The sequence below is a fragment of the Aythya fuligula genome, chromosome 18, assembly GCF_009819795.1.
Source record: "Aythya fuligula isolate bAytFul2 chromosome 18, bAytFul2.pri, whole genome shotgun sequence".
In the NCBI taxonomy this organism is placed as follows: domain Eukaryota; kingdom Metazoa; phylum Chordata; class Aves; order Anseriformes; family Anatidae; genus Aythya; species Aythya fuligula.
In genome coordinates, this window is record NC_045576.1 from 7,381,433 (window position 1) to 7,453,277 (window position 71,845).

General features: G+C 41.5%; 2 protein-coding genes across 5 annotated transcripts; one reads left to right on the forward strand and one right to left on the reverse strand.

Annotated features, from left to right (window-relative positions):
• Positions 1-17,473: 17,473 nt before the first annotated feature.
• On the reverse strand, positions 17,474-27,572 carry PCTP (phosphatidylcholine transfer protein). Of its 2 annotated transcripts, none has more exons than XM_032199729.1 (6): positions 27,376-27,572; positions 24,143-24,260; positions 20,484-20,563; positions 19,977-20,148; positions 19,238-19,305; positions 17,474-18,753 (listed from the first exon to the last, which is right to left on the reverse strand). In XM_032199729.1, exons 1-6 carry the CDS (start codon positions 27,514-27,516, stop codon positions 18,688-18,690), a joined length of 645 nt encoding a protein of 214 aa, XP_032055620.1. In that variant the 5' UTR covers positions 27,517-27,572; the 3' UTR covers positions 17,474-18,687. The 2 variants fall into 2 exon arrangements, with proteins under 2 accessions (XP_032055620.1, XP_032055621.1); XM_032199730.1 differs by lacking the exon at positions 27,376-27,572 and adding an exon at positions 27,172-27,189.
• Positions 27,573-36,953: 9,381 nt separating this feature from the next.
• TMEM100 (transmembrane protein 100) lies at positions 36,954-44,563 on the forward strand. 3 transcript variants are annotated; one of them, XM_032199961.1, is made up of 3 exons: positions 36,954-37,095; positions 39,714-39,898; positions 43,625-44,563. In XM_032199961.1, exon 3 carries the CDS (start codon positions 43,687-43,689, stop codon positions 44,089-44,091), a length of 405 nt encoding a protein of 134 aa, XP_032055852.1. In that variant the 5' UTR covers positions 36,954-37,095; positions 39,714-39,898; positions 43,625-43,686; the 3' UTR covers positions 44,092-44,563. The 3 variants fall into 3 exon arrangements, with proteins under 3 accessions (XP_032055852.1, XP_032055850.1, XP_032055851.1); XM_032199959.1 differs by having other exon boundaries at positions 36,954-37,090; XM_032199960.1 differs by lacking the exon at positions 36,954-37,095 and having other exon boundaries at positions 39,487-39,898.
• The last annotated feature ends 27,282 nt before the right edge of the window (positions 44,564-71,845 follow it).

The following is a 71,845-nucleotide window of genomic DNA, read 5'->3' on the forward strand; positions in this document are numbered from 1 at the left end:
TTGGAAGATGGGCAAGGACAAGATCTATTAGAACAGCTCTCTAAGTGTATGCCCTGAAATTTTAATGGGATGTTAGGATGTTAATATGTAGGTGTATCTGTTTGTATCTGAATTTTAAGTTATTTAATCATCTTCCTAAAGTGGCTTATCTTTTCATAAATACACACTTTCTTACATTAATATGGTTTTAAATGTTGATTTAAAAATCCTTTACTGTCAAAGAAAGCCTGACCAAAGGATGTTTTAATCAAACAAGTGTTATTTTCCTTAGAGTCACTAATGAGGAATGTAGAAGCATAGAAAACTCCAGGGAATGGAAATGGTTATTATAATCATGCTGAACATAATAGGACTGTTAATAAGTGTAGAAGACAGTGTGGTATAATGATCCTGGTAAAATATAATAACATTAATCAACTGCTGCAGAAAAGCCAGTTCTGCAAGTATGATGAAAACCAAGTAGCAATCAGTTTCCCATGCAAAACATCCTTCCTGACAGATGCAGCTCAGGAAACATTTTAAATCTGCAGACTGCTCACAAGTGTTCTGATCCAGTCAGAGAGAAATTCATTACACCATACAGAACACACATGCACATTCTGTGATGTGGGAGAATCACTTTAAAGTATGCCTTTTATTCCAATGCATTTAGCTGATTGGCAAGGAAAAGACAAAATATTTTTGACAAATTTCAGTAATATTCATATTATTGAATTTACTTACAGTGAGGGTGAGTTTACTGAGTTGCAGCTGGATTTTTTTCTGCAAAGAATGCGCTGATATGCTTCGTTCATGTGGAACATCTGAAATGAATAACAAGGAATGGATGGAATTTTCAAGAGAAAAAGAAAATAATAAAACGCCCACCATAAAAAATAATTATCTATAAATAATCTCAATCAGGAAAATCATTACCCCTGAGACAATCCAAGGCTGCCTTTTTAGTAGTTCTTTCCCTTGTGACAAGAGCAAACTTTCCCATGCCTCAAATCATTTTGTCTATTATTTTGATATAATCTGAAGGAAAGCCATCCTACCATTGTAACATGCTCCATTTTTTCAGTCTCCTATAGGGATATTTCTGCATATTTGCTTGGTAGGACTTACTGAGTTTAGAATTGGCAGTTACAATCTTTCAGGTTGTTTTTCAGATTTTAGGCCAGCAATTTCTATTTTGTAGTTGAGTTCTTGCTTTATTGTCTTCTCACGGTTGATCTATTTTTGCTGGTGTCTTCTTTTGAATCAGCTTTTCCAGTTATCATCCTACTACCTAGTTTATGTGACATCATTCACGTTGTAGAATAAAGATGTTGGTCATTCAAAGAGGAAGTGAAAAAGGTCCCATGGATAATGGTGCTTTTCTTCAGGAATTGAAGATTTCTTTTTCTGTTTCCTTGCTGGAATGGCCTTTCCTTTAATCTTGTGAAGTAGTCTGTCTCAGTCTCTTCTAGAAGCTGACTTTAATAAGTCTGATTTGCACAGAAAGCTGTTTCCTATATGCAATAGCAACCTCTCTTTTTGTATTATACCTATCAATACAGTCACAGAACAAAAGCAGTTTCAGGTCCATCATTAGCAGCTCCCAGCACCCAGCACTTCTACTTCAGTTACTCAGTTTCTTATTCTGTTGCTGTGGTTGCAACAATAGGAAATTGTTTGACTTGAAAGCAAATACTCCTCTATTAATGTATGTCAAGCTTATTTTGATCATAACATAAGAAAAGCAAATACTTTCTCTTCAGTGGGAAATAATTACTTTTTTTTTTTTTTTTTCCTTTGGGGTGGGGGGAGTAGGGTGGGTGAGTTGTGTACATTGCAAAGAAAATAAAAAGCTAATGGGCAGGTTTTTAGGTACTTTTTCACCCTTTGGTACCCTGGGGTGAGATGTATTTTTTTGCAAAGCCAGGAGATTTGTAAGCCTGCTTTGAGTTATTGACTGTGTGGGTTTGTACTGCACAAGGAATTCCAGTAATAAAGCTCATTCCTAGCCTGCGTTATTGGTTGTACATCTTTGGCAGATGCTAGAAGATGTGAACAGATACTGATCCTAGAAAGTGGCAAGTATTGTCTCAGACAAGCTTGCATGATGACTTGCATATGCTTAAAGATGGGAGAGGGACCAGAAAAGGGAGGAAGGGACCAACCTTGCAGGTCTTTGTACAAGAGGGTCATTTATATACAACATCACTATGTCCTTTGATAATAAAACGGAGAGGTAATGATTAGCTTGTGGAATCATTGTAGCAGTGATTCAGTGACTTGCAGGATGAATTGTAAAACCACAGCTTTGGCTGTTGGATAGGAAAAAGACTAAAGGATGCCCCAAACAGTAGGCACGTTCCTATTTTTACAAAGTATACCACTTCAGGATTGATTTTGTGTTGTTCTCACAGTCAACAGTGCAAAATTATGCAGAGCATTCCACTGTTTTTGTTGTTTTATGAAGGATATAAAAGGTTACTCCAATGCAGGGCAAAAGGAAATGAGGATTTGATCTGTAATATGCTTCTTATAACACCAGAGAGCAATTGCAGATCTCACCAGCACTCCTGTTTGGTATTTTTATTAAAATCAAGAAACAAATGTTACAAATTTGGTTTGGATCTTACTGTTTTTAGCATTCCGTTTACTATAGGATGAAGTTGGATCAAAGTCCATTTTGCTAGTTGTTATTGTAGGGTTATTGCACATTGCAAGGCAGAAGTAGGTAGAAATGGATTATCTTTGAACTATCCTGAAAAAATCTCAATGGGCTGCTTTTCTATATGCTCTCCTAGAAATTACACTGAAGTACTACTCTCACTCTAGTTGCAAGACTCACATCAGTCTTTTCCTGCAAATGCTTCAACTCTGCATGGTTCATGCTAGTCATAAGCCAAACTTAAAGTTTTCTTTACACAATTTGAAGTGCTGGCCCAGAATTCAAACCAAGAGCTTCATGGACTTTAATAAGTTTTGGATCAAGTTTTAAACTATTTCCACACTAGTGTTGGTTTTGTTTCTTTTTTTAATTTCAAATTTCCTACTACTACACCAGTAACAATTGCAGATGTCAATAAATTTAAGATACCCAGTGCTGACAGCTGAAGTTATTTGAATTGCAGAACTAACACTGCTCAGAGTCTGTACGGTTTAAATATGTTTTTCCTTCAGCATCATTTCTATCCAAGTATCTTATCAGCCTCCAGAAGCTGGTCTCATAAAGCAAGCACCAAAACTTTAATTATATTCTTTTCACTGTGAGTCAAAGGTCTGAATTTTGACCAAGAAATTGTCAAAGTCTCAAATCTTGACAAATTTTTACCATATGGTCTTAGGAAAAGCTTAATAGGAAACCATCTGTAGGCCATCTGAGTGTTCTGCTATTTTTTATTCAATAGAGTGAAAGACAGCCCTATTCTGGCTAGGGATTATTGACTTATTGAGCCACTCCACTCCTCTGATGTTGTCTCTGAAGATAATAGTCTTCACTTAGACGTTCTCGAAACAGTTTCTACCATGTTTCTTGTCTGATTTTGGAGCTTTTCCATTGTTAAAATCTTACTTTACTACATATAAACAGAGGACAGATCACAGTGCCATAGCAAAAGTCACCATGTCACTCAGCTGCATCCTTGGTTTCATAGATCAAATGATAGGAAACGTAATCCTTTTATCTAATGCTCCCACGTGTCATATTAAAATATTTGTTTGTTGCATGACAGAGGCTGAGTCTAGTTCATAGCACTAGATGGCAGTAACTTATTACACTTCTCAGTGAAATCTCAGTGTGTCATTAGTTACCTGCATTGAGAAACATAAAGCAAGTACAAAATAGAACCAGATTTGTTTTTTTCTCCTGACTTTGTTTTGGTCTACAAAACTGTTGATCTAAGCTGATCACAAAAAACATTTCTCATGCTGCATAGAGCATACTTCTCTGCAAGGGCAAGCTAATTCCAATTCCACTTTTTATGTGTCTGCTAAGAAAACTGTAGATATTGTTAGTTCAGACCCCAGCAAAATCAAGCATCTTTATGAATTTCACTGCTAGGCAAATCTGCCACCATTAGATTAAATTATGATTAAATATAGATTAGATTAAATATTAGTTAGATTAAATATGAGATAAATGTGATTCATGTCAATGGCATAGCATAAAAAACTGTAATTTCAGCTAGTATTGCACTGAGATGTTCATCAGGTGTAAATTGACATAACCACGCATGATTACCTGTTCTTACTGTCCAAAACAGATGTGATCTGTTAAATACTTTTTTTTTTTCAGAAGCTTCAGTTAGTATTGTGCTGTTATTGACGTGATAGATGTGTTCACTTGAAAGATACAGAGCTATGATTGATTTAATAAATATCTAAACTCTCTTATCAATATCTCTTATCTAATATCTCCTATCAAAGATGGATTTTTGTCTGTTACTTTCACCAAAGTACATCTTGACTGAGGACTAAGAAGACTTCTCTTATTTGTTGAGGCAAAGATTTTGCCTAATGTGTGAATGAACTCAAGTGAGGTGTCCTGAGCAAAGGTTCCCCCAAAGGAAGGCTGTAGAGTTGACTGTAGGCTGCATATTTCATGATAAAGTCAAAAGGTCTTGCAGGATTGTTTAGTGGCTAAGCTTATCAATCCAGAAATCTAGAGTTTTGCTTCTTGTTCTGCTGTTGACTGAGTACATCACTTTATCTCATGTTCTGTCCTTAAAATGAAAGTAATGATATTTAACTGTTTATGAAAGCACTTTGAGATAGGCTAATGAAAGCAGGGTTTAGTTATAATTACTGCTGACTATTAAGTCATATTCTCTTGTTTCATTTCAGCCATAATGAGGATTCAATACCTTTCCTTGTATTTCATTACTGTGCTCCTTGAGGCAGAATGGATACATCATGAACAGAACCAGTAAGTCACTTTACTTTTATGCTACATTTTCTCCCTATTTTTTTTTTTTTAATATATATAAATAGAGTCTTTACAATATAAATCTCTTTAGAGGTAAGCCCTTATACATTTTTACCATGAACTATGTAGTGACATATGATGTTACTTACATATATGTATGTATGTATATCCATATTTGAAAGAGAGGGAGAATAATTTAAATCTTCCCAGTCTCTTTTTTTCCTCAAACTAAAGTGTTAGTGCCAACATTTACTAATGGATGAGAACACGCTTCAGTCTGAGATACTGGTATTATTATACCTCTGAAAGTCTCAGTGAGAAACTGCAAACTGCAGGAAACTTTCATGAGTGGTATTTTGGATGTTGCTTAGAATTCCTCTTGGTCTACATTTAAGATGTAATGTTTTTATTTTATAAAATCTAAGTGGAATATCTGCACTCTGATCTTCTAGATCAGATTGGTTGCTATTTCACTCCATGCAAAATTTGGTGATGTTGGGACTATGTATTGTGAAATGTATTTATTATTCATTAAGCTTTTAAGGATTAGAATTTATTTCAAATTGTGAATTTCAGCTTCTCTTGAAAACACACTCACTATGATGGTGCCATTTCAAGCAGCCTATGTAATGAATCAAAATAATATTTCTTCTAATGTGCAAAGGTTTCTGGTTGCTTTGGAGAGAGCTCACTAATGAAAAGGTTGGTTCAGGCCAGTACCTCAGTTTAAAAACAGTTTTTACTGAAAGTGGAGTTTGGAAGGCTTGAAGAGTAATGAGAGGGCATTACTCTGCCAAGTGATGACAACATGCAATAGAGAAGTCTTTGCCTAATCCAGACATTGCTCTGCATTGCAGATTTTTGTAATATCTACTTGTTGCTCAGAAAAAGAACCTGAGGATTTGATCTGTAATTTCAATGCTCTGAGTGACTTTGGATTGGGCTTTAAGGATTTAGGCATTTCTGTTCAGCAGCAAAATAAATAATGTAAAAATGATTGAATGTCAGTATGTTGTTTTTTGGCTACAACATCTATAATTTAAAATAAATCTTTATTATTTGTCCTTCCAATCTGCAAAAACCTTAGATTCATGGAATTTCACATTATGAAATATTCTTTCCCCTGTAAGACAAAACCCACCAACCCTTTTCTAGGAAAGCCAAATAGCACAGTGTCATTTCTTACACTGCTTAGTTCACTGCCATCCATGGTCAGCATTAGTGATCTACTGATGCTGGTAAAATGTCTGTCCTGTCTAAAGAGCTGTGAGATGTGGCTGGCTGTAATTAGCAGTTGTCAGCTCCCATGAGGTAGGAAACGACGTTTTAATCTGTTTCCCAGGCTATGATGAAGATGTTACTAATGCATTTACATACTGTGAAGCTAGAGAGGTAAGATCTCTCTAAGAGCAAAATGGTATTGCTCTTACTGGTGGAGGCTTGAGTTAAATAAATTGTATTTACAAAAAAATGTGGGGTGGAGGAACATGGCCCAATTCCAGTTCACTGTTCCTGTAGTTAATTTCAAATACCAAAGGCAGCTAAACAGCCCAAATCTGCTATGTTTTCTTTTCATCCTTTTTTTTTTTTCATTACTTGCTTTTGTATATGGCATTCAGAAGCAGATTTATTGCTATAAATAACATTCTCTAAGTGGCATAAAGCAAGCATCATGACATCCAGGATGTCTTTTCCCAATTTTTTTGTACACCCCAATTTGATGTGCACAGGTAATATGCTTCTTTGGGGAATTTCAGAGTTCCTTGAAACCATTAAGCTTTGGTGTAGTAATTAGACCCATATGAAAGATGGTGTGAAAAGAACCACACAAAAATAAAGTGAGCCTTACAGGAACATAGTAAACCAGCAATAAAATTGAGTAAATAATCTCATTTACCTCTAAATCTAAATCTAAAGCTAGCTGAATCTAAAAGCTAGCTTTCTAACCTTACGTGAGTTTAGCAAAAAAATCTTAGCTTTATTCTAGCTATCTTTTCAAAGATTTGTCTCTATGTCCATGACCTAAGCAGGTTTGTTTTAAGGCTTTGATTTTAATAAAAGTTGAATTATTGTTAATAAATCACTAGATCACAATGAATTTTATGCAAATTGAATGCACATTACAATCTGTCTTTGTAAATAAAGGCAGCAGCAACCAGTTGCAGGTACGGTATTGGGGACTGCATTTTATTCATTTGATTTAGAATCAGCCTCTTACTTTGCAGGAACCAAACACTTTTACTTCTAATTGAGAACATAATTTGAAACTATCCAATGTTCAGCTGTACCATATAGCATGAGATTGAAAAGCAAGGTTTTTAAGAGATATAAGAAAATACTTTAGATGTTGCCTTTTGCAGTACTGCAGGAAAAAGTCATCCAGGGTAGATTATGGAGAGAATAAAATATCTGCAGAACTTTACAGGAAGTCTCCTGTCTTTGTGCACAATTTGTGTGAGGTTTCACAGCCATAATTTTAAAAAGCAAGAAGCAAACACTTGCCAAAAAATGGCCCCAATTTACCTCCTTTATTCTCAGTGGTGCCAGTGTCTTAATTTATCTTAATTCCTATTATACAGGAATTCAGTTCTAGTTTGTATAATCACCATGAGGTGTCACTAAAGAAACCTGATAACACAGGCACTGTTTTAAGTAAATGGTAAAATTACAGAATGCTTAAAACCACAATTTGCTTAGTATGAAAGAGTAATTTACGGCCCTAACATGTTGATTGGAATCTTATCTCCTGAGGAAAAATTATTTGTAGATTCCTCCTCTTTTTTCACTATTAGTGATTCACTTCAACAGGGAAAGATGACATTTTTTTAAAATCTATTTGATGCATATTGGAAAGTGATTATGGAAATGTGACAAGTTTCTAAGCAGTATTCATTTTGCTCTGTGGGGCTGGCGTAGAATAGTGTCTAATGGTAAGGCACTGTAAGGATTTAGTAAGCATAAACTCTGAAGTGAAAGACAAATAGGTGAAATACAGAATTATGAGCAGAGCAGGAGCTGATGTGCAGACTCCTCTGGGTGGCTGCTGTGTCACTTCTTGAAAAAAAGGAAGGCTAAGGACTGAGTAGACATCAGAATTTATGTCTGTGTGGAGATACTAAGAGATGAAGCCAGAGACAACCAGGTACAGCTCCAGATTTGGGGATCTTCAAAGATCCAGATATGTCACACCTGACAAAATCAGACTGGTCATACAGAACTGCTACTGGAAAAAAGAAATCAGACAAATTTTTCATTTGCTTAAAGAGAAAATATGTGGTGAATTCAAGGTGGGGTGAAACGAACACTTTATATTAATCTTAGCAGTTTTGACTAATAATCAGCTAGAAGTTAAAAGAGTAAATGAAGAGTAAATGACATTTCACCTCTTTTTTTTTTTTTTTTGGTAGTAATAGCAGTAAATAAAAGCATGAAATTGAATGCTTCCTTGTTCACATGGTGACCAGGAAAAATTCAGAAGATAAAAAGAATGCATTTCTTTTGTCACTCTCAAAGTGAACAGGAACTGAAAAGAGAGTAGATGGAAGGCAAAGCAAACTCCCACTGATTTAGTATAGGACTTCACCCTGTGTTTATAGCAGGCAGTTGCAGATTGTAATTAGTAGATCTAACAACAAGGTTGACAGCTCATCATTTGGCTGAGTTTCATGATTTGGGATAGACTTAAAACTTTCAGTTGCCAAATCTTAGTACTTGCTTGCTTTTCAAGCATATTTCAATCTTCATGGTTAAGAAGCTTGAAAACAAATTTTCTAAGATAACTACCATCATATGACAGAAATAGCCATTTGGCATGTGCATGTAAGGATGTTATTAGAATAGTTTTGAAGGTATTGCATTGAGGATTCTGATTCATTGAGTCAGTGAAACTGCATGGTCAAATTTCCGTATAATACATTCACCAGGATTTACCTCTGTGTATATGAGTGTTTGAATTTTCACACAGACTCGAGTGAGGGTGCTTCCTAGGAACCAAAACTCCCAGCTCAGCATGTGCCTCTCCTCTGTGTCTTCTTCAAACAGTGGTTATATCCTTTTTTTTTTTTTTTTTTTTTTTCCCCATGGACAAAATTGGTAGATTTATATTTTAGCCTCTGAATAATGTGAATTAGCCAAATACTTTTTTGTAAAACAAAACCACTTTTAATTTTTTTTTTCTGGTCTTCTTCCAACCTCCAGTGAAACATCAGGAAAGTATCAGGAAAAAGGAAACGAAATGTTGATGTGACTTCTCAGATAAAAAAATGATACCGTGTCCACATTGCTTCTATTTCCCCAAATCCCTGCCATTGTCGTCTGCACAGACCAGTAAGCTGTGTGTGCCCAGTGGTGCCCTTGTTTGTTACGCTGTACCTATGGCCCTTTCCTAACTCTTTGAAATGTCTTCCTCTTCTACTGTGTTTGGGTACCCAGTTTCCTGTAGTCTTTCCTCACTATTAAGCTCTATTTACTGCCCTTTTCCAGGTGCTGCTTTGCCCTCCTTTATTTCACATGCATGCCTTTCTGTGCATAGGTATTTTTGTTTTCCTTCCCTTCTGCCACATTTCAGACTCTGTAATCCTGTGCTTGCAACCTCTGCCAGCTGACACACCAGACTGCGTATGCAAGGTCATTGTGTAAGACAACAAGGCTGCCAATTTAGCAGTATCATCTGCTGGATCAGAACACATGGGTTTTGTTTCTCAGTGTCCTTAAGTAATCAGTATCTGCTGTCTTAAGTCCATTAAATAAAGATGTTATTTCCTGTGCAGATGCTGTTAGTCATCTTGATAAGTCTACTAGAACAAAAGTTAAGACAACCACAGATCCGTTTATTTGTATCTTGTAAAGTCCCTTTAGTTTCCCAGACTGTAGCCTTCCAATACAAGTGAAGTAGAATTTGAAGTGAAATGGTGGACAGAGTTGCCTTACTTTGCGAATGCTGGCTTCGAGATGGGTGTTGAGTCTCTTATAAGGTATTACAATAAACAGGTTAAAGAGATTAACATTTGTGTTCCTGGACAGTGCTGCCCTGCTCAGCAGCTCTTCTCGGCGTAGGCAGATTAATCCAGGTCAATGGGGAAAAGGGCAGGATTCTTCTAACAGCGCTACCGAGAGGGAAGTAATGCTGGCAGCAAAGCCAGGGTTAAAATCCTTAAACACTAAGGGCAGGGATCTTTCCACTGCTGCTTGTGCCATACAGATGTGAGGGAAGGAGAGAATTATTTTTTTTCTGCAGATTGAACACTTTGTTTTCTCCACAGTATCAGTTGTTTTTCAAAGTTGGAAAAGGCTGTTAGTAGCTGAAAGATCTTAAATTTGTTTCACAAAAGTAAAATACCGTTTTCCACGTTTTTCCATGAGTGTTGTCCCAGTTTTTCCTCCAAAACATGAAGATTTCTTTTTCTCACTGTTACCTTTCTCTTTGTTCTTTATATAGATCTTCACTAATTTTACATTTAATAACAAAAAATGTAAAATGGGAGAAAATGAAGTGGGGAAAAGCTTAAATATTCTGTATTGGCATTTGAAACCAATCCAATATTCCTTCCAGTATGTTTCAAAACCTAGACAGGAAAATTTGAATTCCACTGCTTATTTGTGTACTTTGCCACCTGATGGTATTTATTAGTATTTGGGGAAAAAAAAATAATCATGGGACAATGGAGGTGTTGTAGACAAAAACACCACCTTGATGGGCAATCAGCAACTGACAGAAATCCGAAGTGCAAGGTTTAATATTTGTCCTTTTAACCCACCTAAGAGCATGTGACATTACAATAGCCTTCTACAGTACTTGCAATTTCCTCTAATATCCCCAGTGAGCCAGATGAGCTCTGTGGATGCTTGCTTCAGTACCAAAAATAGACTGCACTACTCCAGGTAGCTGATACTTCATTCATTTGATCTCTCTGCTGTAGAAACTATTGAATGCATATTAGTAATACTGAAGAGTTCTAACAGGAACCTTGTTTATTTTCCTCCTCATTTGCTTCTGTGGCCAATGAACTTATTGTGCACCCTCCAACCCCAAAATACTGTTTGAAGTTGTGTCTGTGGAAAGGAAGGGTGGAGCAATGCAGGTGTTTTTGTTGTTGTTGTTGTTTTGTTTTGTTTTTGTTTGTTTGTTTGTTTGTTTTTAACTTTCTTAGATATTTGGAGAAAACAGGAAACTGCAAAAGCTGAAGCTATCTTATCTAGGGAAGAATGCTCTAAGAGCTTGGTGTTTCTATAACAGTGCTAAAATAATACAGGTTTTCAAAGTCAGAACATGAAATTTACTGGGACTCTAGCAAATACGTTTGTTCTTTGTGCAGTTGGCACAGCAAAAATCTCAAAATAAGTCTTCATTTTGGGAATAAAAATACATCCAGGATTTTTATAATACAGTAAAATGCACAAGAACTGACAAGCAGAAAAATAATAAGTAAGCAGACTGAGATCCTTGAGAATGATGTTTGTGCTTCACTCTCCTGAGCAGGAAGCACAGCTAAGTTGGTAGCTCACTGGGCTAAGATGTCAGAAGGTCAGATCACACATTAGGATTTGGGCTCATCCCAAATGTTGACACAGTACTGAAGGGGGAAGGGAAAGGGAAAAGCATGTGAGAGTAAAAGACGTCACAAGTAAACATTGACTGGAAATATCCACCACTGGACCAGGTATAGGAAAGTCCACTGTGGAATCAATACAAAGATCTGTCTTCTATTGCTAATTACTGAATTAGGCTGGTAATAAGAATCAGGTCTGGTGAAGAATATTCCATTTAGTAACACTAAATATTCCCTTAATATTAATTCAATTTGAATTAAATATGATTGAATGTATGTTCCCATCTGACAAAAAGGGAGTCTCAGGACATATAAGGCTGTAATTTTGTGAGTGCTGCTTGGCTCAGCATGTTGTCTTTGAAAATACTGTGCCGTGATGGTTCAGGTAAAGCCAGAGAATCATTGTGGAATGCTTAGATATTCTAAACCTGCATTCAATTTTGTCTTTTTATTACATCACAACTTTGCCCAGTTGAGGCTTTCCCAGCTTTAACCTTTCACACACGATCTACAGCTGCTGGGTGCAACAGGCAATAAACCATAACAACTAGCATCAATAACTTGTTTCTGAGTGTGCAGCACAGTCCCCATTTATCTTTCCATTGCTATTCTTTTCCAAAAGCATTCATGTTGTCACTCGGTAGTGTACTTATTACATTAGGCTTAATTAGCAAAGATTCAGAAAGTCTGCTTTCATTTCATCTACTTTAAATTTCCCAGATTTCTCAGCTAATTCCAACCAACAATTGTAGTTAAAATAATAAATTAAAACAATAACGCAAGCTAACCACAAATCTCTTGTCAGAAGTGTGAATATACCTGTTTGTAATATGGGTTTGATTACAGGATTTTCCTATTCCTGGGCATCTCATTGTACATTGTAGGAATTTAGCTTATTCAAGTCAGTTTGTTAAATAGCAATATTTGGCAAGAAAATAATTCTGCCTACTCAGGAGGATTCTTACTGTAATCTCCTGGATTATTAATAAAAATCATACAATTCAGCTTGGGAAGGACATATAGGAGTCAACACTTCATCTGTTCCACCTGTAGCACCAAATTTGAAGTTGGCTTTAATTTCAAAGTCAGATAAATTGCCGAGGGCCTTGTCCAGCTGAGCTTTAAGTATTTATGAAAATGAAGATTTCATAATCTGTCTGAGCAACTTGCTTCATTGCTGAATATCATCACTGATAAAAACGCTGACATACGAAAACCACCTTCCCTTATATTGTTATATCTTGATATCTACTGATCATAAAACAGATGAAGAACAAAATACTAGTTCTCTGCTGAAATCATATTTTTAAAATACACTTAATAGCAATGAAATTGAGTGTACAAAATTACTATTTTGAAAGAGATGGGTTAAACACATCTGTTAAACATACATTATGAAAGGGAATGATTTGCATTAATGTGATGCTTGTAATCGCATTTGGTGATCTGGCAGGTATTTCTAGACTTGTATTTGCTGAAAGACCTTTAAGGTTCATCAGAATATTTGTTTAGTCATATTCTCTAAGCTGTTCCAAATGGATTTCAAAGTCCTTTTTCTAAATTGCTGGCATGCCAGCCTCTCATGGTAGTGAATTCATCAAGCTAATTACTCAGTGACATTGCTCTCTGCTTCATGGTTCCTAGAACTATGCCTTCCGTGTTATCAAGGGTCAGTTTATATCCTATACCCATATAACAAAAAATAATAATAATAATAAAATAAAGTGGAAGGCAATGTACTTTCTCACATGCCCACCTCACACTCTCAGACAATAGACCTTTTTCTTTTTAGTGTCAAAGTAATTTCCTGCTGAAGAAATGTTCCTACTGTTTGTTTTTATTTCAATAGGTGAACAGCATCATATGAGCCTTTCACAGGATAAATGGGTTGGCCAGGCAATTTTGGCTTCTTGTGGGATCACACTCTCCATTCAAATATACAGCTCAATTATATGACTTCCATACTGAGAAAGTGCATTAACTTTTAAAATGCACAGCAGTAGCCTGGTCTTAATAAAAATGTTTAAAACCCACTCTCAAACCAGAACTCCAAGCTGCAGCTGAATATGAAACATCCACTTATAGCCAATTACACAATTTTTGTCATGCTTTGGAAGATATGTATATACACTAGGGATATTAAAAGCCAACCCCTCCCCACCAACCCCCCCCAAACTCTAGGTGAAATAGGGAAAGGCTTAAAACCTTTCAAGATATGCTTAGACAGAAAGGCACTGAGCCTTGTAACTTAACAGCAGGCATCTGTTTCAAGCATGTACAGCGCATAGGTAACCTTTGGCCTTAAGTATTATAGAATCTCTTCGAAGAACTGCTGCAGTCCAAAACTTGCCATTCTAGGAACAAGACAATCTATTAAAATTCATTCTCAAGAGTTTCTCTGTAGAGAGACTGTATCAGAGGAGTATACTTGGGACAAAAAAATGTCCCTTCCAGCATCAGAATGCTTATAATCTCCTCTACCTCTAGTGATCAAACAGGTCTTAGAAAAATCTGAAAGTATGCATAAATATTTAGTGAAGACAGAGAAAGAGAGAAACTCTCTTAAATCTTTATTTTACAGATACTTGTGCTTGAACTGTAGCAACAACTTTCAGTTTAAGTAGTTGCACAGCTGGGATGCAGGCAATTTTTCTCAAGGCTAATATTAATGCCTATATTCGAGGCCATTCAACATAATTCCTTATTTATTATGGCATGTTCCATGAAACACTTATTCACAGTGTGCAGCTCTTCCTACTTGGGAAATGAAGGTTTCCAGTGGAGAGCTGTTCCCATTTAACATGCTCCCATCTCACAGCTAGACTCCGAGCTACTTTTGTAGTCCAGAGAATAATGGGTTATAGTCAAGTTCTCAAACAGAGAATACTAAACCAATAGGGAAAGATGATGTTCTCTTTCTCTGTGCATCTGTGTTCATATGTAATCCTAATTGGTATGTTAATTGGCCACTGCAGGAAAAAATAAAAAAAGGTTAAAAAAAAAAAAAAAGTAGATTTTTTAAACATCAGTGTTATTTATTATTTGGGTCAGGATGTCTCCTAGGTCTGCAGTTATAAGCCAGGACAGTCAGAAATCATGTAACAAAATTCATCTTGCTACAGAGATTTCTTGTTATTAGTCCTCAAAGGGCATTTACCTTAAGTGTAGCCTATCTAGATCTATAATAACTTACCTCCAGTCCTAAGTCTTCCCCTCTGTTTTTGTATGGAGGTTTTCAGTGTCTTATCAGCTTTTGGAGATGAGTGAAAAGGGAAGAAATGCTGTCTCAAAGTCTAGTACTCTCCTCTCACCAGAAAACTACAGTGGGGCAGTAAATTTGATTATGAAATAATCCTCCTGTAAGGCAAATCCATGCTCCAGGAGAGATTACTCCCAGCTAATGGAAATTTAAATACCATTAGGTCTCATTTGAAAATATTCTTTATACACAGACGACTAAGATAATGGAAACCAAAAGTGTTGGTTGGAAGATAGGTGGCCTACTAGAGTGCATTAGTATCAGACGTCTATCCCCCTATCTTCCCACATTTTTCTGTTCCATTAAGTTATAAAAAGCCAATGACCTGCTTGAGAAATAAAGTATCAACCAGATGTTTCCTGAGCAAAGACAACTTGTGTTTCCCTTTACACATCATCTTCTGAGAGGCAGAACTACAGCAACTGCACATCTGACATCATTCACTGTGTTGACTTTGGGTTACTCAGAATCTTTCCTTTACTTAACTTTCCAACTCAAATACAATAGTTTTATAGAGAGATCACCTGGAAAGAATGGATTTGAATGACTAGAACACAACGTAGAAGAATTGGTTTATATGCATTTTGCTACAACAAAGCCATTTGCTGTCACAGGCATGAAATAATGACTAGAGGGGAGGAGGGCTGTCAGTTTTCTCATACAGATTTTGGCAGGACAAAGTGCTGCAAATTGCCCAGTATCAGTCCTCATGGAAACAGGAGGTGGGTAAGCAGTAATGTCAAAAACAAAAGACTTCGTTCTGTGAACAACATGCAAAAATAGGATTTTAGAATACCTGGTAACTTTAAAATAAAATTTATATATCAGAATATATCCAAAGCTCATTATGATTTATAGAAAGTCAGATCATCAAGCTTTGGATCAGATACCTGTAATAATGCCAGAAACTACAGCAGTTTCCTAGTTCTACTTCACTATAAGGAAAACCTTATAGTGAACAGTACCTACTGTTCTGTTAATGAGGGTGGGATATTTAAAATAAGAGGCTCAGTCATCATCTGGTGGAAATTCCTCTTTTTTTCAAATGATCCTGTAACTCACAATATATCATCCTACAAGCTCAAACTCAGAGCTCCATTCGTAGGCCAGCTGGTGGCAACAGAAAGCTAACTTTCAGGTGCTACATGAACAAGCAGCATGGGATGGGGCTGGCATTTTTTGAATTCTGTGCGCAGTGCTTATAATGTACCATGCCTTACGACTTTCATAGCAGGTACATTTCTGTTCAAGCTATCCAGAAAAGTTCACGATGCAGGTATAATTTATACATGATCAATATATTTAATCAGTCCTGAATAAGGCTCTAAAATGCTGTATGAATAAGTCTTCTGCATCTGAAAATTTAACAATACAAACACCTTTTTTCTGGGCCATAATCTCCCACTTAAACAAGAAGCCACACCACACAAAGCTGCAACAGCTTTTTCTTCACTAGCAATAAAAGATAGATGTAGTAACTCATACTTAAATAAATAGAATGAAGTGTCACTGCATATTTATGTCACTATGAAAGCCAATGGGGACCTAAATTTAACAGATTTGATGTTGCATTCATCTCTCTTCACTGATTAGATGCTGTGAATAAAGGAAAAGCTGTTTTCAGTAGCTACTGTTTAATCAAATATGAATTTTAATTTGGAAAGTTGCATACAGCACAAGAAACTGCCTGTGCAATGGCTTCTAATAAGGGTACGTGAGCAAATGCCATGTGTTCTGCACTCTCAGTGTGAGGTCTGTAGGAAATCAAGTTTTCAGCAAGATTGACAATGGGACCATTCAGCTTCTTGAACGCTCAGTCTTAATGCTTCAGCCTACTGCAGACAAATGCGTACTATGTCTTGATGACAAGTGACTATAAGAATGACAAGGAGGCAATCATGAACTTATGAATACAAAATGCTTCCACTTTATCCTGCTTTCATTAAAGACTAAACAAAATTATGGAATAGTTGAAGAAAAAATAAGAAAATTAACTCATCTGTACATGATTCATCTCTGTGCACATACTCAGTTCACTAGGTAAATGTCCTTGTAAATCTTGGAACTCTGTTTTAAGGTAGATTTACATTGCAGATAGGTTTGATATTACTGTGGTACAGAGGTAGTTAATCTCACAAGCAATCAGAAACCCATTACTTTCCATGCTTGATCTATGACGATCCACACTCAGCTAGTCCCCTTTTCAAATTCCATTATCTTCAAGTCTAGAACAGTTTGGTTTGCTCTTCTGTCTTACATAACTTGTATCCCAGTCCTGTTGTTCTAAAGCAACGCCAGTATGCTTGTGATTGCTTATGCCAGTTGAATTCTTACATACTTAACAGCACTAAAAATGATTTCTGAAGCTCGGGGTAATTTTTGCAAATACTGCCCAAAAAAAGAAATTTGAGAATTTATATGCTCAAGTAAAACACCATCATATTTTTGACATGATGAATATGATTAATTTTTGGTATACAAATAGAAAGCTGGGTCCAGCTCCAGTAAGTGTGTATGTACAAAAATTATGGAAAGTTACGGAGTATTATGCATGAATACCATTCTCTGTTGGTGTTTGTTCTCCGACTAAAAGACACTCGAAAAAAAACACCTAAACCGATGAGGAGCTTGCTGCCAGAACACATGGAATCCTGCTTAGTTCTCATGAATCAAAAAGGCTTTAAAAATAAAACAGCACATGAAATCAGCCTGTCATTTCTGACCTGCATAGTCTTAAACACGAGAGACTTAACAAAAGGACTTCACAAATAGAGTAATGATTTATTGGAAACATTCACATGAGGTATAAAGGCAATCACTTCAACCATATATATTTTTTTTAACAATATAAAGCTACCCCTTTACAAGATCTGTTCAGAAACAGGAGCAGATTTAGTAAAGATGCAGAATATTTTACATCCCTGAGACTGAGGCCCTCTCACCCTTGATGCACTCTACCCTCCCCCGCAAAGGTGCTGTAAATTTAATTTCCTGCTCAGTTGTGATTTTAGTGGATTACCATCCAAAATTAACATTTTCATTCTTTACATCAACATGAAATTTAAAAATGCAAGCAATCCCACGTTTCATATCTAGTTCATTCACAAGCAGGGAAACAAGTATGTCTAAATCAGTTGCAGGCATCCGGTTTAAAATTACTTCCAGTTTAGAGCTGGTGTCCAAACTTCTTTCCAAGCAGTCAGTAAAGTTACTGACTCTCAAGATGTAACGTGTTCCCCTTAAATTAACCATGGAAGCCAACTCCTCCTTTTTTGCTAGCTAGACACAGCTAATGCTCTGTACTTTTCATATCGGGGTACTGGGATGTGAATGCAAGGCTTTAGGTACATGTGCTTTTATATCTGGACTTAAAGCCATCACAAGAAAGCTTAGTAACAAAATTCCAGTTCCTACTGCAGACTTCAAGTAATTCATCTATACACACTATTATTTTTAGGTTAATGGCAGGCAGACAACATTAAGAATGATAAATTCAGGTAGCAGAAGTGTTTCCTCTCAAGCAATGTAAGTTCCATTATTCAATTTCAGTACGAAGATACCCTGCAAGGCCACAAAGACAGATCTGGGCATAACACATGCAAAAAATTTTCAGTACAGGTTCAGATATTTTTCCTAGCAAAAATGATCATCTCTTGCCTGAGGATGTAATTTTAATCAATAAAACTCCTCTAGCTGAGCTATGGCAATCAGCATAAGCAAGGAGGACATGAAAAAAATTAAGTACTAATACTAAAAAATAATAAGTACTTAATACTATGAAGAGGAGGCAGCTGATGTTGTATTAACTTGGTTGAAGGTAGCTCTTCACTTGGAGATGGAAACAAAGATCTAAGAAGATTCAAGGCATAAACCGACAAAAATAAAATGATTTCCAGTGTTAGAGGTAGATTTTATCCAGTGTATAATAGCTATTCCTGTAAGTGCAGAACTTTAGAAATTGAATAATTCAGATCAAATGTGACCTATGTTCTCTTAGAATAATTACAGCAAGCTTTCTGCATATCCTTCAAGAAAGCAGGCACGCCACTCTGTAAAGAGAAAAGCAGTAAGTCACACTTGTATAATGTAATCAAAAAGAACTATAGCAAGATGCATATTCACACTATATAGATCAAGGCCTTCAAATACAGGACAATTTAACATCTGGTACAAGCAGACCATTCTTTTAATACTACATGACCAGACTGCATTATCGAAGTTTGCAAATGTTAAGGCTATTCACATACACTCTGGAACACTGATTTGTTGTTTTTCTTGCACAAATTTAGCTACCCCATTGACTAAGCCAAGGAATTTGATAGAAATCAAAAAATATTAAGACAATTGCTATGAAGAGAGCAAGCAACAGTGAGTCTCTAACAATGTGACTGTGTAAGACTAGGAGGATGAATACATCCATTTAAAAAAAAAAAATTAATAATTTTACCCCAATATACAGAAGACAGGTTTGGATACAGTGAATATATTTTTTTGAAACAGACAAAGACAATTGCCCTGTCAACCTTTACTTACCTTGGCAGCCCAATTGACCAGCCACGATGGAATCATGCCACCAGGATTATCGAAATAGTACATATAGACTGGAGATGAGAGAGAAGTTACCAGAAAGTTATCCAGACATAGCTTAGGTATTAGCTCTAATACCATATGACAGAAACTATCAGGACGCATGACTGAAGCATTAAGTACAAGAATTCTGCTCCAAGTCCTTTACAAAAAAAGGAGTCAAACTTGTATTGAATTGGAATTTGAGATAAATATAACCTTTCCTAGTTAACCTCTGAGGGGTTCAGAGAATAATACTAATTTATGCTATTCCAAACCAGTTTAAGCAGCCTGTCTTATAAAGTAAATATGTCTTTAAAGGACAAGTGAGTCAGAAGTCACTCTCTAGGCAAAGCCTGTCATCTATAAACCTGTCAAACATGGTACTTAAATCATTGATGAATTAAGCGCTTTCCAACTCTACCCAATTGAACTGACTGGCAGGAAGACAGGTGTGTGTGTGTTTGGTAGCGAAGCGATCAGTACTCTGTTCTTATTTACCAAGCCCAACCATTAAAGATCTTTATGATAAAACACTGTCCTGGATTTTTCCAAGTTTCATTTTTCAATACTCCTAGAACTCACTATATCCACTTTACATAGCAACTGTTTTAGTTTAAAATCTCCAGTCTCCCTCTTCATGCATTTTGCTAACGCACACATTCTTTGGCTACATGACTTGTGATCTATTTTTTTGACTTCTTACCTTTAGATCCAGTCTTGCCATCACTTTCAATTGCCAGACTTTGTTTATAACTTTTAACTCTGATAATACCAGGCTTTTCAGGGCACTGAGGAACAGACACACTTTGAGCTAACACAACCCAGATCTTCCGCCCATCAAAATCCATCTCTTGACATTCACGAATATAGACATACTGTGTTCTGAGTTGAGGAGGCATGTCAAAACAGCGTCAGTTTGACATATGATGAATTGACAAGTGAATTCTGTTATGAATAGCAGCCCCTTCAAGTTATATCTTATGCTTACGCAGGATTCAGTCTTGCAGAGTGATAATTCAGCTGTGCAAGCTTTAGTTGCATGTGGGAAGAAGCACCCACACTCTTCCTCCTGCTATACATATTGATATAACACGAGGACTGTGAGATGCTAGATCAAGTTCAGGAAAGCTGTTGAGTCAGCACTCCATCAGGATCCCTGGATGACCAGGTGACAAAAAATACAATGAAAGCGAAAAGCATTAAAGGATACATCTCTGTTTGAGAGAGGAAAAGGGTACTTCACTTCCCAGTAGATTATTTTTTCACCATTGTAAGTTTTTTCATACAGTTCTACAGTTGAAAAAGGAAGATTGTTAGATATTTTTAATTTCCGCCACAAGACAAGCATATACGGCATTAACGACTGCTCAGACTTCAGACGTGAACCCATTCTGCATGCAACCCTTACATCAAAATTGATATGCATGTAAAGTTGTAGCAGTAGATGATTTAAAAAAGTAAGTCTATAACAAGACTGCTCAGGAACCAAACACACAAACACAGGTGGCCCATTTTTTTTCTGCTGCTACTCAGTTCATTGATGCAAAAAGAAAAAATGAACAGAATAAATCTGGGAGGAGGCATAGTCAAATTTCTTTTTAGACAGTTAGCTCAGTCCAGGCCTTTCCATCTCAAAGCCTTCTCCTCACCTATGCATATTCTGCATTATTCTGAACGGCAAGGCGAACATTCTTCTTCACAAGCACATCATTATCCTTGTAAACGATTCTGAGTTACTATGGAACCAGGACAAGTACTGCTTTCTAATACCTTAAGAGGTCTTACATGACAGATTAATGAAATTTGGAAAAGCTATTCAGAAGTTCACAGCAGTATATAAAAGCAGCAGTGAACACGAAGCTTGAACAGTTTATGAGCCTCCGTTACACCACCTCCAGTCTGCTTGGAAACTCAATCAAAAGGCAGCTGAATGGGGGGGGAAATAGCTAAGAAAAATCCCTAAAACATGACAGTGACTTAGGCAGGAGTAGCATGGCATAAAGGAGGGAATATAGTTCAAATCAAACTACAAACCTGAGTTTTAAGAACCGTCTACTGTGTAGCACCATCTTTTCAGGCAGTAACTGCCATTGTCATGGTAAGGATCTGACAGGCATCAGACCTGAGCTGGGGTAAGTTCTTGCCTGTCCAGGGACTTGTCATTTCATGGGTTCAGCTATAAAGACTCATTCAGACTGAGTGGTTCACATGAGCAGGCAGAGTACTTTTCTCCTCCATTAGGGCAGACTTCTGTCTGAGGTACTACAGATCCTTCAGAGCTAATGCAAGCCTGCTGGATCACTTTCTGTGGTTTTGAAAATAAGGCTAGAACAGACAGATACCTTCATCGCTAAGGCAAGAAGCGTGCCACAAGTGGCAGATTATTTCCCTATATGACATGCTCCCAGCTGGGCTTCTGTTAGTATGCCCTTCCAGTCAGCTGTCACCCACAAAAACAGCTCCTCCTCTTCTCCAAAGTGGAGCAGTATCAGATGCACAATGCTCCCAGTGCTGTAATAAGCTACAGCATTATGCTTGCCACCAGAGGTCACTGGAGTATTGGTTTATTAGCTTTACTTTCATTTCCAACTGTAGAGCTTTCCTTTTTCAAAGAAATTAAGACATTGATTTAAAGACCTTGATGGAATTGTTAGCAACTAACTCACCTATCTACAACGTATCACCAGACTGATTTCTTCATAATAGGCACATCAGCATTTGCTACTTCAGCAGTCAATTACTACCATTAAATTTCTGGGTAGTACAATCTCTGTCAGGACAGTGTTCCAATTAGGAGCTGCAAGTTTCAGTATTGCTTAGGCCCAACTGTCTCGTATCATAGCACAGGAGCATGTGGTACTTCAGTCACTACTGTTTAGTCACAGCTTCTCTGATAAATTGGCAGCTGCAGCACAGGCCAAGCCCCCAGGCCTCAAGATATCCCCATCACAGCTGCGAGGTGCTGCTCTCGTGGATATCCAGGAGCCTGCTTTGGAAGCAGCCGTGGTGCTAACAGCAATGCAACAGCAGTAACAGACTGACGGTGACATTTCAGAGGTCAAGGGCAAATCCTTGGCAAGAAGAGATCAAAGCTTGAGCCTCTAGAGTACTCACAGGAATCCTGTTCATATCTGCCTCCAGTCAGGCCTTCATATAAAGTTTTGCTGAACAGAACCAGAGGATAGAGATTAGCTCCTCTCACAATTAGTGCAGGAGCAGTTACCTTTTCAACTAAAAAGTCAGCTACTGCTACTCTGGTCTCGTTTTTATTTCAATGCCAGCCAGCAGTTCAGCAGAGAACTCCTCCTTGGACTGCCGTTACTGTCAAGCTGCAAGAGCAACAAGGAACACAAATAGTAAAACAAAGAGCAAGAAGGCTCTGAGTGGAAGCTTTCACATTTTTCTCCCTATGTGTGAAGGTAGAAAAAACAACTTACATAATTTACATAAAAAAACGTTTGTTAGCACTATTTCATTGTAAGTACACTTCTAAAGAATGGATAGGCTTGTGTTAAATTTTAAGCTAAAAGGAAAGTCTTAATATTATGTTTATGCCCTTAAAGGGTAAACTTCTGTGAAACACTGTACTTGAGATACAGGCACAAGTATGAACTTGCAGACGAACATATCATGGTCAGCAAGGATAAAAACTCCAGCTCCGCAACATTATCTAGTTTTTAGTCTAAGGGTGTAGCTTCCCCCGACTGCTTCCTTTCTTTTCTCAAAGAAAGCGTTACAAAAACTGCCTTATTTAAAAAAGAGCTCGGTTCTCCTAAATGAACTTAAATCAAAGACTACTGAAGTAACTTAAACTAACACGAGGTGTTTGCCATCCAATATGATAATATTTGTGTATTTAGATTCCACCTCAATCTCTTTTTATTTCATTAGTGGAAAAGCAGCCTTTGCTACAGGAAAGCTATTGTCCATTTAGACAGATAACACCTTTACTAAGTTAGACACAGCTTCTGAATTGCGACCAAGTATTGATGTGAACAAAATAAGTGGTTCTCTATAAAAACGCAGCCAAGCAATCATTCACAATAGAGCTGTCCTCAATGAAACAAGCACAACATTTAACAATTCTTTGGTTTTGTAACACTGTTCTTTGTTCAGCAAGACATGTGTTTCAGTTTTATTGGCCTGAACTTATTTAAGACACAGACTTAAAATGGGATGTCTCCCCATCTTTAAATAAATGGATTGTGGGAGACCTGCATCAGTTAAATCCTTGCCTTTGTCCCTGATGATTTAAGATATTTTAACATCATCTGGATATCCAGGTCAAACCCCCCTTTTTCAAAGGCAAAGTTAAACATACATAACTAAATTAGCTATTCCTTTCTCTGTAAAAGCCCCAAATCACTAACTCTTCTCTGGATTCAAACATTTCTGATTTTACAAGGTGCCAAGAACAACCACTTTCAGGGAAAACAAATTACATATCAAACTGGTGTAACCCACTGCACTCTTCCAGCCCCTGCTACAATATGCAAAGATGTACAGAAGGTACAGAACACCTATTAAAGTTTAACTAAGCAATTACAACAGTATTTGAAGATGCTAGGTGCTCCAGCATAACAAGTGATGTTAAATTTATATGTTAAAGTAAATTTGATGTTAAAGTTATATGCTTTAACCAAAAAGGAAAAAAGTCATTCCAAAAGGAAGCTTTGTGGTGGTGAGAAGTTAGCTGTTCCATGTCAGTGTTTACTTGTATTGCTGCACAGTGCAACCTTATCCCAAAAGACAAGCGAGTCTGTCCCAACATCTTTGGACAATACAACTTTAAAATACCTTTAAAGAAAGCTTTAGTGGGAAGCCAGTGTGGGCATAAAACTTGCTTTTAAACTGCCTAGCTCAGCTTACCTTTAACATACTGGTCCCATTGTTTTCTGAAATCTAAATCCATATAGACATCTGCACACACTTTTGGGGGACAGTCAGCAAGCCCACCGAAGATTTTATACTCATAAAGTCCTGATTGCTGTGGAAACAGAATAGGGAGAGGAAAAGTCACACAGGAAAGGGAAGTATTCTGCAGCAGAGAGAACAGCTGAAGGAAGTTAGGTGGGGCACATACTACAAATACGCTCAGGAGCTGTGAAAGCAAGTGTTGAAAAAACAATGCAAGATTCAGTCTTTAACCTCTCGACTTTTTGATCTATACATGAAAGTTTAAATCCAGACAGGCTGACCTGCCCAGCACAATGGTTGTTCCTTCCCTTACACCAGTATGCTTTTACTTCATAAGTAGTTCCAGAGGGACCATGTTTCTTCACGCACACGCACCCCTTTTCATCTCCAGTGGTCAGTGTGGCCAAAATCCTGCCCACATTAAAGCATACCAGAACACGAGCATTTAATTGTGGCAGAGCCTCAAGGCTCTATGTAACAGGCATAAGGATCTCATTCATTTCCAGGAGGTTGCCAAGTACTACATGATCCGGAATATGCCTTCCTGAAAGTTAGGTACAGTCATCCCGGAGGCTGTGATATGAGAATGCTTTATAGTGTTCATGCTTATATACAGTGCACTACATATTATTTGCCTTGAGTACCTATTAGTTATTTTCTTTCTGAAAACTGCCTGCACTGAAGGGGTGGGGTGCAGGATATCTCCAACACCAATACTTTTAATGTTTCTTTAAACATATGGAAACTACATCTGTGCCTATAGAGCAATGCTGTACTATTGTTAGTACCGGCTCACGACATTATAACAATGAGAGTATTTTGAGAATACAGTGTAGGAGTCAAATTCAAGCATTCCCAGGGAAAGGGAAGGAAGGATTATACAACATTCTGTTAGTGATTAGTTGATCTTCTTTTCCATTCTTCACACTTTACAACTCAACCCTAGAAGATGCCATACTGGAAGATAACAACAGGTCCAATAAACTTAAGTTATTCATCTTTGCTGTGGCACTGTTGAGGCATAAATCCCTAGCTTCAATTCTGGACTGCTGAGCACCTATGCAACCCCATAAACTCATATCACCTTTCTGAAAGGCATCTGCATTTCCTTTTTTACAAGGCAGGTAATTTTGAAAATATCATACTTGAAACTGAATCAAGATGCTTTCAGTCTATGCCAAAGCACTACGCTGGTACTTCAGAAGTATTTGTTCTAGCTTAAGCACTACTTCTTTCCAGGGTCACTAGTCAGAAATGCTATACGGATTATCTTACATGTATGTGTACTTACATAAAGTGTCATGTAAGGCGAGACTATACAAACCACCAATTTCCTCACTCTGCTAATAATTTGTAAGTCTTACGTTCTCTTGCCACTGAGCTGTTCTTCCACTGAAGAGACGTTTTTCTGTTCTTTTCCTGGTCTTTAATTACAACTGTAAGAGTTAACAAACCAAGCCCACCTGAAACATTAATTCTGCAGCCAATATACAAAGCTCTTCACCCGCACACCCCCTGTTCCTTTGCATCCTTTAGCTCCTCTTAATCCTTTGTTCTTTTTGTCAGAGGAAAGCCATGGGGCAGTTCTCTCATTTAAGCTACCAAAGCTTGCCTCAAAGACTTTGTATAGAATTGTGTGCTTCATAATTTAAGGAGAATAGACTGTAGATCACACTTCTAAACAGAGTAAAAGCTTTAGGAACACAAACTATTATGTTGTATTGTTTGTTTCTAAAGCTTTTATGTTCCACTCAACAAGCAGCTTGAAGTGCCGGTAATACTTTTTAATCAAGGATTATCAAAAAATATGGTTACATTATTGGTCTTTAAAACATTTTTGCTATAGGCAGAACAACCAACAGAGGTCAAAATGATGTAATTTACTGTCAAAGAATTCAGGAACTGATACAAATCTCCTCACCTAATACATAGGATTCTACCTTAAGTTCAAAGGTAGCTGTTCAGCTGGTTCACAGTATCAGTCCAGTTATTCTGTCATCTTTAGCCTTCAAGTTCTTGTACTACAGCTCCAGAAGGATCAACTTATTCATGTAGAATTGATGCTGTTCTTCCCTACCAGTTTAAGAGTTCCACTGCTGGACAAATTGTGCCATACCTCATTGAATATCTTTTACTGAAAAGGCAGTATTTTGAGAGAGTATGAAACAGCACATCATGACCTGACAGGTGAACAGTTCATCTTGCAGCAAGTAAGACAAGGACAGTCAATAAAAGCAGCAATTTACAAAAAGAAAATTAAAACAAGTCAAATGTTTCAGGTTTCAGAGGCCTATCAGCAAGGGAATCGATCAGCGGGTTGGAACACAGCACAGAAAAGCTGTGGGAAAAGGTGTACAGGAAAGCCTGGGAGACCTATTTGTGTAGCCTGAAGAGAAGGTGGAAAGAGAAGGCAACAGGAAATATAAACGCTGCCTTCAGCTTCCTGAACTACCACTGTTACAGTTGATGTGCAGTTCAGTAAGTGTTAAAAACCAATTTTTCCAGTAACAACTTGAAGACCCTCCTCTTAAGACATGGTTCTTCTTTTCCTGGGGCACTTCAAGGCAACTGAATGACAGAATAAACAAGAGACTTATTTCCCAGCAACATCAGAAGACCGGACCTGTGCCGTTCCCTTGCAGCCTTCCCAGCCCCTCCACCTTCCCGAAATCGGGGTCAGTGTGCAAGAAGCACAAGAAAACAACCTGCATGTTTTTCAGCCAGCTTAACAGTCCATCCATATAAAAGCAGAGTTTCACCCCCACCGTTTTTGAACTACCTCCTAATGTTAGGGGCAGAAAGGTGAAAAATTCAGCTCGGAAGGGGTTTTGGAGAGGGGGAGAAGGCAGGGAGCCGGCGGCCCCTGGCGCAGGTGCGCAGGGAGGGGTTTCCCTTCACCCCTAGGCCGCCGCAGGAGCCGCCCCGACCCTGGAGCTCCCCGCGGCAGAGCGGCTTTCCCCGGCAGCACTTAATAGCATTACCGGGCAAGCTGCTTGCTGGGAGCACGGCGAAACCGAGCCGGGGCCGGCGGGACGCGGCGGCGCCTCCCGCAGCCCGGCCGCCCCCGGGGCCGTCCCGCTCCTCCCGCCCGGGCCCGGCCCCGCTTCCTCGCTCCGGGCCCGGCCGGGGAGCGCCCGAGGCCCCGCCGCCCCCTGTGGCGCGGGGGAGCTCCCCCGCCCGCCCACCTCGTCGTACAGCCGGTAGATCCTCACGCCCATGCTCTCCACCAGGAGCTGCCAGGGCGCCACCGGCGCCGGCTGGTCCAGCTCCCGGCAGGCGGCCCGAAACTGCTCCTCGGAGAAGCCCCGAGGCGGCGGCGCCTCCATTCTCCGCGCCGGGAGGCGGCGGCGGCGGCGGCAGCGCCGGGCACAGCCAATGGCCGCCACAGCCCCTCCCGCCCGGCCGCCCGGCCCTGTCATGGCGCCCTGGGGCCGCGCTGAGGGCCGCGGCCGGGAACGGATCGGGGGTGCGGGGTCTGGGGTCTGGAGTCTGGGGTCTGAGCCATCGGGAGCCCGCGGGGCTTACGAGCACCCAGGACCGTCCCCCGTGCGGTTTCGCCAGTCAGCCCCTCGGTGGGGTCTCGGTAAATGGGGCCGGGAGCTGTGGCATCCCAGAGCTGCATCCAGTTGGCTCTGGGCCTGCCGTGCTTCCCGGGGGTGGAGGTCACAGAGTCACGGAATGGTTGAGGTTGGAAGGGATCTCCAGAGGGCATCTAGTCCCCGCTGCTCAAGCAGCATCACCTGGAGCATGGTACACAGGATGGCTTCCAGACGGGTTTGGAGCATCTCCAAAGGAGACTGCACAGCCTCTCTGGGCAGCCTGTCCCAGTGCTCTGTCACCCGAACTGTAAAGTTCTTCCTCATAAGGTGATGAAACCTCCAGTGGTTCACTCCCATGGGTATGGGGCTTCATCAGACCTACTAAAATTTAGCCTGCCTGCCAGCACTAGCCCAGTGTTGGTCATGGTAACCTCTGTGCAAGTCTGGCAACATTTAGCTTTTTCCAGCTTCTCTGCCAAGCTGCTGACTTCTTTGACAAAGAGTTCACTTATGTCAGCTGTCCCTTCCACTTCCAGTCAACTGGTTTGCAAGCAGAGCATGAGGATTTTTGGCTGACTTTCTTCAGGGCATAAAAGCTGAGTTGCACTTACGGTTATCCTTGCACAGCGGGTTCCTAAGAGCTCCAGAAAACTTTTGGAGACAAGCTCAGGGTAGAGGGCAGGATGGTGTCCCACTGTCCTTTCCTGCCCAGGTTTAATGCCAGAATTTGACCTATAGCTTCTGTCTGTAATGATGTCATGAATGCCAATAAGTCTCCATACCTCTGTACCTCCTCCCACCGTCTCAATGAAGCTGTTGTGCAAATGTTCCAGTTCTTTTGTTTTATTTTCATGTGTTTACATGTATTATGGCATTTTATTATTAATATTTATACAATATGTATAAATATTTTTGTTTGTGTTCCTTGTGAATTACAATGTCGTGCTTTCTGTCGGCCCAGCTGGTTCTCCAAAACATGATGACAATACATTTTGCATGACTGAACTAAGTTGGCTTCAGTGGAGCTATGCTGCTCTGAGGCTCCTGATTTTGAAATGGAATAGGAGGCTGTGATCTCTAATCGAGACTGATTTAACTTGCAGAAATATTTCTTTAAACAGTAGTTTTACTTTTGCAGAAATTTTACCAAATTTCTATCTCACTTAAATCCCGTTCATGGTTTGAAATAGGACTCATGCAAGACTGTAAGAGCTGGTGGCTCTTGTTTGTAGAGAGTCTCACATATGAAAAAGGAGTCATGAGTCAAAAGTTGATGTTTAACAAGCAGGCAAAGGCCTGTAAGTGAGCCTGGGAGATTTCATGATCTCTTAAGGAGCCTCATCTGTGCAACAGAACTAAAGTGATCACAGCTCAGGGTTACCTGCTGTTTTACAGTCAATGTTTTGCATTATATGGTTGTCTGCATGGCATCAGAGCACTAAGTTGGCTGCAGCTGGCTGGCCTCTCTCGCCTCCCCCCCAGCACTCTCATGGAAAAAGAGAGATTTATCTCACAAGACTACTCTAGGGACCAGTGTTTTGAAAACGACATTAATATGTGACCTTTTTTCTTGGTAAATAGGGAGTGGTGCTACTAAGAAAGCACAAACAGTCCAGAAAGGAGACTTTATTTTCTATTTTCATTTTTGTTTATGAAAGCATTATTCTTTATTGCTTGTTTGTCTGTGTCTTTGCCCTTAGCTTAGGGGCGGAAGCTAGAATAAGATCCCAAAGCCTTTGATATCTGCAGTGCTAGATAGTGTGGCTGTAGTCTGGGGTAAGCTGTGATGCAGTGGGGACTAACATTTCTAGAGCTCTGCCCCAACAGACAGTGGGATAGCAACTGCTTCAGGGCAGCTGGTTGTGGGAACATGAACCCAAGCCTGAGCACAGCTACCAAAGGCAGCCTAGATACAGCACGATCCAGTCCCACACATGGGTTAGGGACCTAAATACTGACTTGAATGAAAATACACTGTTACTATTCTAGGGCAATGAGGGGGAGTTCTGGAAGTGCCCGCATGACTTGACCCACATACTTAGTATTTCTTAGGTATTTAGCTGCTGCCGCTTTCAGGAGGAAACAATACCTCAAAGGAAATTTGCAGATCTGGACTCTCAATGGAATTAGTGCAACTAAAATGTCCACCTGTTATTTACAATGGGAGCAATCTCTATTAATTCCACCCTAGCACCTAACCTTTCTGCTGCTGAAATCAACATAGAATAATCCATTGAGTTCTGCAGGGTGGAATCTAACCACTCAGTTGGAGAACTCACTCCATCAGGAAATCATATGTGGCTAGAAATGAAAACAGCAATGAATATTGCATTGATGTTTTCAGGCCCCAGATGAATTTGTGTTTGTTTTGGACGTGAGTATCCATATGTGAGAGAGTGTTACCAGCTATATTGTGTTTTCCTGCATCTGTCTCAGTGTGGCACTGGTGCACTTTGAGAAAGTCTTGAAAATGGAATAAAGATGTGGGATTTTGATGGACTCAACTGCTGTGCAGACATTGATATACTCTTGTCATTTCGTTTTGTTCCGTGCATTCCAAAAACTTTGCAAAAGTGCTGAATAGTCCTGACATACCATTTATACAGTATGCACATTCACATTTCTATTATTCACAGCCAAACTAATTACAGTCTTCTACTACTGTTGTTTTATTGACTTCATTATGTAAAAGCCTTTGTTACAAATCATTTCATGACTTTTGCAGCTTGCACCAAGCAAGCTCTTCATCCAGAAAGCTGAGAAGTAACAACAGCATCTACCACCAGAGAGGTACATGTGTAAGGCGAGTTGTGTTCACCTCTCCTGTGTGAGCCAAAGGGAAATTTGTTTCTTCAACACTCTTAGAAGATGCAGCAAATGTAGCCTGTTTGCCACACTGATATCTTTTACATTTTGTAGCGGCAATAATGGCATCCAGAGTGTTGATCATCTCTTTTGCAAAGAACTAGCATAAGATGTTCTGCTTTGAGCTGCCAGAAGAGGTCTTAAGTAGCCATCAAACACTGGCTTGTCATGGCCTTTTTCATGGAGTTGAGGAGTTGAATTTAATCCCAAAGCCTGGCTGTATCTGTGTTGAGTATCTAGTTACAATAGAGCAGATTTCCTGCTTTCTAATACCAAATATTTTTATCTTTCATAAAGATTATATGGACTTCTGGTGTCCACCTCTTTCATTTGGTCATGTTTGCTTGTGGTTTACAATTTTTAGCCACAGTGTTCCAAGAAAGTAATGCCCTTCCTGTGCAAATAAACAAGAGATTGTGAGGTGCAGCCTATTTATATGGCCTTGAGAAAAGAAGAGTAATTTTAAAATTCAGCTGAAGGAAAGAAAGGATTGCACTATCGTCTGCATGACCTAAAATGACTCATTCAAAAAATAAACAAGACTATTTAGATCTTGATTTGGCGCATACTTCCCATTACCACACCCTCTGCCCTCCTAACCTGTTTACGTGGATATAGAAATATTTCTAAACATTTCCTTCAGCATGTGATGCTAAGTCAATTAATATATATGGAAAGCTTTCTTTTGTGGGAATAGTCAAGACTGGTCTTACTGCAATAATTCTTTCTTTGTGGTAGTATCCCCTGGGTCAGATACTTGACTTGCTGTTGATTTCACAGAAGTCATCTATTATATAGGAGAAAAAAATGTTATGTGTTTTTTTTTAGCTGTATATGGTCTTTTAGATAGATGTTTCGTATAAGCTTAGTCCCAAGGAATGTATTGAAGAAAGACAAAGAAAGACTCATCAGAAAAGGTAAAAGCCAAAAGATTTAAAGATTTAAAAGATTTAAAAATTTAACAAAAAGAAAAATAATGGAAAAAAAAAAAGAAATAAAATGCAGTTTTTTAACAATGAAGATAGTAATGTTTGAACAAACCAGAAAGACATATTCTCCGTCTTGTTTGGATGGTTTTGTGAAAAAGGTACCTCAGATAAGGAGAAAATTATGGTGTTATAGTAAAAATGTGAAATTGGATGTTTTATGTTAGGCAAGCTATCAACCAAGATAATATGAAGGCTTCTTCTGGCCATAAACTCGTTTACCTGTGCATCAATAGCTATCGATGCTTCGCTGATAGGACACTTAAATGTTACTCCCAACACAGAGTAACATGGTTTGATACATCAAACCTGACTGATGTAGGAACACAAAACAGTTCGTCCACTGTGACAATAGTCAAATGTTTCAGAGGAAAAACTGAAAACACTGTTGTAGGTCATTTTTTAGTATAAGTGCATGAAACTTCCTCTGAACCTAGGTGATTAATGACTGAAGTAAATATAGTGCAGCAGGGCGCCCCAGTGCCTTATGTCTGCTTTCTGTAAAGCCAATGATCTGCACTTTTATCATTCATTCTATCAGTTGTCTAAAGATCAGGATTAGGCCTTTCCCCAGGCTGTATGATCTCAGGGGCAAATCAGATCATTTCTCTGGGGAATTTATGCGTTCAGTTTCCGTGTCCTGCAAACCCTTGTGCATGCTTACCAGTCCCTATGGGGAATAGATCTTTTGCTTTTCAGTTGGAACCAATCCTGAGCTAGTGAATTGATTAATATAATTCAAAGACTGATAGTTTTTAAGATAACTTTACCCAGGAACTTCTGCATTAAACTATAGCCATGACTGCAACAGTAGAGGGGCAAAAGGGGCTGCCAGAAGAAGGCGTATTTCCTTCAGAGGCGATAGCTATTGCTGCTTCTATGGCCTAGGAAGACAAACCGCTGGCTCACAGCAGTAGGCATTGTGAGCTGGGAGAAGACCAGGAGAAGGGCTGCTGCAGCTCTCTGAACTGTGTCCAGACTTAATCCGCTTAAACCCAGCCGCGCTTGGAAAAGCACCTAAGCATGTGTTTGTCTTTAAACTTTCCCTAAGCACTTTTTGCTAAAACAGATTCAGTTCTATCACTTAACAGTTATGAAGCACTTTTAAAGATGAAGAGCCCTTGCAGAGACTAAATCATCGTCTGTGTTTTCCCTCTGTCAGGGAGATGGTTATAGTTCATCCTCCTCTGGGCTTGCCTTCCATCCCGAGCACAAAGGGCTTCAAATAGTTTACATGGAGCTTAATGGAAGGAAGCCTGCTGCCAAACTGTGAGATATGTACATGTTACATTCTGCGTCTGAAGAAAGATGTGGGCCCCAAGAGTGTAAACTGTATGATATATTGAAAGAGAAAGGTCGCCTGCATGAGTTTGGGGCAGCCCTGTTGCATGTATGGCTGTGCATATGTTTATCCATATTGAACTGGGGTGGAGGAGTTAATAAATATGCTGGCAGAAAACTCTTAATGGAGCTCTGCAGGATGTAATAGATCACAAGTGGTTTTTTCCCCCTAACTCTTTCTTTCCCTTTTCAACAATTTTCCCAAGCTGTCTGGACCCTATGGAGAAACTTGTTTCAAACAAAGTAATTCAATTCATGGTCTGTGTAGGATAGCTGAAAGATTGTAATGTTCTTTCTCCTGATGGAGAGTCAATTAGAGCTGGCTGAAGTGCTCCATATTCATTACATTGACCATCTGGAGAGGGAACAGCATGTGTTCTTTATGCCATAACCACTGGCAGAGCAGGAACGCAAGATACCAAACATCTCCTGACATTATCTGCTAGGTAACCTTGGACAAGGCCCCTTTTCAGCTCTTTGTGTGCATTTCCCTACATGTTTTTGTGTCCTGTGAATTCCCCGGGGCACTCAGTGCAGGTGAAAAAAAAAAAGAAAAGAAAAGCCCCCTGCAGAGACATGGAAAGTGATCATACCTCCCCTGACTTAGATCTCAACTGAATCTGCTGGATCCGACTGTAGTCTCTAACAGTGTACCAAAGAAGAGTTCTGGTGAAATTACGTTGTCTCATGTTTGTTATTAGCCTTCCCCTAGCTCAGCCAGAAAGCTGCCCTGTCAGCTAAAGATTCAGAGGTTCTGTAACTGACTTGTGCAAGATGCAGGATTTGGCTTCTGGTGGTGTGGCACATCCATCCCTCTGTTAACTGAAGGCACATGTCCACACAAGGAATGCAGCTCTTCAGATGAGAACTTCATGTAATTATGAAATCAGTAGGAGATAAAAATAATTGTTTTCAGTTCCAGATGTCTGTCTTCTTCAGCACTGCAGGAAGATTAAGTGAAAGTCAAGTAGTGCAATAATAAAGCTCAAATGCTCAGCAGGATAACTGATGTTGACCAAAGTACTGGTAGGATCTAGTGAAGTTCAAAGAAAATTCCTTTGCATATTCCTGTTCACCAAAGAGGTCTCCCTCTGTCATTATAAACACATCCATTTCACAAACCTAATTATACAGAGGAGGTGGTTTGCACAGCTATCAACCAACAGGGCTGAACTCCCTCCCATGTGCTGCAAACTTTTAATGAGAGGGGAGCTAAAGCAATTTATGTGAAGTAGAGGTTTGGTTCTTTGGCTAAACTGGCTTTGTTAAGGACTCTTCCCAGCCACAAAACACATACAGTGCATGACTTGGGACAATTTTTCCAACATAAACGTGTTGAAAGGTTGCTTTCTAAAAGCTCCAGTAAGTGCAATCAACTGGTATGTTGTGTCCATGTGTGGGCTTAGGGAGGAAACAAAGGAAAAGTCAGTGGAGGGTTAGGGAAAAGCCAAGAACTAATTGAATAGGGAGCCCATGGTGATTGCACTTTGCCAGATTAATGAGTCACTGTTTGCTGTGCTTTTAGGGCCCGGGAGACCACTAGAAACTCAAAGGAAGCCATGAAGTATTGCAAGTGTGTCTCAGTAGGCAGAGCAACAGCATTGCTCAATTTAGGAGTAAAACTCCATTCTCTGAATAGGCTGCATGAGTTCCAGAATCACACGTGCTTCTTGCAAATCGTCCGAGCTGCTGGGGCTGCACCTCCTCTGAAGCAGCTGTGTTAAGGCCACAGAGAAGAGATTTTGTCATTTAGGGCAGGTCCTAAAGGGGAAGTATGTGGTGTTTAGGCATGGCAGTCCAAAAGTGTGAACCTGTAACCCCTCACCGCAGCTGTTGCTTAGTCCTGAAGTTTCCTCAGCTGTTTGCACTGAATTTCTTACAGGTGCCAAACGTGCTGCTTAGGGCATGGTTCATTCTTCTGTCCGTCTATCCTCGGAGAGTCATGCTCAGAACACAGCAGGACCTTAAAAGGCAGAGGTGTCAGTCACCCCTTTCTAAAATGGCCAGAGGGGATGTACCCAAGTCTTCTGCAGCCCTTCTGTGCCTAGGAGCTCCAGCCCCATCCTTCTAGGGGAGAGTCCAGTAATCAATCTCCCATCAGCAGAGGGAGGCATCATCATCACTTCTCCTTGCAGCTTTTCTGCTTCACTAAAAGGAGTTACACTTGCACTGGGTCTAGAAGAAACTGTGACTTTAGCCTAGTGTTAGGGCATTCATTTGTACCAGAACACATGAATTGTAAGGCCAGCTTCAAGGCTTGTTTATATGCCCTTCAGATTAGTTCCTCGAAAATCAGCATCAGAAGTTATTTTATGCAAAACTTTCAGTATTTTTATGTAATACTTTCAGTAATAAACTTGGCATGGAAAAGTAAGAATGTACTAATGAATATGTTGGTGGAGTAAGCAGGGAAGCGAGGTCTCTTATCAGTATAGGAGATATATCCAATATATCAAATAATACCCTGCAAGGACTAGAGAGGAATTGATGTAATAGGAGTGGGGTGAAATTTAGGTCATGCACATGCGTGCTAACAGCAAGAATTTCTGATACAAGGTGCTGAAAGGAACCAATACTGGAGAAAAGTCCAAATATAGTGAACAATCACGGTTAAATTGTGAAATGTTTGTTTCTGATAGAGACGGGCAAATGCTTCCACGCAAAATACAGATGAAACCTCATCTGGAAAACTGATGATCGAAAGTAAGACTGAATCTGATTTTTACCTCTTAGGACATTGGAGGGTTGTTCATCCATGGATAATTGTCTGTGAATACATTCAGCTACGGGCAAGACAAAGGTTCCTAAGTATCAGCAGAATAAGGCTCACAGCCTTCAACAGGAGAAATGGGAAACCTTGCTGATTTGAGGTGGAAGTTGGCAAACTCATAAAGACAATGCCTGGCATGGCTGCTCATATTAGGAAGGACCGATGTGGTGTCTTCTCTAATGGCCTCTCTGATGACAGTTCCCCTCAGATCTGGTTGCTTGTCATTTCTGCTAAAATGCTTACGTATTTGGAGGGAACACTAGCAAATGGGGAAAAAATGCCAGTTTCTTGTATAAAGCTGTGGAGCTCTTCCAGAGCCCTCTGGCTGATTCGGCTGGAGATGAACCCTTGGCAGGATCTCTGTCACTGGGAGGATTTAATTACACACAGAGGGTAAATCCTGGCCCCAGTGAAGCTGATGGAAGTTTTGCTGTTAATTTCTGCGGGGCCAGGATTTCACCCTGGAAAGGGAGTCAAAAGTACAGGCATGCTTTCTGAGACAGAGGGGCTGATTAAATACAGCTGGTGTACTGCTCTTTTATCAATCATTGATAAAATAGAGCCTTTTAAATACAGGCTTCGGGTAAACTTAACCACAAAATTCAAACGTGCCCTTTTACAAGCTTTAAAAGCAAGATATGTCTGTTTTTTATCTGAAAAGAAAGGAAATCATAATAAGAAATAACTCATACCCACACCCACCCACTCCAAACCCTTGTGGCATTTGGCATTCAGCTTCAATGGGCGATTAAAGCATGGAAAGTCCCATTAAAACGCTCCTAGCTGATACATAAGGCTTCATCCCCTCCGGAGGGCATCCAAAGCTCTGCTCGTCCTTGCTTAAGTCCCAGAGGAACTGCAGCAGGAGCTGCACCTTGGTAGCATCCCGCAGCACAACCAGCACCCAGCAGCACCCTGCAGCATCCCGCAGCATTCCGCAGCACCCTGGCTATTTGCACCCCGGCCTCCCCCCGCGTGTCCCGCTAAGGACGGGGCCGGCCCTTGGTGCCGTAGCCACCTGGCAGGGGCTCTCGCAGCCCCTCTCCTTAAACCTAGGGTCCGCCCGGCCGGGAGGCACGCGTGGGCTCGGCTCCCCCGGCCCACGGAGGGCAGGACAGAGCAAGGTAGGGCAGGGCAGCCCAGCCCCGCCGCTCTCCAGGCTCGGCTCGGCCCGGCCCCCCGAGGCCAGCCCTCCCCCGGCCGGCGCCGAGCGGGACCTGCCCGGGTGGGAGCGGCCGCCCCGCCCGCGGCTGCTCCGCCGCTGAATTTGCTCCGGCCCCTGCCTCTTTTCGCTCGCACCGAGAACTTTGTTTACAGTCCCTTGTGCAGCGAGCTGCATCCCCCTCTTAGGCTCGCTGCGGGCTCCTGGCCGCTGCAGTTCTTGCCCGGCGGTCGAGAGGTAAGGTACGGGACGGCACAGCACCGCACGGCACGGCATAGCGTGGCATGGCTCAGCTCGACATGGCATAGAAGGGCACGGCTCGGCTCGGCTCGGCATGGCATAGAAAGGCTCGGCACAGCTCAGCTCGGCACGGCACGGCTGGGCTCGCAGCACCGGCCCCGCACAAGCCGGCCGGTCCCAGCCGTGCCTGGCGCCGGGCGGCTCCGGGCTCCCCCGGGCCACAACCCCGCAAGGCAGCGGTGCGGGTCTCAGGGCAGCCGCAGGGCTTTCGGCTCCCGGCCGCGTCCCTTCCTTCCCCGGGAGGTGCCGGGGTCGCTGCCACACGCCGTGCTGCGCCCCAGGTGTGCGCGGCGCTCACGGGCGTGTTTGAAGGGTTCGGGATGTGCTGATCAGAAAGTTTGTTGGGGTTGGGGGGGTTGGTTGGCTCCCCTGCTATCCCCTAACTCGGTCTGAAGAATGAAAAAGGTGCGTAAGAGCTCGAATCCGGCAATTAGTTTACCTAAAAACTTGCTGGTGGAAACTTATCTGCATCCCGAGGCTCAGGCAGTTGGCAGGGGTGTAAGGCGTTCTCCTGCCCGTTTCATTAAGGGCCTGATCCTGCAATCTTGTAAGTATAAATTCGAGTTCTGTATTTCCAGGAGTGTTTCCATGAGGAAGAGCTGTGGGATTGTATATAGGATTATTTTAGTGGGTTGAATTCCAGTTCTGTCTCTCCTCTCAGTACAGCCAGACTCCTGTTGCTGTTTTTCATAGTCACTCTAATGCAAAACCAAGTGTGAAACATGGGTATTATGATTAATTGGGATTTTACATAAGCAAAAAAAAGGGTGTCTGCAATGTTACGCAAGATACAGGGAATTGGGTCCAGAGCCTGAAGACATGAAAACTTTAATGTGCTCTGTTGGTTTGGAGTAAATGCAAAAAGGGAAAGGACTGTCGTGGCTGAGAAATACCAGCTCTTTGCAGTCACACAGATCCTCAGTATGTGGGAAGCCCCCTGAGAGCACTATGTTGAAATGAATCAGAGTTAAACCATTGGACTTGTAAGGTATGAATTTCATGTGTTTCTGCTCCTCAGCTTTGTGGTGAGCTAGAGAAGGATGAGGGAAGAAATCCCAACTATAAAAGTTGCTCTGACTGTTAGTGTGTGGGTTTTTTTTCTTATAAAGGCATTAATTAAAAAAAAAAAAAAAAAAAGACCTAAACTCATGTATTCAAGGGCAAATGCAAATAAAATACTGACAGAGCAATTCATCTTCCCAAAGAATGATGCTGGAGAGTAGCTTAGGGGGCACAATTGCACTAGGAAGAGATTTGCACGTGAATGTAACCATTCTTATAATGCGAGTGGAAATTGACTGCAAGATAGTTTCAGAGGTCTGCTTTTGTTTTAATGTAATCTAGATTATTCATCTAAAGTCTTTGTATTTCTGCATTTTCTTCCACACTTTTCAAGAAGTGAAGCTAGTTGTTAGATAGCATGCACAAGAATATAGTCAAGGAGAGAAGCAAGGAGACCTCCGTATTATTAGCTAACTTCAATGATCAGCTAAATATACTTTAGATATGTCACAGGCTTATTCCTAGGAGCCTCTACAGAACAAAATAAGCAGTTTGTGCCTGTGAATGCTTGTACTTGTGAAACATTAGCATGGTCTACAGAAATTAAAAAGCAAAGAAAATTAAGAAAATCATATGAACTCATGCATTGATTTTCATCTCCATTTAGGAGCTTCTGCTTCAGTGTTAAATTGATCCTCCATAATCATGCCCATATAGAATGGGAACATTGAATAAGATCAGCAACATAAATTTCTGCTGCTTTGTAAGTTTTACCCGGTTGCTTGGTGGTTTTGCAGAAGTTTCTGCAGTTGATAACAATTTCCATCACCGCTTTCTGCAAAGTTGTCACAATGCACTGCTGCAGATTCTGCCCAGTCCCTGCCTGAGTTATGAATTTGATTTTAAAATAAAATTAAAATAAGATAATAGAAACAAAGAATATTAAATGTAATAATTATCATTACATTATAATGTATTATTATTATTATTATTTTATATTACTAAAGTTATTATATTACCTAGTTGTTTTTTTTTTACATAGGGGATTATATTACCTAGTTTTTATTATTAGCAGAATAAATAGATGTAAAAGAGAGTTTTGGTGGGAAACATGTTGTCACTGTCAGTTTATAGCTAGGAAGACTGAGGCACAGGAGGTTAAGTGATTTGCTCAAGGCACTGGAAACATAAAAGAGACAACTACACAAGTGTTCTAAATTGGGATTTGGCTCTTTGATTCAAAAAGGTGAAGTGTGTGATAGAAATGGAGTTAAAGAGACTTTTCACTGCAGTAGTTCATGTGCATTCCCTTTTCCTGCCTAACTCTTTCAGGGGCACTTGCCTGGGTTGTGACACTCAGCACTGAGAAGTCACTTGGTCAAAGCTAAATGTTGCGTAGTGCCAGAAATGGGTGACAGCTGCCAAGAAAAGAGGCAGAAACCACTAGGAGAGCCAGAGAGAGAACATCTCCTGCTTCGGTCAGCACACAGTGGGAACTTTTCCGTGCAGGAGTTTTGTTCTTAAGAAGATGATATATATCCAACCACTTTTCTTGTAGGAAACCTCCATACCAGAACACCGTCACCTCTGATTCATCATTCAGCAACATCTGACACTGCAAAGCCTGGAACAGCTCTTTCTGCTGCCTGACTCTGCCTGGAATTGACAGACAAGGCATCTTAAGATGTCTTCCTCTGCTTGCTGAAACCAAGGATTTGTTGTGATGGATTTCTCATGGACCTGGTAGGTGTGCATGCTGATGGAGTTCATGTCTTTTCAGTAAATCTCCATTTACACCTATTAGCTGGTACGGTATGCTTCAGGGTAAAACATTCTTCTCTCTCCTTTATCCCATGTTATCCACAGATTGCCACATAAACACATTCTTCCTCCAAGTCAAAATAGTTCCTTAAGAAAGTACTTCTGGTATGATCAGTGAGAGGATGCTGGTGTTACCCGGTATCTTTGCCTCAACATCTTACCCTGAAACCTGAACCAAGTCACCTGTTGGCACAAGTCAGAAATTATTTTGCTAGGAATGAGGATCTAGTGCCATTTTTTAGGATGAATACCTTTACTCACACTTCAAATAGGTTCTGTTATTTATTTAACTTACAGTATTTCTATAGAGGTTTGTTTATTTGTTTTATATGAATGCCTGTCTGCTTACATCCTATTACAGGCATGAACTGTGCTCCTCGCAAGTCAGCGGGTGTTTTGCCATTGATGTAGTTCTGGTAGTTTAGGAGACTTTTTATTTATTTTTTTTTTCAATCCATGTTAATTTTGACTGTATAAATATCTCTTCTTGCTTCGTAAATCTCTAAAAGATGTCAAAAAGACTTAATGCTCATTGGGGGTGTATCTGAAGCAGACAGACAAGGACTTTGGAAACAGGTGTCCCACAAATTTAAGAATAAGTCATTGAACAAATTGAATTCTACTAAAGGTAAAATCAAAAAAAGATAGCATTTGGGTGGACACATTCTACCACTGTGCTGAAGTTCAGAAATGTTTTGTGGGTAAGTAATGTAGCAACATAATGTCAACAGTCTGAGCCTCACTGTCACATAAATCATCATGGAAAATGCTGAACTTGGGCTTAGATCTGTCTGGAGACAGATTATTGGCTCTCTAGCACAAATCCATAGCTAGTCTCTTTCAACTGATATGAAAGGTTCTGAGTCACACATTATGAAGTAAACCATGAAGTAAAAAGCAACAGTTCCTAAGAAACCCTAAGGCATATAAGGTGCCAGCACAACGTATTTGCTTTGTCTGCTAAGCACTGCTCTGATCCCCTGCCTGCCCTTGGGGATACAAAGTGCCTTCAGTGTTGTCATTAGGGAGGGAAAGGCTACTCGTTCTGGTAGCTGCTGAGCATCCTGCAGGATTGAGCCCTGAAGACATCTGTGTACAAGAGAAAATAATGAGCTAAGTGCTCTTCCTTAGAACAGTAGAGCAAAACTTTGTCTAACCAACTCTGAACTTCCTTCTCTCAATAGTGTTCAAAGAAACTCAAACACAAACTCTCTGACTAGGTACATGGTATAGTCTGGGTGTGGGAGTGTTAAAAATAGAGAAATCCTCTCTCTCGCAAAACACACAGTCAGTTGTATGAGGTAGTGAGATACAAAACCAAGGGCTCTCCACAATGGAGGAATATATCTTAGCAACAAGGCTGGGAGTGGTGGGAAAGGAAAAGGAGAATACAAGTATCTGGCAATTAACTTCCTAGTCACAGATGTGAAGGTGATAAAAGTGATAAAAGCATTACTGCATTGCCAACACTCTTCCTTGTTCTCTGGGCTGCATACCATGCTGTTTGTAACAGCAAAACTACGCAGCCTGTACTGGAGGCTGGTGGAGGAGTCCTGAGAGCTATTCCCAGCAGGGAAACCCAGTGGTTTCCCAGTGGCCCATTCTCTGTTTTGTGTGGTGGGGTGCACAGATCACCCAGCTCAGTCCAAGGCAGTGCAGCAGAAGTAGAGCAGCCCCAGACCAGCAGAGTCCCAGCAGGATAGCAGAGGTTTGTCATCGCAGCTGCAGCAGTGGAGAGCCATGGGCTGGCCTTGCCATGATCGGGTGGCCTGCAGCTCTGCACTGGGCTCCATGGAACCAAAAGCCGTTCTGTTCTGTGGTTCAGATACGATCAAACTGTACGTGCTGCCTGTAGGACCCATAGTGTGTTTTTGATACGAGACAGGAGGAAAGCAACCTGTAACTCAGATGAGTGGATATGACTGTAAATCTTCCTCTTGCACAGTAACATGGATGTGATCTCATGGGCTTATAAGGGACCTATTACTTTTCAGTTAAGCGGATTTAAACGGCAAGCCAACAGTCCAGCAGTGGTGTTGTAACAGTAGGTTCACCAGCTTTGGGCTGGCAGTTCCTGATTGCAGGAAAATGCCTTCATCTCTGTTCTCCTCACACCCACACCTTGTCATGTCCATTTTTTATTTTATTTTTATTTATTTATTTTTTGTAGAGTAACACTTGCTGGTTCATTGTTCAGTGATAGTAGAACAGCTATGCTGCCTCGGTGGGTGGCAAGTTTGACGTGTTGGACATAAAAGATGAGCAGAGGAGTTCAGAACCAGCATGTAAAGAGGGAGATGAATTGGACTGGTTTAGAGAATGAGCTGAAGTTTGGCTTTTCCAGGAAGATAGTTCCGTAGTAGGTCTCAGATTACTTGTCCCTGGGCCAGCAATCTGAGTTGCAGTGTTGTGTCCTGTACAGAGAAACACAGAGGCAGCAGTTCTTACCCACAGCACTCTGTACCTGGCACTGTTGCTGGAGCCTGCAAAGCCACGGGACTGAACTCTCCCATGTGTGACTTCCTTCAGCTCTTTGGAAAACTCAGCTATGATCAATAGTTATAAGTCCCTGGGCAAGCAAACTTTCTTACAGACATCAGTATCTGTACTCATGGGAGTAGCTTCAGCTGTTGATACTAACATCAACAGATCAATAAGAAAGTGATTTAAATATCATTTAATTAAAAAAAATATATAATCTGTTATTGTTCATTGCATGGGAAATGGGAAGTTTTAAAACTTTTTCTCTCAGGATACTTTGCTAGTGAGGGGGGCAACTGGTGATAAAAAAAACGGTACTGTTTGCATTGCCAGTTATGTTACATCCCAGTTCTACACACATTTACTCCACTGCGTTCATGGGAGTAGGTGAATACATCTTAGGGTTCTACGACAGCTAAATCCACTTTTTCTTATGTAAATTTGCTGTCAAGCTGTAATAAGTCCAGCAACAAGTGTACATATAATTCTTTGTAGTATGCGTGCTGTGTACACTTATGGAAACTATAATGTTCAGACTCGCTATCTGGTGATCTCTGCTCCTGCACTGATTTGTTATTTATTTTAGATTTGGGAAAAACAAAACCAAAAGACATAAGAATTCCAAATATGGTATAAAGAAGCAAGCTGATAAAGAAATGTCTTTTTTTTTTCCTTTTCCTTCTTTTTTTTCTGGGGCAGCTCTTGCCATGTTATTGTGATGACCTTCAGAGCAAATCTGTGTACTGTGTGTGGCATAGGTGTATATTATAAAGAAACACTGTGAAAAGGGAGCTTGAGCAACAACAGAACTTGTAAACAAAAAAGTCTGTGGACTTCACCTCCTTGTAGGAAAATGTAAATCTAAATTGCATCCAGAACTACTGGCTTCAGGATGTAATATAAAGTGGGGTTATCCCACAACACTTTGAAGTTGGTGTCTTTCTAGGTCTATGAGTCTCTTCTATCTAGCACTTACACACATTTACAACTACTCTAAGAATTGATTCAGATCCTTCATGGTCAGTAGGATTACAGTCAAGCTTGTGCATAAATTCTTGTGGGGTCAGAGCCTCTGCTTGTCTGCCGTCCTGACTGAGATACCTCCCTGTCCCTGTTTGTCATATAACAGCAGTGCTTTTTATTGAACTCACGCTCTTCTCTCCACAGTGCAATGTGTGTTCAGCAGAGCCTGCTCTAGCCTAAGAACCAACCAAGTCAAGAGAATCAAGATGACAAACGAACCTATTAAAGAGATCTTGGGCACTCCAAAGCATCCTGAGCCTGTAACCACGGAGAAAAGTAATAACAATGATTGCGTGATAACCACCATCCCTCTTGTTAGCGAATGCCAGCTGACTGCAGCCACAGGGGGAGCAGAGCTCTCCTGCTACCGCTGCACCATCCCCTTTGGTGTGGTTATCCTCATAGCCGGCATCGTGGTTACTGCTGTGGCATACAGCTTCAATTCCCATGGATCAATCATCTCAGTGTTTGGATTAGTCCTCTTGTCATCAGGACTCCTTTTGTTGGCTTCTAGCGCAGTGTGCTGGAAAATCAGGCAGCAAAACAAGAAAGCAAAGAGGAGGGAGAGCCAGACAGCACTTGTGGCACATCAGCGAACCTTGTTTGGTTAAAGACAACCATGAGAAGGCTGGACAGAAGACAGAGCCTTGTAAGTCAACTTGACTATTTATCAGTAGGACACATTGCAGGTTTTAATTTAACATTGGAAACGAACTGAAATGGAAACAGAATGGATTAAGAAAGGCTCTTAACAACTCTGCAAACGCTCTTAATGTTTTTCTTACTGCAGACTTAATAGTGATTCTTTCCATGACAGAGGAAAAAAACCTTTTCCTGCATAAAAACTGTTGTTGTAACTGCCATCATCATAACTGCATTCTCCAACATGCTGATTGTGTTGGAAAGGGAACTTGTGGGAACTAAGAAAATAATCTGAACTGACTGAACTGACTTGAAATGCCAGAGATCTCCTTAAAGCACACTGTGACATTTGACCAAGGGAGAAGTCATAGCATTTGAAGTGACTGCAAGTTTATGGTCAGATTGTCTGTGACTTAAATTGTTGCTCAAAAAAAAAAAAAAAAGGCAATACAACCAACCAAACTGCAGATTGCTCAATAAGCTGATTATTATATTTTACATAACTTCCCTCTCCCAATATCTGTGGTACTTTTCCCTTTTTTAAACAACTAATATTAATTTTGTTATACTATTGAATAGCAATAGGTAGAAATGATTAATTATATTGTCTAACCTAAATAACGAGGTATGGTTATAGCTTAAAATATGAGACTTTTTTTTGTAAATTAAAGTGGTCAGACTTAGCACTTTTGATTATTTTGCTATAAAATTAAAAGTAAATTTCATTAAAATAATATTTGGTGCTGCTAGACATTTAGAAAAACTTTTTTTTTTTTTTTTATTGCTCTCAGGATAGCTTGCATCTTCAACTGCTTTATGATTCTTTTTCTTTTTTGTAGAAGATCACCTTTGACAATAACTGTGAACACATATATCACTGAGCCACTCGCTCCCATGATGGCTGTGGCAATGCCACCTCAGAGCACACCTGCTGAATGCGTGCTGCAGTGGGCTGCCTTCTGCAGGTCATCCCCAAGCCATATGCTTCTTCTGCTGAAAACACACAACCATTCCGGCTTAAGTGCTGACTTTTCCTCTGCCCTGCATGGTTTAAGCTTGTTACATCCATAACTTATCCCCGGATTTGCAAAGTGCACTTCGTGTTTTAAATAGAGCAAGCTATATGTACAGGAGGGGATGTTTGGAGTCAGTATTTGCGTTGCCACACTCCGTGGTTACCAGACGCTATAATAAAATCACTTGCATCAGAGGAAAGCTGACAACACATTTTAGCACTTCCATAGCTCCAACTTAATCACGGCAGGAAGCTTTCCTGCTGCTAGGAGAACATGTTGCGTCACCAGAACATCTGACACTGGTGTCTAATGTCAATCACTTTGCTTAAGGTCATTAAAAATATTAGGGTGTCCCCTTACGATGTACAGGTTTGCATGAGTGACAATTCATAGGAAACACATAGCATGATAAATAATGGAACAGGTGGACTAAAGTGGTGTCTTTCCTGTTTAAAATGAGAAAAGTGATTGACATTAGCAAAGCTGGATAAGCTAAATAGGGCTGTTTATTTTTTTTCCCCTGGGAACACAATAGTTTTTCTGACTCCTTCTTCCCCCTCCCCATTTCTCTTTTCTCAGTGGAATTTTGCAGGCAGCCAAGGAGAGAATTGCTGGGTCTGTAGAGATGCAGTGATTTCCAGTACGCATGTGTAGCAGCTTAGTCCAATGATTCCCAGGCTGAGCCGAGAGCAGAAGCAGGCCTCTTGCCCTTTTCAGAAGTTTTTCCCATGCATGGGTCCTCCCTTCGCCATTGCTGTGATGCCAGCGAGCTTGCATGTGGTGGGCAGCATGTAGAAAGAAAGTAGAGGTGCAAGGTGAGGCTCAGCTCCAAGTCAAATGAAAACAGAGGCAATCAGTTTACAACAGCAAGTTTGCAGGAGTAAGACTGAGTAAACAGTGCTCTTCTACTGCTAGAGGAGATTTCCTTTCCCACATCTTTGCTCTTTTTATATATGGGTCCGCCTTAGCACAGACTGCTGTGCTCAGTAGCGTTAGCTGTATTCTAGTGAGACAAGGTACGTGCACAAGAATCTTCATATCAAGCCATTGGTGAAAGTCTGTGCAGGAATTCACTTGTATTTTTGTTTTATCCAGAGAAGCAAAACGGCAACTCTGTGGGGAATGGTCCCAGTACCTGGTCCTGGTGTCCTGCAGGAGCAAGGCAGAGTTTATAAACAGAATCACAGAATTGTCTAGGTTGGAAGAGACCTCAAGATCATCGAGTCCAACCTCTGACCTAACACTAAGAAGTCCTTCACTAAACCATATCGCTAAGTTCAACATCTAAACATCTTTTAAAGACCTCCAGGGATGGTGGTCTCTCCACCACCTCAGTCTGACATCTCATGTGCTGTTGAAGGTGTTTTTGCATGTTTCTTTGCTGAATTGGCTCATAGAATTGGAAACCTGCACAGACTTCTCCACCATAGTTTGTGTCTTTGATTTTGGGTTAATCTGAAGTTATTATTGGCAACTTAATGGCCAGTGATGACACCCAACATGAATCTCACAGTCTATATTTTTCTTCCTGTATTTTATATATTACAGACATTTTCATTATTTCTGTCTCTCTGCACCCTTAAAAAACAATCATACTGGGAGAGTACAGTGTGTCAGGCTTAGCACCTTCATCTTACCAGAAAATGGTGATACTGCTATATCTGAAATGTTTTTACAAGGGCAAACAGGCCAATGATTTCACAATGGTCAACATCCTCCCCACTCCCTCCCAGACTGGTCAGCTACAAACACAAAAGTTCTGCTTCAATTTTATAGCCTCGTGACCTAGCCTGGGTAGGTTTGGGGTTTCATGCTTGGATGCTGTGTCGCGCAATCTAAGTCTTTGATGTAAAGCCATTTGGAACTCCACACTTGCTGCCTGGTGTTTTTCGTGGGAACCCGAAAGACGAAAGTCAGCCTGGAGGATGCAACCCTGTGGAGATCACAATGACTTTCCAGTTCAGAAACACCTTCCCTTCTGGTGTGAAAAGGCTTTGAATGCAACAAATGGTATTTCAGATGTGGGAGAGGTTGGGTGGGAGCTGATGCAAATTTTATTGTCACAATTGCTTGTCTCTCCCTTCCTGAAAGCTCCGGCAGCATTGCGTAAGAAAAATTGCCCTCACAAGGATAGAAAATTATCTAATAGGGGAATTGCAGTGGTGTGCCGGGCAAATGTTACAGGGATCTTAAATAATAATTTCAAAACCTAAGCACAGGAAATTGTGTCTGTAACTACACCCTGCATTGCTATTGTACACAAAGCCAGTTATAGCCTGGGACAGAATTTTAAAATAATAATCAGTTTGGTATGACAATGCTTAATATTTGTTCTAGTCCAAACGCCCAATTTACGAGTCCCTAGCCACATAACGGGTTGTTTTGTATGTCAGAGTGGTTCTAATACCATAACTTGCCAGGTTAAAAACAAAAAACAAACTAAAAATGCAAAAAGAAAGAGAGAAAGGTTAATTTCTGGACTTGTGTCCAGAAAAAATTCACTGCCTTAAACACTTGGGAGAGCTCCTGTTATCAAATAATATATGTACAGCATTGTTGCAGCTCTACAGCATAGGAACCAGGCTCAGAGTAGTAAAAGAAGAAAGGCCTGGGGGTCTCAGCAAGATCCCAAAGACTCAGGCCAGGAAGCAGCTCTCTGGAATACCCTGTATTCTTGCCTCACCTTTGATTATTTAGAGCCAAAGCCCAGCGCTACTGCTCTTTTTATATCTGAGATGGAGCTGGTCACTTAGGTATTGGCAGGTTTCACCTCATTTGTTTTTGCAATGAGTTCTGAAATAAGAAGAGCAGAACAATATTGACAGCCATCAGTTTGCATATGCATTTCCAGTACTTCTGATGCCTTTAGACTGTAGGATGTTTTAGCTATGTCAGTATAATCTTTGGCAGTTACAAAGGGCTTTTATAGGTAAAAGTACATTAACAAATACAGAATTGCACTGCATGATGTAAAACTGATAAAAAACTGGTAGAATTTTATGGTAGACTAAATCTTACAGGCTAAAACATATGGAGAACAATGGTCTTAAACTGCAGAATCAACTTGAATTGTTGGCTTTTATTCAGGTTGTTGATGTCACTATTAACATGACAGAGGACCTAATCCTTCCTCTTGTGAGCAGCCAGTTGGAGGCTATTGTCCTAACTGTGTGCATCCAAAGATTTGCATTTGTGACAAACATGGCATTTTTGAAAAACACATTTTTGGATTAACTGCTTTCACTTCTTAACTGTTCTGTGCTCTCTAGACTAAGAGAAAATAGGACTAAGCTTCAAAAACAGAGAGGAAAAGATGAAAGAACGAGAAGAACACAGCAAATATTGGACACCGCAAAAGTCATGCAGGGATAGCAGAACTTTACACAAGTGCCTTGTTGAAAGACAGAAACTTTTTAAAAATATGTAAGTCTTGTTTCTGTTACATTCTTGGCTGTATCCTTGGTTTCAATCTTATAAAATGTTTAAAGACCCCGGATTAACATCAGTCCTGGATCTCACCTCGTATTTTTTCTTCTGTTCTGTTTCCCAGGCAATAGTTTGCCCGGGAAAAAGCAGAAGTTTAATTTCTTACTATCTTTTGCAATCTAACTGAAATCATAGAGCCATTTGGGATTTTCAGAGGCAATGCCCTTGTGTTTTTGTAAATTATACAGCATTCAGGCACAGTCTAATTTTGAACTAGGCACTACATAAAGGTTAAGATTTCTGTGCTGCTACAAGAGATGTCAGTGAACAATTATTTAAAAAAAAAAAAAAGACGTAAATAACACCAGAGCAGCCCTCCACCAACACTTCTCAGTCACATTCCCTTTCAATCTGAGGGCCCGAGTTTGTGAATAGAGTTAACAGCTTTCCTGGAAAACTGGCCCATGACATTATTTCCTTGTGAACTCCATCCACCTGTCATGTTAGGGCTTGGTGCGACGCCAGCGCTGGCAGGAAATAATAGGCAGCAGGATGCTGGTGTGTGTCGATGGCCCTGACCCTCCCATTCCTGAACATGAATAAGCTTCGAGCTCACAAGGCGTCACAGCAGCGCAGCTTCTGGGCCCACAGAAACGCATGGGTGGGATGCACAGCCACTAAAATAACATCCAGCCAACTGAGCCGCAGCAACAGAACTGCATGGGAAGAGATGGTGTCACATTCTCACTGCCTGCTGCTCTTTGTTCTTTTGCCTGCACTCTCACTGTGCTGTGGGTAGTACCATGGCTGCTTAACAAAGAAAAAAAAAGTACAAAGTATGCCTGTATATGAATTAGCTAAGATTCCCCAAAAGAACACAAAAGCTCCATTGAGCAACTTTCACCGCTTCTCTAGGGAATTACACTGACAAGGGAAAACGAGCCATCAGCTTGAAATGGTTGGCAGCTAACTTTCTCCTGATACTGCACTGTTGTCAATAGAAAAGGTAGCTTATTTCAGTATTTGTGCAGGACAAAGTGCTGGGAGATTGAGTGGTGAGTTAGGGATGTCCAAATCATCCCTGAAGTGAGCATGTGCTCCTGTAATACTCCTAGGGTCAAATAATCTGAGACACGTATACTTCTAATGCTTGCAGCATAGAGGTGCACTTCTTCAAAGGAAGCATCTTCCCAGGACTGATGGCCAATAGCCAGGATAATTGCTAGAAGGGTCTGGCATGGTTAGGCTGCAGCTGAAACAAAAGTTGGTAAACCAGTGCTCACCACATTCTCATTCCCTTTGCAGACTGATGGTTAAGAAATATCTGATCCCACAAGCCAGCTCCTCCCCTCTGAATCAAGCCATGGTCATTTATCCTCATCTCCCATGTAGTGGAAAAGCGGAAATCCCACTGTTTCACATCATGCAGCTCAAGAGCTCCTCATCTAAGAGTGCTGAGGTCAGATACAGTCAGTGCGAATAGGGTTAGTCCCGCTGGAGTTGATGAGGTATGTTGTATATGACCATCTGTGTTGCTACTTCTGCTTTGTTTCTGTTTTTAGCTAGATAGAGACAAAGAAAATTTCATTCTTTGCCTACTGACTGATGGTGCTTCAGAGGATGACCTCTGCTATCACACAAGCACAGGGGTTTTCAGCCATCGTTCTGGTTTGTGAAATAAGTTTGTAAAGAAACATCCTGCTCTCATAGCTGTTTCCCTATAAATAGAGAGTTTTCATAGGGAAGTCCAATGACTGGATCAAATGTTTCCTGATCTGGAAACAAAACTGGTACAGATGAAGTTTAATGAAATTCAGGCTTGAAACAAATCACCCTGCCACCCCATACCCCTTTTGCCCAAAGGCAAAAAGTGCTAAGTAATGTCATTCCAGTGCAAAGATCAGAGACCAGTTATTGCTTACATTTCAGCTCCTGCAAAATGAGTGATTATACATAAGAGGATCAATAGCTTAATTATTTGTCTCTTAAAAAAAAAAAAAAAAAGCGCTGTTCTTCCCTTGCCAAAATATTTCAGTCTTCCCATCACAGCAGCTGAGACATAAGTGCCCTTGTCTCACTTACGACCAGCTTCAATTACTGTAATACTGTGAAAGGTGTGAACCACACGTGTTGGGCACAGCGTCTGCACCACATTCACTGACTTGCTAAAGTCCTGCTCCGTGGTGTGCTGACAGCGGTAGGGCTAAGGTGGCTCTTCTAAGCAACCACCTCTTCCTCGCTGCAGCCTTGTTGTAGCTACTCAATTGTGCCAGGCAGGACTGGGAGCACTTATCCCCATACACAGGGAAGTGCAGTTGGACTGTGAAATGACCAGAAGTGAAATGCATTGAGCCTGGAGTTCAGAAATGGACAAAAGTAAATAATTAAATAAAAAATCAGAAGATAGTCCATGTACACTTGCGTGTTTTGCCCATGCTGCAGTTAAAGCAGAGGTAAGTACTTCAGAGGAGGACTGAAGCCCGTCGGCAACCAGTGTGGAAAAACTTTCACCATTGCGGACTCTGACGTATCTGTTCCCTGGCTAGAGAAAGGGTTTTGTTTTATGTTGTATAAAGCAGATGACAGTCAGGAGATCTGGGCTTCGCACAAAGTGTTGCTGGACACCCTGGAGCATCTCATGACTCACAGCGTGTCGCTGCTAATGCGCTGCTGGCAGTGGCTTTGTGGGGCTTCAGAGGAACTGGCTGCTAGATCCTTTCCCATGGGCTGCCAGCTAGGGACCCGGTCAGATGGCATCAACTTTCACTCTACTCTTTGGTCAAGTTGAATAAAAACTGTTCCCCGGGTGGTAAAGCCATTTGTGCTTCTGTTGAAGAATTACTACTGAATTGCCTTTGTAGTACAAGCCCTTTGCAGTCAGAGCTGCAAAACTGGCACCAGAATTGGCCATTACTGAACAATAAAACTGTACAGGGGCTGGCAGATAGACCTTCCCCTACCCAGCAAGTCATGTTCTACAACTGCTCTGGATCTCAGCACTTTTGCAAAATGTCAGTCATTTTTACAGGACTCTGAGATCTCTTCATCCATTACCTTTATGTCTATTCTCTGTTAGCTTCACGCTAACAGATGGAGAGTGACCAGCAAGTGCAACTGGTGGCTCTTCATGACAGAGGAGGGGAAACTGGCACGTGTGGGGTTCCATTTCCCATTGCATGGGTGAGCAGCAGCTGCCTGTCAGTGCTGAGCCAGCCTTTGTGTAGGGGTGCTGCAGTTTGGATCCTCTCCTGCCTCCCGTAAGAGCCCAGTGTGACGTCGCTGGGGCAGACCAGCACCTTGCATCAAACTCCCTGGATGAGAGGTGCTGGTTGATCTAGCCAGGAGAAGCCCTTTGTATGCACCAGGGCACGTCAGTGCCACACAGGGACACAAATTATGGATATTTTTGAGCGCCACCTACTGGAGTTTTATCTGTTTTCTAATTATTTGTACACATTAGGTACATGTATAAAGTACTCTTTCTTAAGAGGTATGAAAGGTGTCAAAGTGAGGAAAAGAATGAGAAAGGAAGACTTCAGAACGCCAGTGCTCCCCAGACTGGCAGGCTTCCTTGCAGCGTCCCAACAAGCACTTCACTACGCTCCCACGTTTTCACATTTCTGATATTATTTAATTTCCCCAGGTGAAAGCTTTCCAAATGCTGGAGTTACAGCTGGTCAGAAATTCCCAAATGAATAAGTCCTTCACTGGAAAATGACGCATGGATTAGCTCAAAACATTTCACAGAGGTGTAACAATTTTGTTCCTTATTCATGTTTACAGGAAATTGTAGTCATATTAAGACATTTGATTTTCCTGCATTGCTTTAAAAATGTCAACAAGAGAAAGATGGCATGAAACATTTTCATCTTCCTGAAATGAAATATTACACGGATATATGAAAGCTATATACCTAAATCCATAGATAAACTCCTGAGACTGAGATTTGCATCCCAGTTTGGGAAGGTAACAAAATGAGAACAAATCTGGAACTCTTCACTGACTGAGATCCCAGGCTGCAAAGAGCTCTAAACCCTGTATTTTTATTTCTCTGTGAAGTTTGCCCTGTTGTTTTGAGAGAAAATAACCTGACTTGGGAAATTCTTTCTCTCTGTTTCTGTCCGTGCACACACTGCAGATACCTTGCTAAACCCTAATTCTGCCGACGTACTCAGTTCAGCAAAGCAGACTGTTGGCAGATTCAGTTTCCTGTAGCAGAGGCAAATCTTTTGTACTTTTTCCCTTTGGGCAATTTTCTTTTTCCCAGTGTTAGAAGTGTGCGAGGTCTTTCCAGCTGGGAAATGCACATTGCAGGCAGTGGGGCCAAGTGTACAAAGAGAAAGGAGTCTCAGGACAAGTTACAACATCGACATCTGGCATATAGATTTGACGTTTCTGCCGTCTCCTTTGCGGGACAATGCTCCCGTCCCCAGAGTGAAGTCTTTGTTAAATGCTGGAACTCTGCAAATGTGACTGGCATCAGCTCCACAGAGTACTTTGAGAGAGTTCTCATTTGCACAGATCCGTCAATTGAAAGGACTGAAATCTGTTCAGTTCTCCCTAGCACCATGCCCTGAACATCATGTGGCTGGGAAACCAGCCCCTGCTGCAGGAAGCTGGAGTCTGAAGACAGGGCAGCAGCCATCCAGTCAGGCTGAAGGATAGTTTGGAGTGAGTGAGACAGAGAAATGCTTGAGAGAGAAGCCATAGTCACAGCTTGCTCTCTGGGTAGCTGTTGGGAAAAATGGCCAGCCCTTATCAGGAGCTGGGAGGCTCAGATCGGGCACAGTTAGCTCCTGACGTTGACACACCACCTGTGGGGACAACTGCTATTTCCATCTCACTCAGCCACTCATTTTAGCTGCTTTGGGCTGGCCTAGCTGTGCAGAGGGATCATTTAATCACAGGGACAAGTCTGAGCCATGTGAAGGACACCCCACAAAGTCAGCCTTAACTTCCTTCCCAGACGAAAAGCAGCAATAGAGAGGCGGTGTGCTGGTCTGTGAGAGAGGTGAGGTGGGCAGAGCCATTCTGCATTGCCTGCACATCGTGGGCAGAAGGAGCAACAGTGTAAAGGGTATTAAATGGTCTGATCAGATTATTTTTTTCCAGCAAAAATTAAATCCACCTTGAAACAAAGTTTTCCCCTGGGCTAGTGCAGCAGTTCAGCTGAACATAAAAGATGCTGTTGAAGCAATTTTTGGCATGGAAGAGATTAAGTACCGTGAAGTCGGAACTAAAAGCCTGTAGTTCAGCAACACGCATAGCATGAAATTACAGTCCTGAACATGTGAATTATATCATGGTCAGAACTCATGGCCATCTGACAACCGCCTTGGGAAGTTTTATATTAAAGTCCTGTCAAGCATTACAAGTGTCCTAAAGTGATGATGGAATGACTGATTAGAGAGGGGCCTGGAGCAAAGTTGGCAGCTGCTAATGAATGGCGCTGAGCTGCAGAGAAGTGCTCAAGGCTCCTAACAGAGGATGTACGTATTCTAAAACTTTAGGTCATTTGAAAGTGTTTGTAAATGAACATGTACCTCTACAAAGCAGCCTCTTCAAGTGTGATCAGTGAGCATACCTACATGCCAGAAAGCAAGAAAATAAAAAGCCAGGTTGTGTTTGCAGGGGGACTTTGATAGTGGATCCAAGAGCAGAACTCAACTCCTGTCTTCATCTTCTCTAAATTCACTGCTTCTTGCAGAGAATGGAAAGAAAAGTCTCTACTTTTTTAGGAACTTTTTAAATACTGGCATGTGTCCATCCTCTTATATGATATATGAAACATAACTAGGCAACTTTCTCATGCATGGACTGTTTGTATAACTCAGCATTATCATATGATGTTGGAACATTTTGATAGTGTTTGCCAAACACAGGCTTGTTGTTCAAGTTTCTGGATATATTTTATTTTTTTCCAAGATGGGCTCATTGCCTATACTTCCCGTTAGACACTGCCTCCTAAATGATTAAATTGATTCCAATTTGATTTTCTCGAAGTTATATTTTTCAGTTTTTTTGGTGAAAAAAAGTGAAAAACATCTATTTAGTTAAACAACATATATTATTCTTGTGCATATAAACGATCATCATATTATGCCTTACTTCTTCTTTCACTGAAGTAGACGAGCTGAAAATCATAATTCTCCAAGTTTAGAAATGTGTCCTGAGTGATACACCCATAAAAATATGTGATATAAGGAAACTGCAAAGCTTGCATCGTTCTGAATCCACCAGCTGGTATGTTTATCTCAGTGGTGATAATAACAAAGCTTTCAGACTCCCGTAAAACCAAGATTGTGCCTACAGTTGTCTCTCTGTTGACAACTTCTTTTTCATTGTAACAGGAGTTTTATCTTCATGACAGTCTTATAAAACTGAGAAAAGTCTTCCTCTACATCAAAATAGAAAACCATTTCTCTCAAACAAATTTGAAGTTGTTTAAAATCTGTTTTAAGTAACAGATGCCTGTGGCAGAGTCACCTGGACCCAGGTCCAGAACCATAAATGGATCTGCCCACATTTTCTGTGGGTTTTATCCATAGGGAGTAAAGAAAGAAGGGACATTTGCTTCAAGCATGAAACTGCACTAGAACACGTTAAACCAATTAAATGTCAGAGAATTCAAGTTTCAGAGGTTTTTTTTTTTTTTTTTTTTTTTTTTTTTTTTTTTTTTTTTTTTCTCATAGTGAAAGTCATTTGGTTTGGGGCCATCAATTAAGCAATCCAAAAATCCAGTGGAGCCACAGTCTAATTACAACCTAATCACATTGCGGTGAAACTGCCAAATAATCATAGTTGTCATTGCTACACAAAAGATTGCTGTTAATTGTCAATCTTTCTATCACCAACAGGAAAGTCAACTTCCACATTGTTTACAAGCCTCACTTAGGGAACCTTGGGCCTAAATCCTAAACAAACTTCCTCTGTAATAATTGCTAACATAATAGCGCAACATGAGGATTTTGTCACTAGAAGTCCATTATTCTTTAAATTGCCGTATCACAAAGCCATCTCACCCCTCTTCAATGCTCCTTTTGTTTGTTCATATGCCAGAGGTTCTTGGTGGTGCCACAATGAGCTGAGAAAGCAGCCTTTCCAAAAAACAGTATTATTCAAATGTATCCAGAAAATAACAATTACACTCAATATAAAATGCCCCTATTCCCTGCTCTACGTATTTTCTCTGGAAACCATAAAAGATAGATAAAAGCAATTGTGCGGGCTGCACTTCTGAGGCTGCCCCTTCTCTGAGTTGAAGAGACGTGCTCAAGGCTCCTAACAGGGGAAGAACATGTTCTAAAACATCAGGTCATTTGAAAGTGTTTTTAGGTCTGTAAATGAGTAGGTACCTCTACAAAGCAGTCTCTTCCAGCGTGATCAGTGAGAATACCTACGTGCCAGAAAGTGAGAAAATAAAGGCATGGAGTGTTTTTCTGCTATTGTTGCAAACTCCACAAAGAAAACAGAGATGCTTGAGGTTAAGCTCGGGTGGTAATGGTGTGCTGAGCCAAGCCTAAACTAACACATGTAACTCCTGAACCAAACAGCTGTCTGCGTCTTGTACCTCTGTCCTTCACTGACAGCTCTACTGGTTGGGCATAAAGGTGAAATACGATGTCTTTCAAATTGCATGTCAGGGTTCTTACAGTGAAGGTTTCACAACTCACTGTCACTATGATGTATTTTTCCCATAGGCTAGGGGAGGAATTTGCATACAATGAGAACATTTTTTTCTAAGCTGAAACATAACACAGGCTTATTTCATGTCTTTCAAGGAAGGTTTGGAGAACAGCCATATACATTTTGAAATCCCTGGACCAGGAATAAGCTATTAAGACAGATTTTGCAAGATATGTTTTTTACAACAAAGGGTGGGAATGGACCTCTTGTTCATTTTGGATTTTCAGAATAATGTTTCATAACTCTTTTTCCAAAACAAAAGTAATACAACACAAATGCTTTAAATTCCTTATTCAGGAACATTCCAATAACATCACACCTTAAGATGTGTCTTCTGTTATTGCTTTTCCTTGGGATATTGACAGCAGGATTCTGACTTCATTTGAGTTACCAGCACATTCTCTAGAGCAATGCTTCTGGAAGCAATAAGGAAATGGTAAAACTGAACATATGTGCAAGATACAACATTTCTGAGGCTCGGACAGACCGATGGATGATTTGCAAGGTCAGTCTCAAGCTTCATGTTTAAGATTAAGGAAGCAATGGCCCGGACATGGCCCACGTAATGGCCCCATGGCTCCTTCTGTGAATCAAAGTCTCTTGAGTTTATATACGTGTGTGTATATATGTATGTGTGTGTGTGTATAAACACTTAATATTCTCCCTTCAAAAAAATGATACAATCTTTGAAGATACTTTTATAATTAGAGCAATCCCTTTCTTTGCATTTTAAATTAAGGTAGCAATTGATTAACTGAATTATTTATAGCTGCCAGTAATGTTAATTGGTTTCTAATGAAGCAGAATGCGTTATAAACGCAATTGCTAGTCAGGCTGAGTTCCCAGTAAAATGAAGGCTGTTACTGATCTCAGTAGGTTTGTAACATCACAGTATTGTAGAGCTACTTCTGTAGCCGTCTGCTATACTGAAATAGTATGGTTTTGATTTCATTTTAAGATGGTAGGCAAGTAAAATAGAGATGGGTTCTGTGTTTGTATCAAGGCAGAATGTTAATAAATCTGGAAGAATGCCACTGAGTATCTTGTTGCCTAGACCAAGAAACCATCAATTTTGGTGGTATTTATTGAACACCTTGTTGTATTTTAATTTTTAATTCAATTGGCTGCTGAAGCATAAAGAAGCTGATTAAAAAACATTTTTTCCCTTTAATGTGAGATTTTCTGTTACCATAATAAGCATACAGGGTAGATAACTTTGATTTTAAATTTAAGGTTTTCCTATGGGGATCCCTTAGCTGCATTCAGGGTTTCAGTTTGATTCTTTGAATATGCCTTTGAATGTGCTTTGATTTTTTGAATATCATAATGCCCAGATTCCCCTGACTTTCACAGGGGATTAGTACCTCTAACGTGGTGTACTTGGAGCTGATGAGGCTAATGAAGCATCCAAATTATTCTAAATCTTTAAAGTGTTCTGGGCAGGATTACATCCTCCACAGCAGTACACCTATATGTGGGAAAGAGAAATGTAACCAATTCCCCTGCTGACCTTTATCTTATTGTGTCTGTTTAAAACAGGAAAAGCATGCCCATTGGCTCAGCTAGTACCTTAAATAACTAAAAGCCACACTGCTATTCCCAATTCCTGACCGCTTCCTTGTTTACTTCCCTCTTAGCTAGCAGCAGCTTGCATATATAATTGTGTATGTATGCAAATTCTCAGTTCCAGACAGGTCTTATCCAAGAGAACAGGACAATCTGGGTATCTCTTTAAAAAGCACTACAGAGTTAGATCTGTGGAAGGACTGAATCACCCATGCCACCTCAATGATATTCCCTGAGGTGGACGGCTGCTGTTTTGTGGGTATTATAAACATCCCCTAAAGATACAGGTAGGTTAGCAGAGTATTTTTAATGGGATCTTGTAAGCAATGACTCTTACTGAGGCTGCACAGCCTGATTTGCAGAGGATGTGAACAGGAAAACTACTGTTGTCAGCAGAATGGGCTTGTGCTTGTGCAAGATGGGGTTGTTACCTGGTGCTGCAGTGGGAGCCCCACCAAGGCCTCAGGTCAGGCACCCCAAACCCAAGCAGTTATATGAAGAAAATGTATCTGAGACTAATCACCTAAGCTGTTAGATATTTGCATCTATCTTAAGTTATTACCTTTTTGTAAGAAGGTTTCTGTCTTACTGCCTTGGGTTTTAAACTAGATTTAAAAAAAAAAAAAAAAAAGGCTTAAAACCTCACACTTTTTTATCTTTCCATGATTGTATGCAGAACTTCATAATTTGGTTAATAGGACCAGATTTCCATTGGTCTAAAGCTGTGTTTGCAGTGTGCGGAAACTGGAAAGCAAATGCACTTAAAGGAGGTCATAAGGGAAAGCCCTGATGTTCTCGGTCTGTCCATTCGAAGTGAAGGTGCTGAGTGCCTTAAGTGCTTGCACCTAGACACCTCCCATTTTCAAAAGTACACGAAGGTGTATACATAAGGCTTTGGGGGGATTTCAAAAGCTAAGTAGATCCTTGGAGCTGGCACTGTTTTGAGCATCTGGGTCCTCAGGTGCTTCTCTAAGTCTGCAGTTTATTGCTGGTCTGATATATCCAGGCAAGGTAAACAATCTGGTGTGTCTGGAGGTTACTTTAAAATGCTGAAGTCAAATACTTTTTCCTCTATGCCTGACATTCCAGGGAGTAAACATGGTAAATACAGTAAATACCTGGCCTATGGCTCTTAGTTCACTTCCTGCAGGTCCACTAGATTCAAGAGTTGCTCACCCAACTTCTCACATTAGAGCTGGGGCAACTCCTGACTGTGGGGTCTGAGCCATGTTCCCCGCACTACGGTAGCTCCCCATGGTGCATATCTATTGGGGTTTGTGAGGATCCAGCTGCTTTCCAGGGGTGAGCGGCTGAGTGGTGAGGCAGAATGGTGGAGACACTACTGCAGTATGTACAGATGGTTGTTATTCCAAATGGAAGTGTTTGTTTTTATCTGTCAAATATGTTCCTCACAGATAAAAGAACATTTCTCTGACTGCATTGTTTGTAGTGAGGCTTGAGCAGTGTTTACTGAAGGGGACACTGAGAAATGACTTGGCTATCACGTAAAGCTGGGGAGGAGGGGGCTGACCGAAGAGTTAGCTTTTGCTTTGGCTGATGTCTGTGGGAAATGTGCTGTGACCCCACAGGCTGGCGCTGCACCAAGGCTCGTCAGCCTGAATGTGTGGGGAGCAGCATTGCTTCCCCTGCGTGGATCTCACCCATGGGAACAGCTGGAGGGTGAAGCATCAGTGAGAACCAAAATTCTGCTTTTGGTAACTTGTTCCTTCAGTTTCCTCCAATGCACAGCATCAACCACAGCCCCTCGTTTTGCCATGTCACTGCAGCCTGACTTGCAGGCTCTTTGCCCTCTTGCAAGAGGTGGCAGCCAGCACCTGAGCCTCAGGAGGCTGGGAATGTCAGCTGTTGGTGACCACCGAGCTCTCTGAGTTGTTGGCCACAGGAACAGGGTCCAGGGGTGTGTTTTGGCACGTCCCATGCAGCCTGGACCTCTCCCTAAGATAGCAGGGATGTCGTTATGAACTGTGGTTTGGGAAAGGAGTTGACTTGAAGGAGTGACTGTTTTGGAGTGAGTCAGAATATCCACATCAGTGCAGATGAGAGGTAAGTGGGAGGAAGGATCCTTATGGCCTTATATAATAAAATCTCAGCTCCAATTTTGTTGGAAAAAGCAGAAGCTTGCAAAGGCATTTAGAGGCACAGCTGCTGTGCTTTAAGGGAAGAAAGCAAAAAAGAAAAAGTCATTGTAGAGTTAAAAATCATCTACCACCTTTATTACATGGAGGAAACATGGCATGGGATGAAAGGAAGAGCTTTATTTGCTGTTGAAGATGTCAGATTCCATGTGGTAGACAACATCCAAAAATATGAAGTCACTTCCAAAAAACACAGCTGCTCTGCAAGGGCTATGATTTCCATATGAGTGAGCTGTATGAGAACATCTCGGTGGCAGTCTCAGGACAGGAATGTCGTCATGGATGCTGCTGAACTTTAGAGACGACTGGATTGTTTTTCTGGTAGTATTTAGTGACACTGTTTTGTAACGCTAGCCTTCTGGAAAAAAGATATTCCCCTGAATTAGCACATTACTGACTTGTTTAATGACTGTTTTGCCTTTAGGACATGAGATTAAGCAGACTGTTCTATTGCTCTGAAACTTTTATGGATGTGATTTGTCTTAAAAGGTATATTCTAGCTGAGACTGTTGGCAAATTGAAGAAATTACTGATGAAATCCTGGGAATGGTGTTTTGCTCAGGCTCAGCCTAGAGGCCCTTAGATGCCGGGGTGTGATGACCTCTCAGGACGTTGCCCTGGCAGTAAAACTCAGGCTGTGCTGCAGTGCTACTGAAAGTCATTAGGACTTGGCATCGACCGGACCTTCCCCAGCATGTTTTTGTAGCTGCACAGCGGAATCTCTCTCTGAGGTAGAAGGCCATATCCTCTTCCACTTGCATGCTAAATTCCAAAATCATAACATTTGTTTTCTATCATTTGAAACAGATCTTGTATTCAGCTTTCATTGCAGAAGAAAAATTTTCCCTCTACTCTTGCACTATAAGAGCAGTAGGATTTTTTGTTGTTTAGACAATTGTGTTAAAACAAATCTGTCAGCCACTGCTCTGAAAGATTGATCAACGCAAACAGACCTGAGCCCAGCTGCCTGGGAGGTCTGGGCCGTGCAAACCCCCAAAGAGCCCCAGCACGCTCTGCATATTCCCTGTGTGTGGGCGAGGCTGCGGCTGCCGTGCGATCACTTATGTCAGCAGGCACGGGGCAGTCCAGCACAGGGCAAATAAATACACTCAGAACTGAGTAAGTGGGTGAGAGAAGGTGGCAGCTCTGGGGATGGAGGTGGTGGAGCTGGCTGAGCGTTACTCAGCTCGGGTGCCTGGGGGAGGAGGGTTGGTGTGGGCTCTCTGGTTTCAGCGGCGTGTTGGTTTGGGAAATGTTTGAAGAGAAAATGAGTGCTGTGTTTTTGCTGGGGTGTAGTCAGCCTGATTAAGTATGCCTTCTGAAGTTGCTGACAAGTCTGAATAAACACAGTTTGTGTGGACTGATCTGAAGTTTATTGGAGGTCGCTGACTTAATTATGGTTCAGCCGAAGTGCAAACAGAGCTAGAGATGCTTGAAAGGTGGAAGGCTTGGTGCTCTCAGCCTGGGTGTGTGTTCTCATTTTCTGGGCATTAGCGAGCAGCCTTTCCCTGAGTGCAACGTCCCTCTGATCACAGCCCACAGCCAGCTTGCTTAGGCTCCATGCACCATGACAGCTTCCTCTGGAGTTCTGGAAGCCAGCAGGTGGTATACCCATGGAAAGTAGTGCTGTTCTGTGCCATGCCACGTCACCAAGCCCCAGAGTGAGTGACTTACTGAACAGTCCTCTGAAGTGATGGTTCAGAGAAGGCATTTAGAGGCAACGTGGGACACTCTTGGATTTTGAGATTTATATACCAGATAAAATGACTGTAAGCATTCCAGGCTTGCTTCAGAGTCAAGGAGCAGTTGTAAATGCTTTCAGCAAGCCATCCTAGTTCTCCGACCACGTTTTATTTCTCTGCCCTTACAGAAAATCAAGCGCTTGTCCAGATCTAGTGTTTGATAGCAAGACCTCCAAATTGCTGGTTTTATATCAATATTCATATTTTCCCTTCATGCAAACAACAGGGAACTTGAGCCTATCTAGGATCTCGGCAATTTCCTACAGACCTCAAAGGACTTCGAAGCTAGCTCATAGGTGAACAAATTGTTTCAATTAGGCCGTGTCACAAATGAAACAAGCCCTGCAGTGTGTTGCACACAAATCCATGATCTGCTTCCTTCTGCTTCTTGCTGCTGCTTCAAGCTGCTAGAGAACCTTCCAGCACATGATTAATTTCTCATGGAGAATGGCTTGTTAAGGTTTAATTTTTTTTTAAACCAACACCCTCCAAATTGCCTCATCGGATGCTGAAACTGTAACAATTCAACCAAGATGTGGATGCAGGCTCACTGGGTGCTTGTCCTCTGCCGACAGTGTGCTGTATGTTCAGTAGCATGCCTTGGCTCACAAACTTTCCCAGCAGGAAGCTTATAATGAAAGGGTTATTGAGCAAGACACAGATTTAAACTAAAGTCACTCCAGACTGAACAGCTGGCTTTGCTTTTAATCTGTGCTATCAAGGAGGATTGGGGGGTGGGGGTGTTTGTCCTACATGTAGAGGACATCCATGACCTTCAGGTGCTTAATCACCGCATTTTACTGCTCACTTCTAGCACTTCCCCATATGTAAAATGTCTAAGAAAATAGTGAAGTGCTTAAAAATTGTGATTAATTGTGAATTTAATTGCTACTCCCTCCTGGAGAGAAGCTAACCAGCCAAAGTAGAAAAGAATAAATGACTGACTCTGGGAAACCTTGAATGTTGGAGGCAGTGCTAGAGCTCAGGACACAGCACTCCTCCTTTCTTTCTTTCCTGATGAGCATATATTTTTGGAGGCAGAATGTGTGTGTCAGGATGAAGGGGAAGGGTGGAAATCTGGGGATGGAAGTGTACTTGCCAACTCTTACCATGAATTAATTGTATTTGGCTTGCCCAGCAAGTATTCATTGCCTTGAGAGAATACAAACAGAGTTTTGCAAGACTGAATGATCCCAGCTCCAGCTGTGATGCTTCCTACCCCAAGCACTCCAGCAAAAGTATCCATCCTCTGCCCTCTTTCTGAAAGCACTTTCTGAAAGCATTAATGATCTTGCACTTGATAGATGCCTGTTGCCACTGTATCCACCCGTGACTTCTCCCCTTCTGTCTGCAGTGTCTGATAAGGGGTGATTAACTCCTTCACCTCCAGATGTGGCTGCATTTCACACAAGATTTGTGAGCGTTGTGAAGTTTTTTAAAACTGGAACTCTTTAATAAAGAAGTTGCTGTCAGTGTTAAGCATATCTTTAATATGGCATCTCTTACTGCGTGCTGCTGCTCTTCTCACATTCAAAGCTTTACCATGAATTCCTCCCATGCAAAAAGGTTTGCACTTCCCTAGCAAATGTATTCCCACTAGTCGGGGTGTGAAAATGTCTGGGCAAAAGTTGAAATCTGTAGACAGCCTGAGAGCCCATGCCAACTCTCTGCCCAGCTTGGGGTGGGAAGGGAATCCTGACTCTTCTGCTCCTCACAGATGATATCAGATAGAAAGAGAAAAATAAAGTGAATCACTTATACTATCAATGTGTGTTTCCCTCTCTGTATCCCATAATATAAGCAGACTCAGGAAGAACAAGACTGTAAAAATGCCACCAAAACCACAACTGTCTTCCATGGTAGAAAAGGGAGATGGAGTGGTCTTGGCTTCTGGATGATGGAAGTCTTTCTTTTAGCAAAGAAACAGGAGAAAATGTGCACCTCTGGGTCACTTCTGTTGCTTCTCTCTTGTGGTAAAGGTACGAAGCCAAGGGAATATGTCCACATTCAGTCCTGGGAGACAGTAAGAGCCCCTGGTCAGCAAGGGTATTGCTGGTTCTGGTGCTCATCTCCAGGGTTTCTGCAGAGGCACCAAGTCCTTGAAGGTCTGAGTCTTGTCCTATGTCCTTTCCTGTTCCTTATTTTGATATTTTGAAGTCCTGCTTGTGAGTTGATGATTGCTCTTCTCTTGGCCAGACAAGAATCTTCTCTACCTGTGAGCTGCCGTAGGCTCAAGAAATTTCCCTGTCACTGCACTGACATTACTGACCCTTGCTTGACTTGGGTTTAATTTCTGTAGCTTTCAGCTGAAAACAACAAGCCTGAGTCCTCCTTACAGCTACATGGCTTTCTGAAAGCTTACTTTAAGTGGGCCATTTCTCTGAGCAACAAGTAGTAGCTTGCTTCTCTTGTCCCATCTTTTCAGTAGTGTTGAAGATGAACATCACTCTTCGGAAAGATCCTCCTTTTCTTTCTCACAGCCTCCCATGCACTGCCCTGAAGTCACAATGCGTGCATGCTTGGCTCTTAGTGCCTGCCCTTCAAATCCTTACCCCACTGGGCAAACCCGAGGGGATGTAACATTCCTACAGTGGTTTGCACCCGGAAAAGTCGGGAGATAACTGAAGGGCTAATGGGAAAGCGTCTCTACTTCCAGTTGTTGTACCCTAATCTGGTAAGGGATGATTTATTGGCAGTTCTAAAAAGAAAATCCAGGGGCCAAAGCCCCAGCTGGGGGCAGAGCAGTTCCTGGCTGCAGTACGCTTGGACACAGTGAACTCTAGGAGCTTTGAGGCTTTGCATGAGGATGGTGAAGCAGCAGTTTCGTGGTCCCCTCAGCATCCAAACCAGAGCTACGTGTAGGCTGTACGCTCTGCTGGGGGAAGTGGCAGGAAGCAGGCTTCCATCTGTGGTTACTGCTTGATGGGCAGTGTGGGGTGACAAAGCATGAGGCCGTGCCTGCAGGAAACCTGTGCTGCTGCCATGCTTCAGAACAAGGTCTTTAATACATGATCTGGATTTTTTGGTATCTGGAGCAGAGGATGAACACCTTGTCTCCTCAGGTCTGATAGCCTCATAGGACAGGTACAACCCCTCCTAACATCCATGCTTGCATCCATAGCCTTGAGCCCTCTTGCCTGCCTCCCCTGGCCCCTCCAGAGCCCTGCCCACTACTATATAATAAATACATCTGTTTTGTTTTTGCTTTGAAAGGAAAAGGGCTGAGGGCTTCCTAAAACAAATTGGGTAAATTGTTTATTGTGCAAATTTCAATAAGGGTTTTAAAAAGGAAGTGGTCTGTAGGCCCTGATAAACATTGTGTGGTAGATAGCAGTAAGAAAGGGTTGCGGTTCCATCTGAATGTATACACAGCACCGGGTCTCTCGTGGGTACACAAGAACAATGAATTGTATATCACGGACTGCGAGGCCGCCTGCGAGCCGCCATCTCCCGGAGCCACTGGCACCAGGGATGGGGTATGGGGTTGGTGGGACTGGTCTCTGACCTGGGCCAGGAAGGACTTGAGCTCCTGGCTGCGAAGTGCGTGTGTTTAGTGGATCCAGTTAGTGATGGTAGAGGTGCCTGTTCCTTAGTGGTGCTGCAGGGGCAGTGCTTGCTGCCTGGCGAGGAACGAGAGGTTACCAAAAGGCACTGGAGCTGCAGCACCAGTCTGTGCACCCTGCTGTGTCTGGGGAGCGAGAGCCCTGTGAACTGGCTCCCCAAAAGTAGGTGAGAATTAAATGGGCAATAAATGCAGGTGAACAGGGCCAGTCTGAGTCAGGTCTTGCGTGTGCATTGCTGCTCTGGTGCCTGTCACGGGCGTTCTCCTCACAGAGCTCCAGCAGATTGGGAACTTTGGCTCGCAGCTTACAAATCCTGAAGACATTTTCTTGGCTGACCAGGGACTATTTACATAATTATCTGCTTGAAGAATTGGGTTCCAAATAAAGAGAACTTTAGCTATAAACACAATCGTTCTTCAAAGCATTACAAACTTCCGCAAAGTAAACTCCTAACTCTATTAGCTTGAGTTAGTGGGCATTTAGAAACTGGAAATTTAGAGCAGGAAGGATGGCTCCTTTTATACTTCATTTTATTCTGCAACTTTTTCTGCTGTAGCTCCAGTTGAAAGTTGCCTACAAATGATTACCTTCTTTTCTAATGCTAAGAAGGATCATGCTACTTGGCCTAATGGTTATGCATGTACTCTAGAAACTCAAGTGTTTATTTCAGCAATTGGCTTTCTACTAAAATTATTTGTTTCTCATTAAAATGTAGGTAATCCCTTGCTGTAACTATTACAGAACACTGGAGCTGGCATGGTAAGAGCAAAATCTCATTTGAAAGAGATATGAAAACCTCATGGTTGATTTGTATTGGCTCTGGAGTCGTTTATGTAATAGCTTCATTGTTGAAGCAATATTGAAAGCTATACATCATCCATAGCTCTGTTTTTCCCCAGAGTTGCTGAGAAATCCCTGGATACTGGTCAAACTCTCCTGATGGATGCAGAGAAAATACTCAATGTGCTAAAATCATGGTAGGATAGCTCGGATAGCTGAGTGTCTGTCCTGTGAACCTGTACCAAAGAGCTGCCCCTTTCTGCCCGTGCAGCTCTGCTAATCCTGGTGACCCTGCGAGCGGAGAGCTCCTGTGAGCGAAGCTGTGGGAGCTCAGGTACAAGCACTGCTTGCAGGGAGGGACGAAGGTGTGTCTGGTGCAGCTGCAGAGGGTCACGGTGAGGATCACAATGAGGTCATAGGAAGCTCTGTAACTTCTCTGGGTCCAGATGAGAGAAGTGTTTGTTTAGGAGTGTCCTCCCCAGAGCTGGGCAGCGGCAGAGTCATGACACTTAGCTTGCGTTTTGGAGGTAGAGCTACAATTCTCCCGGGGTAGGGCCGGGAGCATTGCAATCGCAGCTCCTGCCCTCGGCTTGATAGGAGAGGTGGAGGGGAAATGATTTTCCAAGTCACTCCTAGGAGTGCTCTGTTTTTATGTTAAAAAGGCAGGCTTGGCAGCTCATGCTGCCAAAGCGTTGGCTGGAGTAGAAACTTCTCTGAGCTTGTTTTGTTGACAAGGTTTTGTTGAAGGAGGTGCTGGCTTTGCTAGCTTTCTTGCGGCACAATGGTTTTTGTGAATAAACTGAGTGTTTTGAGGATACATCTGTGCACCAAGGTGTTCCAGTGGGGCTCCACAAAAGCAGCCATGGCCCAGACAGCAGCAGACACTGGCCCAGCTGGAGTAGTGCACAATACTCAGTTATGCAGATGTGTGCCTCATCCCCCTGTTCAAGGAGGTCAGGAGTCAATCAGGAAAGCAAGGAGAAGGCTTTGCTATTGCTCTTTTACTAGTGAAGAACCAGGACCAAGAGAATGAACAATTTACTGGGGGGCTGAGGCTATTGTGATAAAATGAGGGGTTTCAATGTCACCTGCATCCCAGTCCCCCAGCTTGGCCATGGGGAGCAGGAGAAGCGAGCCGCGGAGCGCTGCCACCCCACGGCCCCTTCCCCAAGCAGGGCAGGATTACGCCTAAACCCCAGAGGACGACTGCGAGCCCTGGACAACTGTTTGTTGTGGGGTTGCTACTGGAGTCTGTGGCAGAAGGGAGTTTCTCAGGCATGTTGGTGAGTCATCTGATACAGGAGGAGCTGGAGACAGGAGTTACGCGTTGCCCCTCGCCCAGCAGCCGATCCTGGATGGTGGCTGCTATTTAAATCGACAGCAGAAGTGTCAATGTATCTGTGACATTTTTTAAAGATGGCTGAGGAGACCAGGAGCTGACAAATGATTCTTCCACTTCTCCTGGCTAATTTTGGAGTAGCTGCATTTACAAACAGGTGCTGACATGTCCCCAGGTCCCAAAATTCCCCCATGTCTTTATTTTGGGGGTTTCCAACACCCAAACCTGTGGAGTGGAGACAAGTGAGCTCAGGTGTGTCCGTGCTTTATCCTTTGTAGCACATGAAGACGTATCACATGGCATCAGGCTTGGTTTTAAATACCTTCTTGGCTGATCTTGTAGAAGGAAGCTAATCGCCTTCCTCCCAGCTGCTCTCTGCCTGTGCTGTTGGTGTCAGCTGTGGGTTTCGCTCGGTTCTGACCCAGTGCTCTACATGGGGTGCTCAGAGCCCCCTGGGGCTTCACCCAGCTGGGACCTGGTGCTGCTCACAGCAGCGTGGGTGTATGGTGCTGTGTCAGTCTGGTAGGACCCTGGATGTGGGGAAAGGGCTTCTACCATGATCGGGCATTTCCAGGAGGAAGGAAGCTTCCAGGAAAGCCTCACAAGAATCCATTGCATACAGTTTTGAAATATATCTATTTATCAGCCTGCTCAGTTCTCTGACTTTCTGCAAGGCTTACCTCAAGTATTATTGGTACATGGCTGAAGGCATGAACTCATTTTTAAATCAGCTCTAGCTTAGAGTACAGATCTAAGGAGATGTTAAAGGTGAGGATGTGGCTAAGAATTCAGAATCCGGGGAAAAACACAGCGTCTGACTGGTTTGTTTTCCATGCTCCTTTACTGGATATGGGTTGAAGGAGTCTGAATAAAACCAGTGCCTTAAATCAACATGCTATTGAGTAACAACAGCACAAAAAACAGAGTTCCTCAGTGCTGTTGCAGGCCTGAGCTGCTCTGGGAACTGTGCAGGCCTAAGAAGTCAAAAGCACTGACCTGAATAAGAATGAGACTGTTTTGGGTAGCTGAAACTTCATGTGGAGCCTGAATAAAAGGCCTTCCAGTTCACTGGGAGTAAATGTGAATAACTTACTGTTTCTTGGTTGAAATTGTGGTGTGAAGAGTAGGCAGCAGCATTACACAGCACGCTTTTCATTACTGATGTCAATTTTGATACAGTCCCACTGGGACTATAGAAAGCTCTGCCCTATTATGTTTTAGAACAATAGGATCACTGCAAAAGAAAGGCACCAAGTGTGAATGTGCCAAGCTAATTCCTTTCCAATTGCAGCCTGAGCAAAAACATTCAGGAATGAACATCCTCAGATCTTGAGGCAGTCAAAATCAGTATTCGGATCTGCGAGATGTGGCTCTCACTGGCCTTTCATTATGCTTGTACCCTAATTCTTGCCAGGGTGGTATATTGCATTTCTGCTGTCCTGCAATGCCAGTACATGCATGTGTTGGAGCCCTAGCACTGTGTGAGCATGAATGCCAGCGGCACCTGGGAACAGATGTCATGGGCTAGGATGTTGCTCCACTGGCTCCTGTCTCTGGTGGTGTTTGCTGATTGGAAGATAAAAGATGGAGTTACACATTTACAGCTTACATCTCTGTGGACTTCTTTCTAAGTTTAGGAAGTACTATGTCTTATTGCCCAGGTTCTTAACAAATATTGGGATTTCACTAGCTTAATGGTAGGTTTATGAAAACTCAGCCTCCTCTTCCTAACCTCCTCTTCCTGTATCTATTTTCAGAGAGGTTAACAGTGAGTGAGTAACAGCTCTTTCTGACTATAAGCTGTTTGAGTTGATCCTGAATAGCCGGTGGCTGCCAAGCTGTTGGCTCAGAGAGCCATGAGGCACAGTGAGCACTGCACTGGTCCCCTATTTCTCGAGTGGCTTGGGACAAGCATGTTGTTTCTATCCATAAGCAACCAATGGGAAAGATATAAAAGCTTTCTGAATACAAACAGTCCTCATTTAACTATATCATGAGGGTAATAAATACATCAGAGGGGTAAGCACTAGGGAGGAAGAAGAGCTATTTAAACAGGACAATGTTGGCACAAGAACAAATGAGTGTAAGCTGGCCATAAATATACTTGGGTTGGAATTTGGAAGAAGGTCTCTCCCCATCAGAGGAGAGAATTACTTTCAGTTAAAGGAGTGTGGGAAAGAAACTGTTTTTTCTTCCTAAGATGAAGGTTGGTATATGTGAGCAACCACATGTCACAATTGTCGGGCATTCTGTAGATTTCTTCCTGATCCATGCTTCTATATAAAAGGATAAAGGCAGATTTTTTTCTTCATTCTACTTCAGGTAATTTTTGTAAAGAATTCCCCATGCAGTTCCTTGAGTGCACAAGTGATTATGATCCCACCTTTGGACAAAAGATTTCAGACTTTGAATGACTTCTTGAATCTATTCAGAGCTGAGAGGACCAACTGAAAGGCAAATTGAAGAGCAGCTAGCAGAGCTAACTGGCATCATTCTCCACTTCTCTTTTCCTGTGCTAATAATAACAAGTCATTGGAAACTGGAATCTGCAAAGAAAATCATGTCACTGCAAGGAGAATGTAACAAATCCACCATGTCTCATCTCTATAAACTATATGAAGTCTTCAACTTCTGTGAGGGCTGTAAGTGTGCTTTACGCTCACAAAAGGAAGAGTTCATAACAACTCTGAGATGTAAAATTTTATTGGGTGATGGGATACAACTCATGGGCCTGTCCATGAGCACCTGTCTGCTATGTTATACTGGAGAGGCTCACTGGGGCACCCAACAGCTTCTGCTCACTCTTCCCTCTCTTTTCCAGTACTTCCTTGGTATTTGCAGTAGCTCCTTCCTTCCTTCCTCACCATCCAAGAGCTCCTTCCTTCCACAGGAAGGCAACCAAGCTCAGTAGCAATATGCCAGTTTCTGATTCAGTATCTCTGTCCCAGGTCTCAAATACTTCTTGTGCTTCACAGCCTCCTGGTTCAGATCCAGGGGCAGGTCTATATCTCCATGTGAGCCAGCTGCCTTCTTTACTGGCTCCTTTTACCCCAAAACTTGCTTCCAGGGCTATTGGCAGACTACTTGCTAGGGGCTCCCTCAAAGGTCCCTGTGTGCCTTGCACTGTCAGCCCCAGATAACTGTGCCAACATGTCTGGTATTTTATGGACAGAAGTCAAGCACCTTTGTTTGGATTGAATTTATACTAGAGTAGGCCAGGAATTTGGCAAAACTAGCTTTTCATGGGGAAAAGTTTCCCACTTGCTGAAGCTGAACTTCTGTACAGGAAAATGCTGTTTCCAACTAAACTTTCACTGTAATTCTTGATCCAGGGTGAAATTTCTAGACAAAATAGAAGTTCACGTGAGGCCAATTCTTTTGTTTTCTTTCCTCAAGATGTTTGACTCATTTGAATCCTTTAATTGCATCCTAAAGGCACAACTGTGCCTGTGAATCACCCCCTTCAACCTGCTCACAGCTGCTTTTTTCCTCTTTTTGGCTGGCAGTTCTTGTCCTTTTAGTTGGGATTAGCCTACCCATTAGTCCTGAATTATCTTGATGCTCTCACCACTTCTTATCTCAGTTCTAGGAACTACCCACTTCAAGACTGGGTGGACAAATAATGTGGAATGCAGGATTGTAGGATCTGAAGGAGCTGGTTTTGGTCCCAGTTTGTGGACCTTAAGGCAAAACCACAGATTATGGACTTCAATTTCACTCCAATAACCCAGCTGCTCCAGTTTGCTCCTCAGCTCCGAAGTCTTGTTTCAGAAGACTTCCTTTCTTCTTAATCCAGTAACAAATCAGAAACTGCTATTAAATTTGAATAGTTTCTCTGAGCATACTTAACAGCATAGTTACAGTAGTGTCACCTCACAATTTGTAGTAATAGCAGAAGTACAGGAAGAATTGAAAATAAAGAGTTTTAATTCAATTTATACAGCCTCTGCTACAGAGCACTGAATGTACAAGCCACTGCGAGTCATTAGGAAAGCTGATGAATTAGAAGATATTCTGGTATGCCTTTACAATCAGACTTCCTCCCACGATATAACCTGATTTTACTTCAACTCCTGCCTTTTTTTGTACAGCCTTTTGTAATGGTCAAAATGATGAATTACCCAGCCCTGGCGATGTTTATAGTTCTCAGAGCACTGAGGCTGGAAGCGGCGCCAGCGCTCACAACGTCCAGTTGTTCTCTGAAGCTGCTGATACTGGCCATGGGGAAACATTGTCAGGAGGTGATCTGTACTAATAAATATTTGGAGGAGACCCTGAGCAATGAGCCTCAAACTGATTTTAATTAATTTTTGTAGCTGCTTTCTTTCTCCATCTCCTATTTTTTCACCCAAAATTTACTGAAAGAATAAACTGAAAAGCACTGTATATGTTATAAGCCCATAAGGAAATAAGCCAGAAAGTGATAGGGTAAGTCTGAGTTATTAAAGC

Coding starts and splice junctions, on each gene's coding strand:
- PCTP (XM_032199729.1), bottom strand. CDS start 27,516: ATGGAGGCGCCGCCGCCTCGGGGCTTCTCCGAGGAGCAGTTTCGGGCC. Junction 20,564..24,142: donor ATGGGACCAGTATGTTAAAG/GTAAGCTGAGCT, acceptor TTTCAACTGTAG/AACTGTATGAAAAAACTTAC. Junction 19,306..19,976: donor TGGCAAGACTGGATCTAAAG/GTAAGAAGTCAA, acceptor TCTCATCTCCAG/TCTATATGTACTATTTCGAT.
- TMEM100 (XM_032199961.1), top strand. CDS start 43,687: ATGACAAACGAACCTATTAAAGAGATCTTGGGCACTCCAAAGCATCCT.